The sequence below is a fragment of the Vanessa cardui genome, chromosome 7 (assembly GCF_905220365.1).
Source record: "Vanessa cardui chromosome 7, ilVanCard2.1, whole genome shotgun sequence".
Taxonomy (NCBI): domain Eukaryota; kingdom Metazoa; phylum Arthropoda; class Insecta; order Lepidoptera; family Nymphalidae; genus Vanessa; species Vanessa cardui.
In genome coordinates this window covers 13,942,829-14,014,917 of record NC_061129.1, presented here as the reverse complement: position 1 = coordinate 14,014,917, position 72,089 = coordinate 13,942,829, and the positions used below count along the sequence as shown (strand labels likewise).

General features: G+C 32.7%; 2 protein-coding genes across 2 annotated transcripts; both read right to left on the bottom strand.

Annotated features, from left to right (window-relative positions):
• Positions 1 to 48,671: 48,671 nt before the first annotated feature.
• Positions 48,672 to 52,651, bottom strand: LOC124530977 (thiol protease aleurain-like). The gene is made up of 7 exons (XM_047105350.1): positions 52,648 to 52,651; positions 52,429 to 52,602; positions 51,936 to 52,151; positions 50,992 to 51,118; positions 50,490 to 50,632; positions 49,096 to 49,206; positions 48,672 to 48,808 (listed from the first exon to the last, which is right to left on the bottom strand). The coding sequence occupies exons 1-7, from the start codon at positions 52,649 to 52,651 to the stop codon at positions 48,672 to 48,674; spliced, it is 912 nt and encodes a 303-aa protein (XP_046961306.1).
• A 4,251-nt stretch (positions 52,652 to 56,902) lies between these two features.
• LOC124530976 (procathepsin L-like) lies at positions 56,903 to 59,622 on the bottom strand. Its single transcript, XM_047105349.1, has 7 exons — positions 59,619 to 59,622; positions 59,312 to 59,500; positions 58,824 to 59,048; positions 58,595 to 58,718; positions 58,031 to 58,206; positions 57,666 to 57,773; positions 56,903 to 57,039 (listed from the first exon to the last, which is right to left on the bottom strand). Exons 1-7 carry the CDS (start codon positions 59,620 to 59,622, stop codon positions 56,903 to 56,905), a joined length of 963 nt encoding a protein of 320 aa, XP_046961305.1.
• Between the last annotated feature and the right edge of the window lie 12,467 nt (positions 59,623 to 72,089).

The following is a 72,089-nucleotide window of genomic DNA, read 5'->3' as shown; positions in this document are numbered from 1 at the left end:
ACATACTAGTTCCCATGGTTGATGATGTATGTATAGGTTTCTGACAGCGCCAATGTCTGCAGTGGTGACCACTTACCACTAGACCTACTTGCCCTATATATATTAAAAATATCACAGACTAGCGACCCGTCCCAACTTCGCATCTGATAATTATCTTTATATTATGACCAAATTACATAAAATTACATAAAATCATTATAAATAGCCTATGCGTTATTCTGATGTATAAACTATATTACTGTAAAATTTTTTAGTAATCCGTTCCGTAGTTGCGAAAGAGTAACAAACATACATACATACATCCACGCAAACTTTCGCATTTATAATATTAGTAGGACAGGATATTATTAGGATATTGAATTTGCTCATGGCATAATAATTAGTTTACATTGGGAAACGTAATAGGAATGCCATAACAACCTATCCAACTGTTGATATTTTATATGTATTAACGAAATGTCGCCCAAAAAATTAAAAAGTATAATAAATTGAATTAAAATCATACCGAAAAATGATTAACGGCTCTTATTTAAATAGCTAATGCAATCATATATTCAAAGGAAACGAAAAACAAAAAATCTTTAACCCAGATGCATCCGATATTAATCAAAATAAATTCTTGCACAAATTAAATTAAACCAAAGAAACGATCTTATAAGATCTTGGCCACTGGTTACGTTTGCAAACTTAATATTTAACTTATAAAACTATTCTAAACCTTATCGTAAGGCTTTAAAGATCATATTTGGATAATGCGACAGTATATAATTTGGTAGTTTGAAGGTGTCAACGATGGTTGGTATTTGTTTTGTTTTTAAATTTACTAAGAGATTTATGTCCTGCTGCGACATCAGGCTTAAGATACCGGACCGTCTAAAATATTGACGTGAATAATTATGTGCTATACATATTGTTATGAGCCGACATGGCCCAGTGGTTGGAACACTTGAATCTTAATTGAAGGATACAGCTTCAGATCGGTTAATCAACAATTCATTTTCAAGTGCTTTATTTATGATCACAATAGAAACTTCTAAAATTATCAGTGTTTCTTCATTATATTTTCCATGTCTTATATAAAAAAACCTTCCGCTCGAATCAATCTATGCATTAAAAAAAACGCATCAAGATTGGTTGCGTAATTTTCAAGATCTAAGCATACATATGACATATGACAGACAGTGGTAAGCGACCTTGTTTTATACTAAGTAATTGCTAATGATTTGATTACCGCTTAAAATAGGGAGTTGCTACAAATACCTAATATGTTAATACATTACTAAACCTATCATCACACGATGATACATACAAATTTTAAACCATAATTTAGGTAGATCGTCTGTAATAAAACGTTAAATACATATGTTTGAATATAAAATAGTCATAAAAAGTATATACGAGTTTATATTCAAAATATTGATAACAGAATATAAATGCAAAACACCAGTAAGTGATTAATCACGAAATCTCAGAATCTATAGCACCTTACTAACTTGAAATTTAGCAGGTTCTTATTAGGGTGTAAACATTAGTTAAGAATGGATTTTATGAAACTCCAACCCTAAGGGGGTAACACGGGGTTTGGAAGTTTCTCTTTTATAAATTTCGCCCAAGTAAATCCGCAGTCAAAAGTCATGTCAAAATCGTTCCAGTCTAGAGAATAGCCGGAACAAACAAACAATTATATATAATTTTTCTTTTTTATTATGTTATGTGTACCGGTGGTAATGTTTATTTGACAATCAATACAATCAATAAGTAAGTGTGATGCTTCTATATTGAATAAAGGAATTTGAGATTGAGTTTGAGTTTGTACCGTGTACATACATATTTATTAAAAATTGGTTATATTAATATTACAGGCACTCAAATTTTATGACATGTGCAGATAATTGTTGCCTGTTCCTAATCATTTATTCTTTATTGCACACTATTACTTAAATTAATTTTGACATTTTAATTAACAAAAGTTGCATAAGGTGCAACAAGCGGCCTTATCACTGAGGCAGTAATTTACCCATGTGTATCAACTTCATGTTCCTGATACATAGCCAATTGTAAAAGTCGCTGTGTACTATCAGATTAGCGTTTCAGCGAGGAGTTAAAATATAGGATCTACAATTCAATAACAGTATGATATCGATATATACGAAATAATATTATTCATTACAAGAACTAGCTCCTTAGAGACCAGCAACAGCCTTTGGTGTCACCGGCGAACAACAAAAGGGTCGTAAAGTGTCGTAAAGCATAAGTCCAGTTCGATCGCCGGATGCGAGGGCGATATGATAAAACCTCTCCGAGTGTTAATACCGTGACAAATGTTGAATTTATGCGATAGTGGTGGCAGCGCGCGCCCCGCTGTGCTCGGCCGCGCCGAGGACACTCTACATACGTTTTCTTAATAATATATAATTTTCCTGCTGTAGTTTCTATCGACCTGTGTACTCGGATAAATATTTCGTCCACCTAAAATCTTTCCTGGAAGATCTATCGGTTGAAATTTCAAGTTTGCTACTGATATGTACGAGTATTCGTACGCCAATTCATGGCTACGTCACTCCGAGATCCCGGATTCGATTGCCGGCCGAGTCGATTTAGAAAATGTTCATTAGTTTTCTATGTTGTCTAGTATGTTTGTGGTACCGTCGTTACTTCTACATTAGTTACTGCTTACATTAGTATCTATATTAAGTATCTCTACTATTACTCCTTACTACTTACATTAGTATCGGAGTAATGTTTGTGATGTTGTTTATGCATAGACGGATCAAATGTTGTGAAGCATTGCGGTTGCTGCAAAACCTCCAAGACTACTCTTATCACGGTAATAAAAGGAGCCTTTAGCCCGATAGTGACACAGTTCGATATGAAACCTCATTGCCACGTCCTACTCATAAAAGTCTATTTACGAATATTTATTCACGTGTCATTTTTACGTCTTACATGTTCTTCCTTATTTTATCATTGTTACTTTTATTCTCGTTGTTAATTATGGGGTTGAATTATTACTTGTATATATGTACCTTTTAATTCCACACTATATTGCTGATAGGTGAGTTATGACTATACACAAACGTTTACGATTATTGACAGATTTACTGTCTTAATTTTATTTATTGTCTGAAATCTATGCACTAAATCTGTTTTAGACTACAGTGAGTCGTTTTTCTTTTGTTTATTATATTAAATCCTGTCGCCAAGTGTGTATTCCACTTTATAATATCACTTGAAGTATATCTTGTAACCTGCCGACTCTATAATGATGCGGTTCGGGTCATTTTTAAGTTAGACAAGGACTTATTCGCGGGTTATTTCAAAGGTATTTTTAGTTTGTCTTTTTACGTCAACCGGTAGTCGTTTAGGTAAAAAATGTAAATATGAAATATTTTTTTTTTGTGAACAACTTTTTTTTTTAAATAGATACATGGCATATGGTACCATCTGATGGTAATTGGTCACCATCCTTAAATATGCGGTTATGCAACCAACCTTAGTAACTAAGATGTTATGTCCCTCTTGGTAGTAGTTACACTGGCTCACTCATGTTTCGAACTGCAAAAGTACTACTAGAAATTGTTTAGACTTTAAGTTACATGGATATTAATATTCTATATTTTTTTAAATATAGCTGTATCATTTTAGAGCAGAAGATTTTCCATATTAAATGAAATAAAACAATAAATAAAGTAAAAAGTACGTAGTAGTAAGTAATTATAACTACTGAATATACTAAATAGATTATTTGATATAAATCATATGGCGTGAATAGAGTCGAGATGGCCCAGTGGTTAGAACGCGTGCATCTTCACCAATGATTGCGGGTTCAAACCCAGGTAAGCACTGCTGCTGATTCATGTGCTTAATTTGTCTTTCTAAATTATCTCGTGCTCAGCGGTGAAGAAAAACATCGTGAGGAAACCTGCATGTGACAAATTTCATAGAAATTCTGCCACATGTGTATTCCACCAACCCGCATTGGAACAGCGTGGTGGAATATGTTCCAAACCTCAAAGGGAGAGGAGGCCTTTAGACTAGCAGTGGGAATTTACAGGCAGTTGTTGTTGTTGTTATATGGCGTGAATTGAGTACATCGTTATTAGGTCAATTTTAGTGAAACTTTCTGACCAATAATCAAAAATCGAATTTGTTTATTAATTGTTTCAATCACACTATACTATCAAAGTATCGCTTAGTATTATAGAGAAACGTTATAAGTACGAGAACTTATGTTCAACACTTGTTATTTTCAACCGCAAGGGTTATTAGTGACGTCAAGAAACCTATCGTTCGTCTTTTTAATTTGAACAATAAATACCGTTCCTTATCAACTAACAACTGAATTTACGAATACAATCATCAATTAAAAAGAATGAATGGAATGAATGACATAACTTACTTTAATGACAATAAAGAGCATTAATGATCGAACGGCTAAATGAATCGAAAATGAAATACACGAATCGAACAAAACTTCGCTAATGTCTTATCGGAAAACATTGTAATCGATATATTAGTATCAACAATCGAATTGTATGATTTATTATAATCGAAACTATTAAAGCCATGTGCACAAAGCCAATCAAATTTCCACGCCAGTAAACAAAGCGTAAAGCATGGTGTACACGAAACATTATATCGAGTTAACAATAGCTTGAAAAGGAGCGTTAAAATATAGAAAAAAAACTATTGGTTCGAGTAAAGAGCAATTGTTAACGATTGTGTGCAAACTTACGATCCGACGCGCTAAATGGGGCGGAATTAAACGACCCGCGCATGTGAACGTTGCTTAATGATTTAGAAACAATTTCTTGTCAGCTAATTTCAACTCTGTCTCATACACTTAAAGTTCAAATTGAATTGATCACTAGTTACCGTTAGAGCATTATGGAAATTAAGTTTGCCTATTAAATTAAATTATGAGAATGATAATAATCCATAGTTTACCTCGTTTGCGATTATTTTTCATATTTTTTTATGTAAACAATACAGCGGCTTTATAGATCTTTCGGTGCCTTTGCGCAAATCAACTCATGCGCACCTATAGGCAATATTAAGATTTATTGAAATTTATAATAGTAAGGATATGATATGGGATTTCCGTTTTGTGAGAATTATTTAAAACGTCGGCAATATTTTAATTATGTTATTTCCTGTTACATTTATTTATAAAAAAAAATCGTCTTTTCACGACTATTATTTTGTACGAAATTATTAATTTTCAACATATTAATAGAACATAGAGAATAAGATAAAATACAAATTTTTATGTATATATAAAAAAGTATATATACATATTGCAAGGAGGTTTAACAAAATTAAGACTATTGCAGTCGAAATGATACAACGCAGATCTTTGATTTAAATAATACTATAAAATACCCGATTACATCGAATAAGAAATATCTGTGACGTCTAATGACGTCACTTCACGAGCGACAAAATCTACACGCAAAAAAAAACACTTAAAATTTTAATTACACAAAGAAAAAAATTATCAACAGAATAAAGCGGTCTATTAAGAAATCACAAAGCTTTTTATCAAGATACGATCTCAGTTTAGACTCTTATTAATCAAATGGAATGCGCGGCACATCATAGATAAAAAAAAAACATATGTATCTAACAAATAAAAACAAAATGGCGTTAAGTAGACAGAACAACCTACTTCGAGCGACCTTTGTACCAACGGTTTGATTAATATACAACATGAAAATTAAAGTGCACACTAAAAACAACTCTAGAACACACAAGATAAATTATAATCTTCATGGAAATACATATTGCTATAAGGGTTAAAATGCCTTAAACTTAATCCTTTAAATCAAAACACCTGTTAAGATATCCTACACAAGCCTATACATATTTCGGTGACGCATTCTTCTATAATAATTAACGGCTGTTTAATTTTAAGCAATGAATTAATTACTGGACCAATCACAGCCGTTCTTAGTTAATTATACATAAATTAAAATAAGATTTAATGGTAGCGAACGGAAGTCGATATAGGTAATAGTATATTGGCTTATTTTTTGTTACTAAAACGATAACTCTTATACAAGACTAGCAACCTGCCCCGGCTTTGCACGAGTGCAATACTGATACTAAGTAAATATACTACAGAATTTGTTTATTTACGACATCACATTACAAACTTCTAAAATTATGAGTGTTTCTTTACTAAATTGTCAATGTATTATAGACAAAAACCTTACTATTGAATCACTCTATCTATTAAAAAAAAACACTTATTTTATATTATGTAGTGATGATGTTAATTTTTTTTGCAGAATTTGTTTTAATTCCTTTTAATAATTCAGAACCAATAGCATATGGCTTACTAATTACTCAATTTCCTAATTTGAATACAAATACACAAATGTCATTGAACACTACTAACAGAATAAGTTACTGCAAGGGCTTAATAATAAAATGTTTAACTCCTTTCAAGTTTGGTGATCCCTTATACAGGCGTCGGCGTGTCTGGCTCTTACGATCACAAAAACTGGTTATAATGCTACAGTATTCAATTCTATGCGTTATGAGCGGTTTCTTATTGATGTTTTTTTTTCATAACAGAGGTATTTGAGCCGGTTGTCAGTGTATAAATGTTTGGAGGAAATGAATAACCATTATAACGCAGTAGAATCTAAAATAACTTCAATCAACATCCAGTTAGATTTTGGTATAATATTTTAAACGGTTTTAAAGTGTTTTATATGTATTCTGTATGAGTATTTATTTTTGGTATCTGAATAGTTAAACGCTGTCTTCTTTTTTGGAATGGCAAATGTATGATGCTAGAAAGAGATAAATCAGTATTTAACTAAACATCGGATAATCATATAGTCGGACAAAATCTGCGTGCTCATCTGATGGAAAGTAATTTCAACTAACCGTGGACATCTGCAATACCGGATAGCTTGCAGGTGCATTGTCAGCCTTTAGAAAATAAGAAACACTCAAATTCACAGTCGCTGGTCTTTTGCTACCGCTTACCAATATTTAGTGAGAGTTCTTTTCCGAAATTGGTTAACAGATTGGCACACAAAACAGTAATTGCACAAAAAAATCGCTGCAGCGCTTCAAATATTCAAAACTAGTTGTTAACTGTTTTGCTAAAATATTGAGAAAAAAACACATTACCAGTGTGTATCACAAAAAGTTTCGATTTGATTGATTGATTTTCTCATTACAATGCTTAAATGTATTTATTTATATGGGCATCAAGCGAGTATGAAAAATTTAATGATAAGATGAATATACATTATTTTAAAGATGTGACGAAACAATTTCGAAACACTGACGATCCAAACCAAACAAACGATAGAGTAATTACATACGGTGAATCCGAACAAACGATTCGAAGCCGACAATTTATCTGACACACTCCAACCGTCAAATTTTAATAACGAATCTTTTATCGATTTAACAGATAAACTTTTTACAGATACAATAACCCCTATTACGAAAGCAATAGAAGTTATATTAACAAAACAACACTCTTGATATAAGTTTGTTGCCACCGTATATGTCGAGATCTTAAAAAAGTAAGACCATTAAAATGTAATGAGTGGCCGATCAAGTGGTACTCTATACAACCACGTGCCAATCACCAAATACGGCCACAAAGAAACTAACTACCGTTCGATGTAGCACAATGGATAGAAATAATTGTACAATTAATGTCGTAGTATATTCGTAATGACACTTGAAACAGTTGAGTTGGAATAATTGGAAGTCAAGTTTTTTATTATCAAAATCTTATTCTTATAAATAATTATGAACGTTACTAAATGCTACTTCGGTTGAGTCAAGATGTAATACATTTGTACGTATTGTTTTAACTGATGTGATTGATAAAAATCTTTATACTTAGTACATTTTGATTTCACGATGATTCTTATTACTTAAATTAAAAACGTCTGCCAAATTCCTTTAACTATTGATTACGTATTTTACTTTTACACTACAATTCAATAATTAATGTTGCAAACGATACCACGGAACTTTTGAAAAGAGTTTTGTCACCACTCAACTAAAAAAATGTATTGTTTCATTCGCCATCACTTCAAGACTAGGAACTCCCATTGTGTTAAAAACTGTTAAAATTGTAGATTATAAATCACCGACCACAGTATTGTTAAGAATGGAAATTAAATTTCGATTCAAAGCTCATTGTTATCTGACCACAATCGGTAAGACAAGGGATGTTAATTCAATAAAAGCAAAGGGTTATATTTATAATAGTACAATACAATACGTGCATTCGTTCTCTCTTTTGAGCTCTATTTTCAAGTTATATAAGGACATTGCTATTTATTTTGCCGTGGATTTAATTTGATGGTAAATAAATCCGACATATCGCATGAGTTAATTTTTCCATTCTGATGCCTTTTCTCAATGGTCTTATATAGGACATTACCAAGGGTGTCAGATTGAAAGATCTTCTCACGATAATAAGTGACCTTTGTCTAACATCGAAATGTAAATGCACGGCAGAAATAATAGCTTATAATAATTCCATCGACACCAACTCAACGAAATAACATATCGGTTACATAGAATAGAAATCATAGACTTGATAAATTTTCGTTATTTGAAATATCACGAATCACTGACAATTCCGGTTAAATAGATACTCATTGAAGATTTGGTGCGTTCGCTAAAAAGTTTGCTTTGAAACCAGACCATTGGGAGCTCCATTGACGACGTGTAAACAATACGTACACTGCCAAAGAAATGTGGCCAAACCAGAAATAGTACGTTCAACAATCGACACGGTCATAATTGCTGATGTTTGTATAACAGGAGCCATTCAACATACAGAAGCCGAAAGAGAGATTTAAAAATACAAATCTTAGAAATTTCATCTTCACTTGTCTCCACAAACAAAGCTTTGCCTTTCAAGTGGGCAAACCGACGAGTATGACAAAAGCCAGGTTACTCAGAAACCAAATATTATCACGCGCAGCTTGACTCGAACTCGAAGACGACGCTAACAATGGTCCAAAGAATGAATGGACTCATACGGACACTGGTATTAATGTTTGCTTAGTTTTATACGAAGCGTCTAATGAAGGTAATAAAACTATAATATAAACTAATAATGATACTGTGGGCTCAGTGGGATTTGTGAAAGAGTTAATGATCGTAAAATTATCACTTACGAACTTATTTCGTTTTACAATTCCAAAACAGAATTGAATATAATCGAGTCTGTGAAACCTAAAAAATCAGAATGCAAATATTATCTTCTAATAACTAAAAATTTAATATTAACATAAGAATTAACAACATTAAATGCTTAAATATATATATACAAATATGTTTAATTAAATCTTCTAATTATATTTAAGTTTTTGTTTAATAAGTAACGATGGCCATTATTTAATTTTGGGGTATTGCAAAACTCATTACACAATTTGTAAAATTATTTATTATTATATCTGATATCTCACTACGAGTATAGGTATCATGTGTTATAACCCCCATGAGAGCTGTTTCAAGTGAATATTTTCAAGAGAGGACACGCCCGAAGCGTTCGTTCGTTAGCACGGACGGAGACTATTCCTGTTTTGCGAATTCTTTTTAGCATTGTACCGAATACAATTCATCGCCAACAATGGTGTTATTGTCATAAAAATAGCCAATAGGTTTGAAAATGACGGGTTATGAGCGGCTGCGTAAGAAGCAATCTCTCGCCATTATTAGCGATTCTTTGTCCGGCATATCCTCGGGGACTTCGAGACAACGTCCACAATGCTACCGTGAAATGTATTTATAAACGTTATGATAATATGAATGGATAATATAAGACTCTGTGATGCTGTATGACAGTGACGACAATAGCGTAACGTGACCTTGGATTACACAATCCCGATGTTAGGTACTTGATTTCTAAAGGTATGAAAAATCTTGTAATTGATAACTCGCATTGTTGTCCTGTTAGTTATTTCCACAAGCTAATTCTCATTTACCGGTTTGAGAAAATCGTTTCGTTAATATTAGAAATATTTCATTAAAACACTGTGACGCTTTATTGTATACGCCAAATTAATTCCTTTAACGAACAGTGCACTTTTATAGCATACTTAAAGGTATTGTAAAGTTGATGCGCGACAATATAATTGATCGGAATGGTATCTTAAATAGCGCGGCCGGGCGGCCATTGTGCTCTGTTGAAGGCGAAAGATAAAAGAAAGAAAAAGGTAAAAAGATAGACTATTCTGTTTGAACAAAGCGTGTCACCGACAGCCATATTCGTCGTCCACCCAATGGGATCGAATTCGAACTATGGAAAATTGTTTGAATATTTCGTTTTTGATATTACTTTTTCCATTGTCTTATTGTAATACAGCTTGATTAAATAGTCGAGGTAAATATACGTGTAAAAATAAAATATTATGATTTTCCCACAGTGGTGTTAAAAAACGAAATGGAATGCCATCAAATATAATTCCGGACCGACTTAAACCGATCTCGTGTTAGTTTAACAGAAATAAGAACTTGAGCAATCGACTCTTGATTTAAAATAATACAAAACCTGAATCTCACAGTAGCTTCGAGCATAAAATAACAAAAAGTCTTTATAATACGATATTGGATTCAAAAATTGCGTGCGAGTTCCTTTGTGACAGTTTTTTTTTTCCAAATCATCAATGAGATTTGATACATTGACGGAACTCCTTTGTGAATGGGTTTTATTTTTTAAATTTTGACACCTGAATCTTGTCCCTTTCGAGGAGAAGCCTGATCAATTTGGTCCTTTGTGTTCTGGAGATATCCCGGATGTGAGGGGTTTATATTCATTGTGAACGTAGAAAATGTATGCTTCTAAGCCTTTGCGTCATTATAATAACTAATATTGAAAGTTTGTTTTTTTACAAAATAGTTTAATAAGTATTTATAAATATACATATTTTTTACCTAAAATTCATTACTATAACCTCATTCCTGTAGGATATCATAATATTAATTCTTATTAAAGAATCAACGCAATAAGAAAAAATAAAATCAAAATAATTTAAGGAAATTTCATATATTTTTAAAACGTTATAGGTATTTGTATTACGTTCATATTTAATACGTTATATTACACACATAGTTACCTATCCTAATAAATTAACATTCTTATATGGGAAACTTTTATATATCGCCCGCAGCGGTCAGTCACAATTATTAACTATGATAAAAAGAAAATTTGAAAACTTAATAACATATGAACATATATTTAGGAAGCTGTGGCTTTACGGCTTCGAGAGTGTGACACAGGAGACTTGAACCTTAGAATTTACTGCGAATTTACTTGGTGGTAGAGCTTTGTGCAATCCCGTCTGCGGTACCAATCGGTCATCAGTATTGTTGTGTTTCAGGCAGGTGAGTAATTCACGCAAGGACATCTTAGTTCCCAAGGTTGGTGGTTCATTGACGATATAAAGAAATGGTTACATTTTGGTTTCACTACAAAGTGGTACAACGCTGTTGTCTACGAGGGCTGGTAACTGCTCAGCATCAGGTGGCCCAATATACCTCCTCCTCCAACATACCTATAAGATAAGTGAAATAAAATAAACTATATTAGGTATATAAGAAATTTGGAACATGTTACAGACTTTTTTCTTACTTGAAATTTAAGCTTAGGATCTCAGGGTATGCAGCCTTTCCAGCTAACATACAACCATGAGGCATTCATTCACAACTACACATTAAAAGTATAATATAATATTGCTATAACAAAATTCTCCCAAAGGGTGTGAAAGATTAAATGTAAGCAAATTTACTTTAACAATTTTCTCACAATCATTGATTATATTATATTCATTAGAAGTTAGGAATAGGTGTGGTCCACCCTGTAGATATCTCCGCCCATTATTCTCATACTCGCCTCATTCATTTCTCGAAAATTCGAAAACTTTTCGCAGCGAGACGTCAACTCCTCGATACTTAGGGGTGAAATGCGCCCTGTGGTGTAAGATACAGGTAACATTGTTGTACGTTATTAAACGAATTAGAATTTAATTTATTGTTATAATATATACAGGATTAGCGTATTTTGATTTAACGCTTAGTTGAGTATATTTTATGTGAAATTTATTCATCGTATCAAATAATTATGACAGTTTTTATATCACTAGTACATATTAGGTTTGATGGAGTGGTCGACGCTGGAAGGTTAGTTTATAATTATGTTTCGAAAATTATGACAAAAATAAAAGTCTATCTTCGACGCTCTTCTTTAACACTTTACAAAAGTAAATATAGTAAAGATAAGTAATTTTGTTCAATATTTTCTAGATTAAAAACTGATTAATTAATTATGTATATAGTTTATCAAAATAACAAAATATAATATAAATATTAGTCGAGATATTTCAGTTCCGATAAAGAACATATGGATTCCAGTCAGTCATTAATATGTTATAGATATAATTAATTACATAAGTATTATTTATATATAAATTTAGATAAATTATATATTTATTCGTCCCAATAATTGTAAAAAAATTTTTTTGCTAAAAAGTAAAACTGCCCCTAAAATAATCATTCAAGAAATACTTATGTGTCTGTGTAATATGTCTCCAGTAATAGAATTTTTATAACAATATTTTTCCCAAACAACCCCTTAACACGTCTCAATAAAGCGCTGGTGCAGGGCGGGACACATGCTGTTCCGCCCGCCCACTTCGAAACAACAGCATTACATTGCTACATACTTGTTCACACGAAAAATTGACTCAAAATCATTATTACTAATCTTAAAACCAATTTTAGTTGTATGAGCGATTGGTTTTAAATAGGTTTTATTAAATCTGTTAGAGAACTAATTTTAAACCCCAAACGTACCTCTCGGTCGTTTAAAAAATGTTGCACTATACTACGCTGTACTAATTCAGTAATTATGACACTCAATCAAATGTATTTAATTCACCTTAGTACAGAAATGTAATAAAAATATGTTTTGAATTGTGCTTTATCGATATTTACTCATTAACAAATTTACTAAAATGTGCTTATAATTTATGACTTTAAAAACGAACTCTCAAGCAAAAAATAAAACAAAAAAATTACAATTGATGATTTCATTTATAATAATATATACAAACAGATTTACACGACTTATATATATAAGGAATTTAAAATTTGTTATCATGTAGAATTAAATAATCGATTTATTCATGAATTAATATATATAAAACGATTCTTTGTTGTAATAATATTATTAAACGAATGTGAATTATTTGGCTTCTAATCGAAATATCTTGAGAAAGTTAAGTTGCGCATGCGCAGGGCGCTTCACGCTGCGCCGCCCGCCCACCGTACTAAAAGCATGTTCGTTCTCACGGAACGTTACTAAATTATATGGTAGCCATTTAGGTAAACATGCAATTGTATTTAAAATTAATAATATTCTCTCTTTAAGAATAATTCGGTTGGGTGTCGACTTTTATGCTATTCATTAAATTTTATATTTTTTAAAGCTAGTTTTAATTTACCTACATTTACATCGTTATTTATAAATATTTAGCCATATTATAAACTTTCAGTTCAGTAAATAGATGTAATATACTTTCTTCTGTTTCATTTGCAGATTAAAAAAAATAATCCGACAATAAAGCCCTTTTAAATGTAATAAAAAATTACACAAAGAGTATTCATAAAATTAATATAATTCAAAATACACTTTTAAAAATGTAGCAACGTCATCTTAACGCACGGAACACCGTAATCCTCTCACTGAACGTCACTGAACACATTATAAAGATTCTCATAAATTACCAAATGTATAGAATACATGCACTTAAGTTATACACCGCGTAATAAAAGGGACATTTCAGTAATAAAATTACCATAGAGTATAATTAGGGCTATTATAGTATAGTTTGCACGGTGGGCCAGAGATGGTCAAATAGTGGAAGTGCGTCACCCCATATATCACAATGCGTTTTGTTTACATTGTGTATGAATGTATAATTAATAAAGATATATCGCTTGAAGCATGAGAAAATACAGACGGACGGGAATACATTAGAATTTTTATATTTTCCTAATTTTTATACACCCTTTGTAAGTGACCGCGTCGTTGTGGACTTTACGTATTTTAAAAATAATATCATTGTTATACCCACGCCTGAACTTATGTAACTAAGAAGAAAAAATACTAAATGTATTGTAACATAATAATGTCCAAGAAAATCTTTACTAATGTTATAAATGGGAAAGAACTTGTCTGTTACTCTATCACAGCTAAGCCACCAAACTGAATTTGATAAAATTTGATTTAAAACAAGCTTGAAACAAAAGACTACTTGTTATATCTATACCTTTCAAGCAACCCCACGCCCCAAACACGTCGGCAATGCTAGCAGCATTGCAACAAACAAAGCAAGCAACAAAAACTAGTTTCATGTTGTATCAAATATAGTTTACAGAAGTAGTTTTTACAAGCACTTTCGCTTTGTAGTCTCATAGTAGATATATATAATATTTTCAAATATTAATATTACGTATGAATTTCCGGTTTTTATAAGATTTTTCTTTTCGAGACGAAAGGTTTAATTACTATTCATCCAATTAACTAAAAATATGTATATACCACATTAAAATAAGTTAAAATTTATTCTGTGCCTGTTAATTGTAAACTACTATTTATTATAATAATTATAAAATATTATTTATCAATAATTAAGCATATTAATTTAAATATTAGCGGTAACCAATATTTTTTGGTCTCGTTAAATATGACATACCTAAAAGTTTATGTAAATTGCAAAAACATTCCCTTTTAAAAATATGTCCAAACAATAATTCACAATTCCCTAAGTAATCGGTAATCAAATAAACAATAATAAAACATCACAAAGCTCAAAGCGAATCGCACTTCACAATTGCATTTAGCCTGATACCATGCCTTCACGCCTCTGCAGGTACAAACAGCGCGACGAAATCCTAACTTATGTTCCTGTGATCGTTGTCCACTAGCAAGCTAGATATATAAAACGTTACAAGTTATATATAGTCCAGAATTATTTTTTATTTTCTTTATGGCACAGTTTATAGCATATGGGCCATCTGATTGTAAGTCACCGCCCATAGATAACGACGCTGTAAGAAATAATATATTATGTCCCTTGTGTCTGTAATTACACTGGCTCAGTCACCTTGAACACACAATACTGAGTACCGTTGCTTGGCGGCAGAATATCTAATGATTGGTTAATATTGGCAACCGGGTAACCGGGCGGACTGTAACTTAATATTGTGCTTCACTTATTTATGGTCTTAAATTAAATATATCAATTTTTACAAGACCTGATGACCCAGTAACTGAAGAGCAAGCACCACTTTTATTGATGTATCGTTTCGTGCTTGGCAAAAATCTGCTACGTGCATTCATCTAGTCGCTTTGAAGCTGCGTGGTGGAATAAGTCCTCCTTATAAAATATATTATAAAGATATATCTATATTAATATTATAAATGTGAATGTAACTGTGTATGTCTGTCGCTCTTTAACTGCCAAACCAATTAACTGAATTTGATGAAATTTGGTATAAAGCAAACTTGTTTTCCAAGAAAGGACACAGGCTACTTATTTGCCTGACACATGACAACCGACAACCTAAAACGCCAGCAAAGCCGCTCGTATGAACATTTATTATTTATATGTGTGTAATTTGAACACGAAAGTTCCGACACTGACATTTTGTAGCATAGCATTACATATCGCTATAACATGAACAGTGGATAACAATCCCTATGTTTCACTCGACCGATTACAACAATACATAATCAATAACAATTTCAAGACGCAAGCGAGTTATTGATTTGTGTAGACATATTTAAAGGGAAATAAATAATTAGCTGGCACTTAGTTTGGGAGTAAAATCGTATCGTGTTTTATATAATATAATTCATATATATCGCTGGTTATTTCTGAATGTTCAAATTACTTTATCATAATTATATTCTAAGACTTATATGATCCAGCGGTTAGAATACCTGAGTATGCTTACGATGACCAAAGATTATAGATGCAAACCCATACACGCTGTGGATTTTCATCTCGTGAAGTAAAACAGCAAGGGAGATCATGCCATTGAAATCCTACTAATATTATAAATGAGAAAGTTTGTGACAATGAATGCATGTATGTTTGTTACTCTTTCACGAGAAAACTACCAAACGAATTTGGGTGAAAGTTTACGATAATACACGTTATACGTCAGGATAATACATAGGCTACAATTTATAGTGATTTTATATAATTTGGTAATTATAAAATAATACATGTCAAGTACCCGTGCGAAGCCAGGGCGGGTTGTCAGTCTATCATATATTTATCCATCACCCTGTATTGTATCTGAATGGTGAAATAAGCTCTAACAAATCATCTTCGTGAAGAAACTCAGCAGAGTAACATTAAAAAGGTTACTTTAATATTTATTATAAAACAGGAACGAATGAAGTATGTATGCATCATTTTTTTGTATACTTTGTGATAATAGCTGAATAAATAAAAATATATGTATTTGCTGAAAGTCTTAACTTCTTATATAGCATATAGCATCTTAAAGCTATATACTTTTTGTCTGTAGGTTCACTCTCAGTCATACTTCAAACCGGAACACAAGTACTTTTATATAGTCGTATAATATCCCATGAGTTATTACTATGAAATAAGTCTATAGAACGGTTTTCAAATTCAGTTACCAGTTATCAAACATACTTACAAGTAGAGTTAAATAAAAGCATGTACAAGTTAATTGGAAATTGAGAACATACCTTCATGTCAAAATTTCAACTCGCGAACAAATTTGAGTTAATCTAGTTGTTATTAAATACTTTTATGGGCTAACGGTGATTGAAAAAAGTTTAATGGGATGCGCAGTTGTTAAAGGTAAATGAAAATATTTCGTACATGACGAGTGAAATACGACAGATCTGGGTTTTTATTTCAAAACTCAATAGTGTAAGCTTGTATGCACCGGAATGTCTATACTTATAAACACTAAGAGATTGATTCTTATCAGGGTCTAATTGATGTTTAATATAAAGAAACAACCGGTGAACAACTGCTGCTGCAACAATGCGGGTTGGTATACACGTAGTATAATCTCATTGGAAAGGCACATGCAATTTCCTCACGAAGCCTATCTTCAGCGCTGAGCACGAAATGAATTATAAACACTAATTAAGCACATAGAAATTTAGTAGTGCTTGTCTGCATTAAGATACGCACGTTCTAACCGTTGAACCATCTCGGCACTGCGTTCATCTAATAAAGCATCACACTTATAGACTGACAAAAAAAACTATCACTGGAAAAGAAACGCCTCAGTTCATGAAACTAATGTTTCTCTCACTATGATATGGACTCGTTATCATTTTAAATAAGCAGAATATATGATATATTAAGAATTATGGTGTATTATAATAATATAACCAAATCAAAATCGTCATTTATTTAGACATCAATCCAAAAAATTACTTAAATACGTAAGTACAATTATTGTATGAATAATGACTGAATTTGATACACATGTAAATATTATAATTATAATAATAAATGCTGTACAAAACTTTCTGGTATTTTATGATCAAGAAATTCGAGTTACAGGTATATTCTAACTAAATATCACAGAAAGGCAACTGACTTTTACAGTCTCGTACAAAACAGATAATTTTAATTCAATTTATTCATTATTAAATCATTAGTTCCATTTGTTAATAAATTTCGAATAAATAATAAACCACGCATTAACATTATTGCAGAATTAACAAGTTATTGGTAATTTTATATCAATAATGTTTAGGTGTTGCCATTAATTGAAGCTGTCTCATGAATCAAATAACATTTAAGTGCATGTAATAAGTCTTGATAGTTGCTAGTGTTCTATAACTTTGAGAGATTGATTTTATTTATATATTTAATAAAATTTTATATAAAGAATCATATCTTATGGAAACAGAATTTATTGGTAAATTATTAGTAAAGTGTGAAGAAAGAAATCAATTTTTATTAAATTATTATTAAAAAACTTATCACATTTATATTTTTTATATTTTATTTAGTATTGATTTTAATAATATAAGACACAAAACAGCAAATAAATTATTAAAAAAAAAGATATGTAAAATCACATCACTAATAAGAATTTTCATATTTAAAAAAAAACTAAAATTGCGCTTAGGCGGCGTTCAATACGTTGAGTATATACTTTAATAAGTATAGTTCAATAGATTATTCCATCCGTCTTATATATGTGCACCCGTCGAGGCTTTACTTTTAATTAAATACCAAGCGTAGCTAAGAAAATTTAAATCATCGTGTTGAAAGTTGTCATACAATACTAATTTGAATTACACCATAAAACGACAATAGTTTATTTATGATATGGCAACATAAATATTTGCCATCAATAATATTACCAGTGCTGCCATTAATTATAAGTGTCATATATATCATGCGACAATCGTCGAGATCATGAAGTCAGGCGCTCTCACAGCGTTAATGTACACACGCCTTTAGAAATTGAAATTCAATTCCATATCATGAACTATAAGCCGATAGAAGTAAAGCCCTGATATACTGGAGCTATCCTATTAAAATTAAGACAGAAGCTGTTAAAACAATCTTATTTTGAATTAACACTTCAAATTATATAGCAAAGTTGCTTTTTAAAACCACCAATCATGTTAATTAAAGAATATATTACTTTAAATATCAAACGAGTTTCATACAGAAATAGTTTTTTAAAAAACAATTTATAATTGTAATAATCACACTTATATAGTATAGAATAAAAATAATGAAAAAAAAAACAAGCGTTCGTACAAGGATTAGAAGACAGAGCTTGTCAGAATTATTCTTAATTTATATTAATTTTTTTAAGTTTTTTCTTCGGAATCAATATGGCCGTTCCCGTATCACGCATGCGCACCAGGTACCTCAGTAAATCAGGATTAGCTGTTCGACCAACGAGACTCATTTGTGTGTTATTTATAAACTAAATCCGCGATACGGTAGGAAACGAATAATATAATTTGATCACAGAATAGTACGCTTTATTGGTATGTGAATAGAGAATGGAATTAAGTGTTTATAATATGGTATTGTGTCCAGTGTACACCGAGGTCATATCCAGATAAAATGAGCATTGCGTGGATTTTTTATCATTTTTACGACTGTCCCTTCAAAATGTAACCCTTTTATGCTTTTCTTATATTTTGAATAATTGAACTTATGAATGTAGTTTTACTATCTTTGGATATCAGTAATAGCTTTTTTTGATACGGACTGTTTTTTGTTTGGATTTAAAAAACAGACATAAAGTTTATATATTCTGGAATTTATTTCATATAGAGTTTTTTAGGTATCTAGATGGGCAAAATCGTCGTTCAAGGGCTTAAAAAGGAACACTAGTTACGTTTAAGGCAGGAGTTACGATAGGTAATAAACTAACCAAATCTTAATTTCTCTTTCGTAAAAAGTATTAGTTATTTTGAGTTAAGCCTATTTTACGAAGTTTATGCACGCATTTTTTAATAAAGTCCATGTATAATGTTTTTTTATCAATATAGTTACTTTTTACTATCACCTATTAACCAATTATAATTCTCATATAAACTGTTTTTTTTTTCAAAAATATATCGATTTCAATAAGATATATGTATTTCAAGATAACGGAACTGGCCGTTTTTTCGTTTCAAAAGTAATCATCAGATCATTATGAAATTTAAATGGGACCTATATATAATATTATATATAATATTATAATGGGAAAACTATTTTACTTGGTGGTAGGGCTTTGTGCAAGCCCGTCTGGGCCACCCACTCATCGGTTATTCTACCGCCAAACAACAGTACTCAGTATTGTTGTGTTCTGGTGTGAAGGGTGAGTGAGCCAGTGTAACTACAGGCACAAGGGATATTACATCTTAGTTCGTAAGGTTGGTGGCACATTGACGGTGTAAGGAATACTTAATATTTCTTACAGCGTCATTGTCTATGGGTGATAGTAACCACTTACCATCAGGTGGCCCACAGGCTCGTCGGCCAACCTATTCTATAAAAAAAATCTATATATATATATGTATATCGACTATTATACCGTGTTTCTTTCGAAAAGTTGTTTGGTTTCATGGTTTGAACCACTTATATAAATGGTGGGTGACCAAATAACCCTGTAATATTGCATAGGTACTTATTATGAATAACCTACCGTCGCACCTACCGTGACCACTTACCATCAGGTGGCCCATATGCTCGGACGCCAACCTATAACATAAAAAAGAAAAGAAAACCGTCTGTATATGAAAAATATATATGTATGTATGACAAATTCATTCTTTTTTGGAATCGGTTAAAATAACAACTGCATCCCTTGAGGAAAAATTAATGAACAAAGAAAAACATATGGTGCTACAAATAATAACAATAAACTATTATTTATTGTTTGTAAATTGTGCTACTAGCTATCAATGTTTTATGAGTCACAAGCGGAAGCGATTTTATGTATTATTCATTAACTAATTACCCGCCCTGGCTTCGCACGGGTGTAAAGCTGATACTAAATATGCAACAGAATGTCTCACAACGTTCACAGCATTTGACAATGCATAGTTTTCAATGTGAGCACAATGTGTTTATTTAAGACATCATATTGGAAACTTCTAAATTTATCAGTGTTACTTTACTAAATCTATTTTAAAAAAACCAGCATAAGAATACATAGAGACTGACATCGGAAAGGGACTTTGTTTTATATTATGTAGTGATAAATCAAACAACGTTCAATTTACCGAAATTATTTAACTTTAAATTTCAATCCCATTAAGAGTTTACTACCGGAGGACATAGCTTTTCTTCCTTTTGCATCCAATCGATCCCAGGCACCTCTGCCAGATCCACTCTATGCTGCGTATATCCCTTCCCTTAACAACATTATGTTTTGTGAGTGTGCGTGTGTGTGTGTGTGCGTGTGTGGACCACAAATAAAAAATATATAATCTAATTAATGAATCAAGATTAAATGATACAGCGAATATCTTATAACTTGGACAGCTGATTCTGTAAAGCCCTGAAGCTGTGCACATGGCTTTTCAATACGAATAATGTGTTTTCTGTAGACAATGTATTTTCAATAAATTGTTTAAAGTAATGATGACGTATTATAAAGGGTTTTAATATAATTGTATTATTACATAAGAGAGTGAAGTGTATATTTTAAAAGAGACATTATTCTTTTACAACCTTTTCTTTACTTCTCTCTATTAGTCCTATTTTACATTAATTTAAAAAATTCTCATTCATTCATTAAACGTGATACGAATCCACATAAAGAAGCTAGCAAGTCAGGCAACTGCGTCATTGAAAATGTAATACAGAAAATATACTTTGCAAAACACCTGAATTAACATATCATAGTAGTTTTTTATGAAATAGATAGACGGGAAGTCAAATGACCAACCCTATATTACCATCTTCTAGTATCTTAGAGATTGACACTGCCATAATTATTAACTATTCTTTCGTTTTGTTAAGTAGTACTGTTTAGCATGAACTTCTATTCTTATATCTATGGACTTACACAAAGCCTTAGTACCATTTAATTTCAATAAAAGTCTACCACATATATTCATCAAACCACATTAGAGCAGCGTGGTGGAATGAGCTCCAAACCTTCTTTTAAAAGAGAAAGCCTTAGCTCAGCAGCGTACTCTATACTTTTATAATCTATACGACTATGTAAAGCTGTAGATTTTATTTATTTTTACCATAACTACTAATGTCAAGAGCTTAGAATCTTTTTCATAGAAAGCCATTTACTAATTACATAACATTACGACCCATGGGGGTGGAGCAGTATCTGTTAACAAGGGTGAAACACAGAACATCTACAAGCAGTTACAAATACTGATAAAGCTATGAGAAATAATGAATATTCGATTTTCAAAACGCTTTAATTCACTAAACAACTGTCTTGTTCTATGCCAGTTCGATTATATGCTTGCCAATAGCTCTATGCATGCCATTTCTGTGAGTTGCCATTGTCCGTCTAATAGACGCAACGTCCGAGCCCGCTGTGAACGATTCGCGCATGTCTGCCCCCGTTTGCATCGCATTTTCGCTCGAATTATGCCATTGTGGTGTGACAAGTAGTTTCAGAAAATATACCACCCTGTAGCTAGCACTAATTTGGACAGGGAGGCATTGAGGGCCTGTTTTGTTATTAAATAATTTATTCATTTATTACAACCACTTTTACTAATTAAAATGTAATTTAATATTTTTAAATATTATCGATTACTGTGATTTTAAAATATAAATCGTTACATAGATTTTGTATTCTTCATTATCTGTACATATTTATTTTTTTTATTTTAATTTAACAATTTATTAAAAGGTAAATTTAAGACCTTAGAATTAGTCACTCCTGAGTTAATTAGAGAATAAATGGTGATATATATTCACTTGTTTGTATTTGTGTTTTATATTATGTAATTTAAAACACACACACAATACACAATATAAACAAACGTGACTGACGGATACGTAACTTAATAAATATACATAATTGATACGATTAAATTAAAGTGCTGGATTTTCAAAAAGCAATTCATAATTCTTTAATTAAAAATAAATAATATATCTAAAAACATGTTCGTAAGCAAAATAAAAAGTCTATAGTAATGTGTTGAATTTAATTGGCGTATGTCACAAATCCAGCCCTGTGCTTCAAGGTGCAACCCGTTGCAAAAAGCCAGAAATTGTCCAAAAATTTCTAAACGTGATCACGTCATTGTCCACGCACACCCGCCACAATGCCAACAAAGCGCCCATCCTTAGCTCCTCTTTTATTCTTACTATTGTGCCTTACTTACTAACAATATATTTTTATCTCAACTAAAATGCATCAAAGTCCACACAAATGTGATGGAAAATTCAACCGTATGTTCATAACATAGAGCTTCATTTTCTTTGGGATTCATTTGTGGTTATGACGTTTTATGTTACCTGGTGCAAATGACATTTCACATGTTTGCCATAGTGTCATTGTTAGGTACACCCATTGTTGCAATTGTTCAGTTCATTGTTGGACGGATCAATGCGAAACATTTTAATATTATGAAATTATAAACGTCTCCCGTGTGTTTCGGTGTTAGAATATAGATGAGGCGGAGACGACATGTGTTATATTTATTTTAAAACGAATAACAAAACCATTGTAAGTTATTTTGTAGATATTATATAATTGTCATTGGAATAGGACGTGCTAAAATATTTTACAAGACATGAATCTATCGCAGGCTCAAAGAGATATTCACCGATCAAAAGACATATTGATATACCTACTATCGTAAATTAAACGTATAATTGATAACAAATAAAATGTGTTATTTTATAAAATGACTCAGAAAATATAGATATATGTTTAACTTGACTTCGTTGGTGACTGTAATTAAAATAATTCCACGTCGTCTCTATAGGTCCCCTGTTCCACCCACTAGCACGATTTATTGGAATGTAGGTCTGTCTCCACGTATTCTTTGTGTTTATATCGTGAAGACAAAACGCGGCAAGACATCCGGTCCCGAACAATTCGTGCGATATTGCTATCGAGAGACAGTGTAATTGTATCACTCCTTGTTTGATTTGAAAAAGGAATACCAAGGGAATAAAACTTTTTTTTAATTTTTTAAATACATATATAGGCTTAATTTCTTTATGACATAAGTGTGAACTCTTTTCTGCGCTTCGAAAGAATAAGTACAAATGTCACTAGTATTATTTATATAGAATATAAACTAGATGCTCCACGTGGTTTCACTTCCGGTAAACGTTCCCGCTTCGACCTCGTGTGACATACTATTGTTATATATCCCAAACTGCAACAGTCTATACCTTCCTAAAGAATTTTAATTTAGTTACATACTGTTAGTTTGAGATATAACACGATCAAACAAACAAACTCTTCATATTTATTATACTAGATTAATTGATATGCTTACTTGTGATATTAGTAGGTAATACTCCAAATTTGTACAAAAATCAACTGAGATAGGAATTGAATTATAATTACATATTTGCAATTAAACACGATCATAAAACGTTGGAGTTGTATGCGATATTGATCACAATTATTATTAAGAACAAGTGTCAGATTTGTTTATTTCTTTGTGATAGTTACGTGATAAAAAATTAAATGAATCAAGATATATTTGGATTAACTAGTTTGAGGAGATGAAAGTAGCTCCATTGCTTCTAAAAGTTTCATAACTGCTTACAATATGAGATAATACATACCTATTGTTAAGTTAATGATAGATTACATATTGATAGCACTACTCTTCGTCTGAAAGTAGGTTCCTATTCTTCTCATCCGTATAATCGTAATATTCGTGTTTACGAATCAGAAAGTTGCGCAAATGTTGATCAAACATCTGCCTTTGCCTAGTGTTGAATTATTTTATAAAATCATAGACAAGTATATTCAAAAAAGATTAAATAGAACATGATGAACATGAGATGAGCCCTACCATTTATTCAATCTAGAAATTATGATTTCAATAAAATTGACTTTTAAGTAACACATGCCCAAAAATTTACATTTTAAAGACAGTATTTTTCTTTCTCGTAATATGGAAAAAAGGAAGAAATAAATGACATCGGTGTACAAATGCAAGCAATATAAACATATAACATAAATTATTTGGGAATGTGTGCTCTCTATACACCTTTAGAATGATTACATCCTCGTGGACATCCGGTCAATTCGTAGATTTTGCACAATTGAGACGTGCCAGGAAGTTGAAAAAGCGTTCGACGAACTGCCGGACAAAATGTGATGTATAAATTCAACACTTTTATGTATTGAGTGGATTTATTGTATCTAATACTTGGTAATTTTGTAACCAAAGGTGACATTAGGATTTTATTATCATCAATAGGCAGAATGGACTTTGTGTATCTGTGTGAAATTATTGGTTACAAATGCATTGTGATTGGTTTAGATCCTTGTACAGTTAAGTGGAAATATAATTCACCATTTGTATTGTAATTAGAGAGGAATAAAAATAGCAAATGTTGAGGAAGAAGTCTTTATTCAACTCGAAATGGGTATAATACAACCAGTAGACTTATACTTAAGCTTTAATGAAACATTTATTTTGGAAAAATGTCTGTCTGTATGTCATCATATTTTATCGCCAAACAGAAATATTTAGTATTGTTATGTTTCAGTTTGAAAGGTGAGTATCCATTGCAACAACGGACATAGGGGATACAACACTTTACTCCTAAAGTTGGTGTCGCACAGGCGATGGACGGAATGTTTAATATTGGTATAATGGGCGTAATTAAATAAAAAAATAAAAACAAAATAATAATAAATAAATAATAAGAAAATATGAGTTGTACTATTTTTCGCGCTGGAAAAAGCACATCAGTAATAAAAAAAATATTAATGTAGTTAAAATTGGTTACAACTATATATCTTCAGATAGCTCGTGTTCTATTTGTTTCTCCTTTATTTGTATGTATTTGTATGTATATACGTGTAAACATTTTTCAAAGATTAACATCCCAAAATGTTTCGCGGTCGCGTCTATGTATTTAATTTTCTACAATTCATTTGTACCAAGAATAATGTTATTGTTAACTTGATCAATGGAAAAGCACACACTGATATAGTTTTGCAATACTTTTGAATGGACTGCACATTTAGTTCTACTACCTATACTGATCAATAAAACACAATATGCATAAGAAATGGTATTCCTGATCCTTAAGACTGGCTTAGTTTCATTCACAAATATTTACAACAGAGGAATTAGTAACTTTTGGTACTACTGACAATTCTTATGGCCCTAACAATAGAGTTCAAAATGGTGCATCAATTATGTTTGTTTGAAATGCCGCTCCTAAGAAGAATCATTGATGGCAATTTATTGTAAGCTCAGCTTCGGTAGTTGCTAATCCGAACATTGTTGATAGTTCATTCATAACTACTTGTGTACGTTTCTATGAATGGTCTTTTAATTTTCTTCGAATTAATTTCATAAATTAATATGATCTCAGGCAAAAAAAAAAAACTAACTATGGACAAAACGTTTTGTACTTTTTATTAATTGAAGTGCGCTAACAAATGTCGCCGGCGGTTTTTCCGAACCGATACGACATGGGAACCTTCAAGAAAAGAGCCTACTCCTTTCTCAAAGGCCGGCAACGCACCTGCAAGCCCCCTGGTGTTGCAGATGTCCATGGGCGGTGGTAGTCACTTTCCATCAGGTGAGCCTCCTGCTCGTTTGCCACCTATTCCATAAAAAAAAAAAAAAAAAAAAAAAAAAAAAAAAAAAAAAAAAAAAAAAAAAAAAAAATGAGTTAGATGATGATTGTCCTTTTTCTTTATTAAATTTTGTTTTATTATTTATATCTCTATTCATAATTATCACTGCATGTTAATACAATACAAGTGTGCATAGCATTAATAATAAAATTTAATACAGCAAGAAATTACTATAGAGGTTGAAAAAACAAATTTGCCACTGTATGCAATGATCAGGAATCAAAAGTAGATACTAAAGAATTACTCTGTTCCCAATTTAGGAAGTTTGAGTATGATTTGGTAGGGCTTTGTGCAAGCCCGTCTGGGTAGGTACCACCCACTCGTCAGTTATTCTACCGCCAAATAACAGTACTCAGTATTGTTGTGTTCCGGTTTGAAGGGTGAGTGAGCCAGTGTAACTATAGGCACAAGGGACATAACATCTTAGTTCCCAAAGTTGGTGGCACATTGACGATGTAAGGAATAGTTTACTTACCATCAGGTGGCCCATATGCTCGTCCGCCAATCTATAACATAAAAAAATATATTATGTATCTTCCAAATAAATTCAGAGAAGATATATTATATATATATATATATATATATATATATATATATATATATATATATATATATATATATTCAGAAAACTATAAGTAAATGTATATATAACTGCATCAATGATATTGCACGGTCCGCCACACCAGACAGAAAGGCACCATGGGCCATTGTAAAGCATTTCATTAACATCCCGCTTTTCTATTCCATCCCATACACCGTGTCCGCTGAAGTATAAATAGTTGATTGTTGTCAGAAAACGTCTTAAGTGGGATTAGGATTCGTGGGCCCTGAATGGGATCTTGAGGCTACCGACTTTGGTCACTTGAAAACAGTGAATAAGCTTAAGATAAAATTTTATTATTTTTGCAAAATTTATTGAAGTTTTTTTAGATTGACTTTTCAAATAATGGTGTGTGTAATAGTTATTATCAAAAGTAAAAATTGTACGCTAACTATGAGAGCTTTTCACCTAGTCACTTCTTCAAAATACAAGTCAAAATATACTTTATTCAAGTAAGCTTTTGATTCGTTATTTAACAACTAAATTAAGTACAGCGGTTCGGAATGTTAAATCTACTAAGAATTATCGGCAAGAAGCTCAGTAGTTTTCATCATTTAATAATACGAGTACACAGTCGTTAGTTAAATACAATTATATATTATGTAATGTTGTAATGTCTTAAATTTTCGCGATTACACATTGAAATAAAACTAGTTATAACGGATTTGAATCGCGTATATTAATTATTTTTGGTATCCCGACGTTTCGAGCACTTTACAGCGTTCGTGGTCACGGGTAGACTGTAATCGGGATGCCAAAAATTATTAATATACGCGATTCAAATTCGTTATAACTAGTTTTATTTCTATATATTATGTATCTTACATACCCTGCCTGGAATTACCTTGTATTAAGTAATATGCCTTCTTTACAAATATTTTTTTTACAATTGATTTGAATTCATGAATCGCATAGAAAGTTATAATAAACGACTATAGCTGATATGCTAACCTTAATAAACTAATCACTTATCAAAAAGCCCTTTATTAATGTAATACACTTATTTAAAAATAAGTAAAGCTAATATTCGTTGTACTGCTGCCAGTGTCTATCAGCAAAGGAAGAATACATTTTATTGTATACATTCAATTTTAATATGTAGTTAATTCCGGGACCGCAATCTTGCGGTCATCATCTTAAAATACATAGCGACACCAACACCTACAATTTTCTATGTTCTTATTCGTATAGGTATTAACTAAGTGATAGAATAACACCCACGAATTATTATATTCCGCCGTTAAACAGTAATACTTTGAATCTTTGTGTTCCGGTTTGAAGGATAAGTGAGCCAATAGGCATATAACATATAACTAGGCATTTTTTCCTGCAGCGTCATTGTATTTACAATGGTGATCACATTTCATCTACTTAGCCCTCCATCTTTCGATGCCAGAATAACAAATTACCCAAAATATGTTAGCTGCTTTTCTGTATTGTAAATTATTTATTTGCACCACTACATTGCTCAGTTACTAGGTCTATCCTATTTAGTCTACCATTATCACACTGGCTTGGAACATATAATCGCGTAACAAATTTATCTCTACGTGAAATTACATAATACCTAAACGATTCTACTACTGCACCAATAGAATTAACGACAAAAAGAACTCATAATATAATCTATTCCGCCGCATCCACGGCTGATCGACATCAAATCAGCAACTATTCCAGTTTTGATGTCAAGCGTGAAATCCTCTGCTCCAGTCGATAAAATTAATTGATTAAATCCCTCACAATACACGTCGGGACTCGAACCCGGATTAGCTGAAGCCCGCTGCGTCCAATTATACCGTGAGAGCAACACGTATGCTCGTATTCAAAAAATTGTCTCCATTCTTCGGATGTGCAAAATATTTTGGTGATAACATTTTAAGAACGAAATGACAATTGTTTATGTCAAATCAAATCAAATCAAAATATTCTTTATTCAAGTAGACCTTAACAAGCACATTTGAATCGTCATTTAAAAACTTTTTTTATATCAAGTGAAGCTACCACCGGTTCGGAAAGTAGATTTTGCGAAGAAGAACCGGCAAGAAAACTCAGTAGTTATTCTTATTCAACATTGAAAAAAACAGTTATGTTAGTTATTTATTTACTTTTTATCGTCTATATAATCTTGTATTGAATAATATTCCTTCTTTACTAATTTATGAAACGGCAAAGTTAAAAATGTCTGTGGAAGTTAAAAGTGTTTCTTGACAATTAAACTGAGGCTATAATAATGCTGAGGTTATAATAAGGCTTAGGCTATAATAATGCTGAGACTACAATAATGCTGAGGCTATAATATAATATAATATAATAAATGTCACGCATCTGCTCTTTAAATCTGAGTTTTATAATGAAATTTGTTTTTAGTGCAGTTTTATGATATCTTCTCCTATGATGTATTTTAATTGTATTCCGTCAGTAATTTATGCGTAATGTTTGTAAAACTTCAAACACAAATAGACAATTAAGAAACATTTTGTATAATCAACATGATATTTTAGTTAATTTGTCAGTACTTAAGTTACCTTACTGAGAACTCTTAATTGAATATGAATGCTTAATAAGAATAATAATTCATGCTTTTATTTTTCTCTCTTAAAAGCTTAGAATGAAGAAACTGAATTATTTTGAAAGCAAAGTGTTATATATAAATATAAATGTTGATAAATAAAATAAAATAAAATAAAAAATAAAAATAGCCTTTATTTCTACTACTTACAACTTATACTTTTATAGTTTATATTGCTAGATTTAAATTCTATTTCTAAGTAAACAAGTGTATTATAAGGAAAGAAAATATATTTTAAATTTAACAAGTAGTAGTCGCCTCTCTGGCGTAGGCCTCTCCTAAACCTTTCCACTCTTCACGTTCCCGTGCCTCACGCATCCATAAGGGCCCCCGTCTTTGGTTAAAGATGTCATTCCACCTTTTGCTTGGTCGTCCTCTTCTTCTTTTTGTGTCTCTTGGTACCCATTCTGTTAGGCGTTTTGCCCATCTGGTATTGTTCATTCTACAGACGTGTCCTGCCCAATGCCATTTGAGTAGTCTCGCTCTTTTCCTCACATCTGTTATTTTGGTTATTTTCCTAATACTGATATTGCTGACCTTATCAGATAGTTTTAAACCGAGTATGCTTCTTTCCAACTTACGTTGGCAGATGGCTAATCTATCTTCATCTTGTTTCCTTAATGACCAAGTCTGACATCCGTATGTTAAGCAGGGTAATATCGTTATTTCAAAAAGTCTCTTCTTAATATTTACATGAATTTCGTTGTTTTTCATTATTTCTTTCGATCCCCAGTATTTCTTCCACGCTAGAGTTATCCTTCTTTTAATTTCTTTTTCTGTATTATTTTCAAAAGTTACGAGTTGTCCCAGGTATATATACTCTTTTACGTATTCGATCTTTTCATTTTTTACCGTAATATCTTGAGGAATTACGTTGGTTAGGATCTTGGTTTTCGTCGTATTCATTGACAGTCCTACTTTTTGACTCTCCGCTGCCAGTTCATTCATCATACTCTCCAATTCAGTGGCGCATTCTGCGAAAATCACTATGTCGTCCGCGAAACGTAAGTGATTCAGTAGTTCTCCATCTATTCGTATTCCTCTTGTTTCCCAGTCCAGGCGTCTGAAAATGGATTCGAGCACTGCTGTGAATAACTTCGGGGAGAGCGGGTCCCCCTTTCTAACTCCCCTATGTATTTGAAATTCTGCACCTTCGCGTTCTAGACGTACTTTGGCGAAGCATTTTGTATATATATTTTTAATTAGGTTTACATATTTTTGGTTGATGCCTTGTTGTGTGAGTGCTGTCCATATGGCTTCGAAGTGTAGAGAATCAAATGCTTTTGTGTAGTCTATAAAGCAGATATATATATAGTCTTTCTATACTCTTTTACTTTCTCTATTACTTGTGTCACAGTGTGGATGTGGTCTACAGTCGAGTATCCTTTCCGGAAACCTGCTTGTTCGCGCGGTTGGTATTCATCTAGGGTCCCTGTTATTCTATTCAATATGATCTTTGAAAAATTTTGTATAAGTTCGACATGAGACTGATGGGTCTACAGTTGTTTAGATTACTTCTATCTCCTTTTTTGAACAGCAGAATGATTGTGGATTTTGACCATTGGTCCGGTGTGGTTTCGGTTCTCAGAATGTTATTGAACAAAGCTTGTAGAGGTTTCAAGAGTATGGTCGACAGAGATTTAAGGGTTTCGTTAGTAATGTTGTCGCTTCCTGGGGACTTGTCATTTTTTTGGGATTTTATTGCGAACTCGATCTCTGAAGTTAGAATTGTAGGTATCTCCTGGTTTACATTTTCTCCGTTGAACTTGCTTGATGTTTTGTAGAGAGGTGAGTATGTTTTATCTGCACCAGCATAGAGTTCTTTGTAGAATTGTGTGGCTTCATTTAAATGTTGATACTTTAAATAAATTAATTGTATGATTGATCGTTATAAAAACGAAATATTTGTATTGGAATAATTTAATAGTACTTCTTTTCTCATTTTTATTGAATCACTACAGTGAGTCTAATTGATAGAAAACGTTGATCCGATTTTGTGCTTAGGTTTAGTTAATTGTGAGCAAGCTGGTAAAGCAAAACGTCTTTAAGAAATATTTATATGTCGTGTGTAAGCAGAAGTTCAGAGTGTACTAACATACTGCAATAATACATTATACGAATTTTATAGCGACTACATGTGCCTGCGATCTTGTATGCGTTTTAATTTAACAAAAAAATATATTGTAGCCTAAATTACTCCCTATTATATCAGTTATCTACCAGTAAAAATCCCACCAAAATCGTTCGAGCCGTTCCAGAGATTAGTCGGAACAAACAGACAGACAGACAAAAATAGTAAAAAAAGTTTTGTTTTGGTATAAGTAGTAAGTACCGTGTATATGCATATGCATTGAATAAAAAAGGGCTATTTTAATACTAGAAACGGACACTTCAATTGTAGTATATGTCTAGATTTAGTTTATATTTGCGTTAATTATTTTAAGAATTTTATTATTCCAAATAAAATAATGTCGCTGTTTTAAGTTCACCGGAGGTATTTAATATATCAGGAACATATATTTGGATTTGAACTCGTGACCTTCGATTATGATCAACGTCTTCTTCACATTGAGTTAACTTTTAAATTTTTATAAAATATTTTAACTTCATACCTGTTCCATAACCAACCAGAAGAACTGCGTGGTTAATTGGCCCCGCCTGACAATCTTTCAAAAGTCTACCTTTGTAACCTTGTAAATTCTCAGAGTTGACCGCTATAATTAAAATTATAAAATAAAGGTGACTTAATTTTTTTTTTGGTCCTCGTTAAATAGGCCAGTGATTTTACTTGAAATAAAACATAATACTTCTAATTATTTGAAGATTAAAGAACATGTTCACGAAATGTAAAATTTACTGACAAAACATATAACAGTAAGGAATTGGAATTATTCGATATAGATGGATTGGCAAATAGAACAGCCGATCGTAAGTTGCCACCACTGTAGGATTGTCTATCCTAATATCGCCAATCACCAATGAACTATGAGATGGTATGTCCCTTGTTTCTGAACTAATTCACTCATTTACCGGAATACAATATTGGTGGTAAAATATACTTGATACTTTGGAATCAGCCACCGTATAAGTCACGAGATCAAGGAGGTGGGCAAATCTTACTTACATATCATCAATGATCCAATACTGAATAATTGGTATGCTAACTCGTCTTCTGTAACTCGTATTTCCCTACATTTCTTCACCTTAACTTGAACATTTCTAGAATCGTATCTACAAACGTTATCTCTCCCTTCGTAAGGATAACTGTCTTCTGTCATCGAGCCGGTTTGTCGTAAGTCACTTGAACAATTTATATCTATTTTACAAGAGGAAATTATTAAAGTTTTTTTTTTTTAAATTAATTTCGTAACAAGAATCATCGTTGTTCGTAGATTCGTAACAATTTGAAAATAACTAACACAAAACTTAGCAAACAATTTTTGTAATTAATACCAACTTATATGAAATTATATCTACTTCTTTTGCCAGAGTCAAAGTCAAAAATCTTATTTAATATAAGGAAGGATTACACCTACTTAGAGATATTATACTACATTGATTCCTTAAATCACTGTTATTAAAGCCGAGCTGAGAAGGCCCAGTGGATAGAACGTGCATCTTATCCGATGATTGCAGGCTCCAGGCAAGCATCAGTGATTTTTAATAAGCTTAATTTGTGTTTATAATTCGTCTCGTGCTTGGCGGTTAAGGAAAAATGTCATGAGGAAACCTGCATGTGTCTAATTTCATAGAAATCCTGCCACATGTTTATGCCACCAACCCGCATTGGAACAGCGTGAATATGTTCCAAAACTTCTCATCAAAGGGAGAGGAGGTCTGCCCAGCAGTGGGAAATTTACAGGCTGCTGTTGTTGTTATTGAAAACCCTATTATACTAACGGAACTTACTCAGACGAACTATCATCAGTAGAATTTAAATTTGCAAAAACTCACTCGCACGCGACACCCATATGCCCGCCGATACAACCGCCACACCATTTATCGCAATCCACTAATTGTTGTTCAGACAAACGGACAGATTGTTGGTGTTTAATAGCGTAGGCACTTTCCAAATTACCTGTAAACAATGATTTACGACATCTATACACATAATGCATTGAAGTGTTTGTTTGTAATATTAAAATATCTGCTTTTTACTAAATGCCGTTAAACCGATGATTGCCAGTTCAAACCCAGTCAAGTACCACTGAATATTCATGAGCTTAATTTGTGTTTATAATTCGTCTCGTGCTCGATGGTGAAGGAAAACATCGTGAGGAGACTTGTATGTGTCAAGTTTCATAGAAATTCTGGCACATGTGTATTCCACCGACCCGCATTGCAACAGTGGGGTGGAATATGTTCCAAAACTTCTCCTCAAAAGGAGATCCGCTCCTTAGCCCAGCTGAGTCAGGCTGTTGTTGTTATGACTTACCGGTAACAGCAAACGCCCAGCAGCATTGGCAATGTCCTTGATCTTTTATTTCACTGACTACTCCTTTGTCACGCCAAACGATTCTGGTATATCTCGTGCTATGTAATTTTCTTCCATGTCACTACGATCAATTAAATCAGCGGTCTTATTGTTACTTTTGTAACCAGAATACCTTTGTAAGAATTCTTCAGATGTTAAATCACTAAATTGGGTTATACCTGTAAAGGAACATCGTTCTATAGTTACTCTAATTATATAACCTTATTGGTAAGGCCGTCTGAGGAGGTATCACCATCTATCAGATATTTTAACGCCTAACAATAATACTGATCGTTTCTTTACCAATTGGTCCATGTATTTTAAAACAAGAACCTTTCTCTCGAATCACTCTATCTATTAAAAAAACCGCATCAAAATCCGTTGTTTAGTTTTAAAGATTTAAGCATACATATAGGGACAGAGAAAGAGACTTGGTTTTATACTATGTAGTGATGTACATAACATTGTTAATCCGACTTAATAATATTCAATAAACAATTGATTTAAACATAAAATCAATGTATTTAAGCAACTCACCAAAAACAGAACTGTCACTTCGCTCGTTGGCTTTTTCCAAATTTTTCACGAATATTTCAAATCTTAACGCTTCTTCTGTTTCATCGTATTCCTTATTGTAAGTTCTCTTGAATGATTCAAAATGTTGCGACGCATCCTCGAGGTTGTATCTTAATATATTTTTAGCTAAAACTGAATTAACTACAAGTAATACAATCAGGCTAATATAACACATGTCACATCCTTGTGTGACTCTGTGTAAACGAACGAATGTAGAAAACAATTTAGTATCACTATTTATATCAGATTTAACATAATATGTTCAAATATGAGAAACTATATTATAGTTTCTCATATTTGAAATACTTCAAACATTCTATATATTTTTTATTGGTAATAACTTTTTATTTCAATACGTACGTGTTTATTTTATCTTTGGCGTTTATTAATGCCATAATTTCTTATAATCTGATAATCGTACATAAGTGGATTATTTGAATTTTTTCTGTTTTCAATGAGATTTGACCAATATCCATCATAACCATCCAAATAACCATCATAATTGTACCTAATGGTTTCCGTGTTGATAGAATTATAACTTTCATACCAAGTTAAGTGCTAAAACTTAAAAAAACAGTGTCAAAAGAACATGTACCTAATCCGGTCAAATTATATTAAACAACATGAAGATATATGTATAACAACAAGAATAGGTCTACTGGATAAACCAACCAACTTAAAAATACGTGCTAAGTACACTATAGGTGAGACGGAATCGTTTACAACATTTTGAATCATAACCGTCGTTTAGAAATAGTGGCTCATAGGAAAAATGGTATCAGGGGCCCAGCATTGAAATTCATTTCCTCCTCGTAATAAAAGAGTTTTGAAGGTTGTGGTTAATGTTGCAAAATCAAATAGAGCTGTGGCGCAAATGGGTGTACCACAGGATTCAATTTTGGGACCTCATTTGTTCTTAATATATATATATATAAATGATTTACCTTATTTCGTAAAAAAAAAACTTGCGATATTGTACTGTTCGCAGATGACACATCCCTTATTTTTAAACTTGACAGAAAGATAAACAACTATGAAATTGTAAGCAGTGCTCTGTCGCAGGTTCTTGGTTGGTTTCATATAAATAATTTAGTACTAAATGCCAAAAAGACTAAATTTGTTTTGTTTTCAACAAAAATAATTAGAAAACTCACGAACATAAGTACTGCTAGACTAGTTTATTTTAGTAATTTTCACAGTCTTATGTCATATGGAATGTTGTTATGGGGTATTGGGGTACAGCAGATATTGAAGTTGTTTTTATTCTACAGAAAAGAGCTATCCGATCTATTTACAATATTAGCTCTAGGGCATCATTAAGCGAGAAATATAAAGAAATAGGTGTAATGTAATGCTTCACGTTGTATTTATGATAATATAATGTTTATACAAAAGAATATAAAAAAATATTCCATCAATGCTGATAAACATACTATTAATACAAGAAATAAGAACAAACTTGTAACCCCCAGTTTCCGTTTACTTACGGTAAATAGAATGTTTTTGGGCAATAGTATACGCATATATAATAAGATACCGGAAAATATAATCAGTTTACGAATTTCAAAATTTAAAAAGATTATTAAGACTAAATTAATAAATAAATCATATTATTACTTAAAAGAGTACTTTTTAGAAAGAAACGCCTGGAGTTAGGCTGGGGTTTCACCATAGGACACTAATTGCTGTAAATAACAGCATTGTAAATCTGTTTATTTGAAAAGAGCGACTTTGACAGTTTCTTGCCGTTTCTTCTCGCTAGAAGCTGCTTTCCGAAACAGTGGTAGTATTTAATTATTGACGATTTAAAAACACTTCATTGTGAAGTTTACTTGAATAAAATTGATTAAATTTGATTTGAAAAAATATTGATATATTTTTGTAGATAACTTTGTCATCTATATTTTTGTAGGAGGTATTTTAATGATTAACTTTTCCGTTTTGCTGCAAAATTGTGAACAACTACTTTCTTTTTATTTAATTATTTACAAAAAAAAATATTTTGATCATTTGAAATGATTTTGATTATTTTGATCTACACTTTTTATTGGAAGTATTTTTATGAATAATTTTCACATTTTGCTGCAAGTTATGAAGAACTATTCTCTTTTTACCTTTGACCTTGAGTTTGAGAAAAAAATAACCGCGATCGTTTTATATTTAGCGACACAATAAGAATGGTACTTATAACCTACTCCTTTTATGTTATTATCCTATTTTTCCACACAAAAAGACAAAAGCCAAATACACAACATTTGATATGAAATTAGCGTGAGAGCTTCAGAAAGATATTCATTACGGAATTGCGAAAGAATCTTGTTTTAAACGTCGCAGATGCTGTTATCGGAACTTGGGTACGACCCATGCTATTTAATTGCTTAGAATATGAAAATCTAATCTTCTCTCCGTGCGTCTTACTAAAGAAAATTTTACATCCTACTTTAATCTATTGGAATAGGCTATAGTATAGGCTAGGCAATCTGCAAACAATCTGCAAAGAAATTTTAGTTTTGTTTTGAGAACCGGGTGTTGCTGATCAGGACACACGGATTAAATACTTTAGATTTATAAACAGACCCGTTTTAAAATCGGTTTTTTATTAATATATTAGGCGTAGCATATGAATTGATAAAACTCTCTATAGAAAATAGTGTAAAAGAAAGTCCTCGTCTATTTCTGTCCATATATCCGCTGTTACCTTTTGTTTTACACGAATTTTGACGATTTACACCAATAGAAAGATAATCAAGAAACGTTTGTAGATACATAGCTAAACTGCGACGTTTTTTTAACCAAATAAAACCTACATTAATATGACTAACGACAGGTAAACCTTAGGAGATACTATAAAACAATGTACCAGAAAATAGTAAGTCTGAAAAGTTTACAAAAAAATCTTCATTAGCACGTTTCTTTCTAATATTTTATGTTATTTACGATAAATATGTTTGTTGCCTTGAACAACCCAACGATAGAAATAATTAAATAGTTATAGTTATAAATATAGATAAATAAAATTGATTATTTTAATAAGAAAGGTGCCAAATATTGTGTGTATATTGTACCCAAGACACACACTCGTAGTAAGTATCGATCTCCAAAAAGTCATATTTGGGATTATTTAAGTCATCGGTGAAAGAAATTTAATGAAAAAGGAAAACATTTGCATCTTGTTTATTACACAAGGTTTATGAGTAATTATATACATTCATTAGGCAATCTTAACCTCCATGGTCGAGTAGTGTGTACCCTAGTTTTCATGGATACGAAAGTCCGAGGTCCCGATTCCCAGCCGACTCGAAGTAGGAAAGTTCATTAGTTTTCTATGCTGTCTTGGGTCTGGGTGTTTGCTGTTCCGTCGTTGCTTCTGATTGTCCATAATAGAAGTGCTGTAGCTACTTACATTAAGATCAGAGCAATGTATGACATGATATTGTCCAATATTTATATTTACTTATTATATTATTAATTTATGAGGTAGATAACCTCGTAAGTACTCAGATGGTTTTATATTAATCAATCAATATTTGAGGACAAAGGTTATGGTCGCAACAACTACGTGTCATGTATTTTTTTTCTAAACCAGATTACTCTTTATTGTACTACAGTAAAAACATAGTTAAGTCACCTTTAAAAAAGATTTACAAGCGCAACCTTAAGGTAGAGGAAAAATAAAATAATACAGTACCTGATATCTATAATACATACACATATAAATATATGTATCTATCATCATCATCCTCCTGCACTTTTCCCAATTTTATTTGGGGTCGGCGCAGCATGTCTTCTCCTTGCATACTTTTCTGTCAGACGTCATAACACAAGTAACATTCTTTCTAGCCATATCGTCTTTCACACAATCCATCCATCGTTTCCTTGGTCGTCCTCTACCTCCATATCCATCCACATGCATGCTTAAGGCCTTCCTCACAATGCGTTCCTCATTCCTCCGCATTACATGCCCATAGCATATATTGATTATTATTATTTAAAAAAAAAAAAACAGGGTGGATACAAGCTGTACATTAACGCATTAATAGAGGAGCTCAGTAGCACGCGTGCCGGATGCCATATTGATGGATAAATATATGACGACATGGTGCTGCTGAGTGCTTCGGCGTGTGGGATAGGGAAACTGTTAGACATATGCATGAACTATGCTCGCAATCATGGTCTTGTCTATAATGTACGTAAAAGTGTATGGTCTTCAAGGCTAAGGGGAAAGTACTGCCCTCAACTATACCGTCGATAAAACTAGACGGCGCCCCATTGAACAGGGTAAATCAATTTAAATATCTAGGGCATGTGCTATCCTTTGACCTGAAGGACAAGGTCTGTTAGAGCGAACATGATCGCACGCAGGTTCGCTCGTTGTACTACACCTGTTAAAATAACTCTTTTTAGAGCCTTCTGTACATCCTTCTACACGAGCAGCCTGTGGATTGATTATTCGCAAAAACAGTACAACGCCTTACGTGTGCAGTACAACAACGCTTTTAGGTTGCTGATGGGGTTGCCTCGATTCTGCAGCGCGTCTGGGATGTTCGCCGAGGCGAATGTGGACTGCTTTTACGCAACCACGCGTAAACGGTGTACATCACTGGTGCGTAGGGTTCGAGCCAGTTTTAACAGCATCCTTAAGGCGTTTTCTGACAGGTTTGATTGTCAGTACTTGAACCATTGCAGTATTGTATTGTGTTATAATTTTAAGTTAATATGTAGTTTTACTAACAATAAGTTAAGGAGTGCATTATACTAACAATTTTGTAAATATGATCAGACTGGTCGAAATAAAAGATTATTATTATAATTTTTTAATTTATTTTCACTCATATAATATTACATTTTTAAATATAAAATATAAACATATAAAATATATTTAAAAATATAAAATACAGAGGCCAACCAGTGGCGGGAACAGGGTCCAAGCCACCGGTGGTCAGGGCTCCAGAGAGAGGAACTTCCTCACAATACGAGCCGTGCCGAGGAGTACTGCCTTCTGCATCAGGCCCTTGACCCAGCTACCTAACGAGAGCCTCTTAAGGTGTTGGTCGAGGCTCTTGGCCATTAGGCCATTCGCTGAAACAACTATCGGCACAATAACTGCTGTATCCACATCCCACATGTCGACAACCTCGTGAGCTAAGTCAAGATATTTAATTTGTTTATCTTTCTCAGCCTTCACGAGATTCTCGTCATGAGGGATGGTGATGTCAACAATTATCGTGCGGCGCTCTGACCGATCTACCACCACTATATCAGGCTTGTTGGCGACAACAGTCCTGTCAGTGATTATAGATCGGTCCCAGTACAGTGTGATATGACCATTCTCGAGAACTGGGTCGGGCACATACCTGTAGTATGGTACCTCTGATACCACAAGACCGTATCGAAGTGCAAGTTGTTGATGGATAATCTTGGCCACTTGATTATGTCTGTACAAATACTCTCCGTTAGCAAGACGAGAACAACCGGAAATAATATGTCTAAGGGATTCGCCCGGAGTGTGACACGCCCGACATATGTCCACCGTGCCATCCCTCACAATATACTTCCGGTAATTGTTCGTCATGATAACTTCGTCCATAATCGCACAGACAAAACCTTCGGTTTCACCAAATAGGTAACCGAACCGCAGCCAAGATACGGACGCCATAAAGTCCACATCGGGTCCATGAAGGGCCCGATAGAAGCGTCCGTGTAACTCCTTGCTCTTCCATACCTCCTTGCGGTTCTCAGTACTTAGTACTACAGGCTTATTATTATTATTATTATTATAGCCGTCTTCCACATAACATAACATAGGTATATGTATCTAATTATATATAAATTATATCAAATTCTCATTCAAAGTTGAGCTAAGCGATGAAAACGTAAGACACAAACTATCTTACTTTTAAATTTTATTATAATGCTATAAGGTATTACCTATAAAAAAAAAAACAAAAAGCAAATAAGCTGCACTGATTTATTAGCAATTATAAAGGAACAAATTTATATCCAATAGAGAGCCAAAGTTTAAATCAAAAGTACTTAAGACACGAAGATTTTTATACTTCAATAGCAAGAGCTGCATTATCCATGACGCGGAGACAGTTTACTCCGCGCTGCATCCTGAAGAATCCCTGCTCGCCAAAATTAGGACCCCAAGAGTTCTTCCCCACCCAAAATTTATTTCCATCTTCATCTGCAGATTTAATTGATATTATTGTTTAAATAGTCTATCCCGTCTAATACTAAGACCTTATCTCTGTATACATATACAATTACATAAATTACGACATGACTATGCTAAGGTTCGTAATCAAGTTCAGTGCACTACGAAGAAACCCAAACGACATAAACATCATAATCGCTTGCCTGACCTTGAGCACCTATCTGGAAATCCTTACATGTCCCTTAATTTTTGACCAATATATTCATGCTGTTATAAGAGATAACGTTAAGTCATGTAAATAAATTTAAAATCCATACCCTTTCCATAACCAACAAGAAGAACCGCATGGTTTATCTCATTAGATTCTGAGCACATATTATTCGTTATAAGTCCACCGTTATATTGATGTAATACTTCTCCGGTGATCACTGTAATAAAAAATACAATTATAAAAATAAAATAAACCATTAAAGATTGGTCCAATTGTATAGTGAGTATGTGAACATAGCTGAAGCATATGAACAAATTTCCAAGAATATAACTGAAGCATATGAACAAATTTCCAAGAATCATAATAATTACCCTAACAATTAACATTTGAAAGAAGAAGACATCGAATACACAAGACAAATGGCACTAGGTATAACTCAGCAGGCTGGGATGATATTCGTGATTACTCAGTCAGTTGCATCAACCCTTGAAAACTGACAGCTAGCGCCGCTGCTGTTACTGGTAAGATCCAGATCTCATCAATAAGGGTATGTGTAACCGTTGATTCACTTGTGAATGTGCCGATGCTGTGTTATCTAAGCAGGCGGGATATCGCGCGTGGGTCACTGGCTGCGTTAGTAGGGCTTCAGATTTGCCAGGACCTTATCTCGCTCCTTAGGCGGTTCCAATAGCCATCATTACAGTACTTTGTAAAGTATATAAACGGATCTTAAATATCATCTTTCTTTTGCATATCAATGATACTCTCACACTTGGGAACATACATTGCCATGCAGATGATATCACAGTGTAAGAGGGTTACCACGGACGCAAAGTACAGCACAGTAGCCGGGCGAGCAGAAACTAAGGAGAGACGGAGGTGTCCTCCCTCGTCTTATAACTTGTGTGCAACAAACAAGGCAAAAGAGGCATCTTGCGGGCTGGCATGAAGAGGACAAATACTGCAGGTCATTCTCACTGATTATACTGGCCTTCTTCGCATTTGGACCTCACTATTAGTGAGTTAGCACCCAAATATTATACGAGAAAAAAGTTTTGGCAAAGTTATCGAGGAACACACACATTATGATAATGGAAAAATTAAAAGATTTTTGGAGTCAACTATTAATAATAAATATTACAAGTAAAACCTCAAACAAACAGCGTCGATTTCAATCCTAAACAATGTTGAAAGTAATAATATTTTTAATAGTTACGATAACGTTAACAATCTTCAAATATACGTACATATAGACAGTGGTCCAAGGGTTACCAATTTATTTGCCAACTCATCTTCTGAGACTGATAACTCCAAACAATTTTTAACCCGAACTACGACGTTTTTGGAATTGTATTTACATTGGCCGTCGCTGTGTACATAGGGATAGCTATCTTCACTCATTGCACCATTTTCCTTTAAGTATCTTAAAAAAAAAAAAATAAGAATGTTATTTTCTGCTCATGTACAATATTGCTTTAACCTCTAAGAAAATTATTGTGTCTGCGGCAGTCACTTTCAAGAATATCTATCCAACCCAGGAGAGAGTATAGTATGGTGTAGTAGTAACCATAGATGAGATAATATCGTTAAGATGATAATATCGTCGTTATACACCACGATCAGTATAAAAGTAAATGTTTTAGACATATGTCATGATAGTCAGCCTCTATTCAAACAAAAAATAAGAATTTCATTTGTGCTCAATTTTAATTTTAATTTCAATCGCATATTTTAATATATGTTTTTATTTTCTATTAAATAATTTTAGTTTAAATAATGTTTAATTTATATTTTCAGTAATACGCATGTTGAGACTACTTGTATATGGTGTAACTTTTACTTTGGTAATTTTATACTGTAATTTATATTTCATGTGATATTGTATCTACTGTTGGTTATCCTAATAAAAATAAAATAAAATGAGCTCCGTTTTTTCTTCATCATCAGATGCAAAAGCAAACACTCTTAGGTCCCTCGACCCTCGTCCTCAAAACAAGGCGCAGCACAAATGATTTGCATGAGGCTCTTTGTAGATACTATCGATCGACGAAGCAATAAAGAAAGTTAAGCAGCATAAACTTAAATTATTAAGAGTCATACTCACTCGCAAGCATATTTCGGAAAGCCCCCATTACACCCTACACAGTTGTCGGTAGCGCAATCCACTAATTGTTGTTCAGACAGAAGGACAGACTGATTAGTTTTTATTGCATAGGCACTTTCCACATTACCTGCAAACGAGTTACAAAATCAAAATGAATAATCAAATTATACTTTCTTCAAGTAGGCTTACAAGCACTTTTGAATCGTCATTTAAGAACTTTTTTATATTTCAACAAATTGTAGCTTTACATTGTCAACTCACCCATAGTACTAAACGCCCAGCAGGAACCACAATGATGCTGATTTCCCACAGCACTGACCACTCCTTTGGATCGCCAGTCAAATGACTCCGGGATATCTTCTAACTTCAAATTTGTTTTTGGTCCTTTACTTATGGTCTTTACATTGTTATCAGTATCGTTGATGCTTCTGTAGCCTGTGTACTTTTGTAGAAATTCTTCAATTGTTAAGTCACTGAACTGCGTAACGCCTTGAATGGGATATCAATTAACACGATAATAATATTTATATGAATCTTATTATATTCGTAAGCGATTTAGGTCACTGTTGTACCGTAATGTACGAATAAAATAATAATAAATTATACGTATTGGTACAATTAAACCATTGAAATAAATATTTCGTTGGGTTTTTGGAACCCAACCTCGAAGCTGAATGGTACACCTTTAGGAAACGTTAACTATCATTGTTTTGTTTTGGTGTTGTTTGTTTGTAGATTAAGTTATTCAGTAGTTATAATTTATTATTATGTTTTCTATTTTTATTTTTTTTATTTGTTTTTTTATAATTGTGACGTGTCCTAATAAACATTTCTTTCTTTCTAGATTAGAGAACTCAGCAGCTACTTTTTTCAAAAATATACAATTATAACAGCTTAGATTTGTATTAATAAGTATTTTATACAAACCTAAACTATTTGTTAAGTTATTCTAGTTAAATAAAGTATATGTTTCAGTTACTTACCGAAGACAGCATTGTCGCTTCGTGCATTAAGATCATTGATTTTTTCTAAATTCTTCTTAAAAATTTCAAATCTTTCTGCTTTTTCTGTTTCGTCATATTGCTTTCCGTAAGTTTTTATAAATGTTTCGAAATAGTCATATGCGTCTTCCAGATCGTATCTTAATGCACTTTTACCTAAAACTGCATTAACTACTAATAACACGAGTAAGCAAATCGAACCCATGTTGACTTCTAGTATCTTGAGTTTCGACTGAATTAATGGGGAAATTGGTCTATTTATATTAGACTTCACCAATAAGTACTCATTTTTTGAATTCTTCGAACATTTTTATTTGTCTTTTATTATTAATATAACTTTTTTTATTTGATTTTTTTTAAATAGCGAAATTTCTTGAATTATTTTGATAACTAAAAATGCCTTGAATTTTTTTTATCTTTTTGTAGTCATTTTTTCTGCGAACGGATAACTTTGTAAACGTCTATTATCACGTATATAATCACTATTTCTCTTTTTATTTTTGGGCTTCGAGACTCCCTTCGATACGTTTTTAATATAACGGTTATCCTTAAAGTTGCATCACAATACATTTGCAATCTATGTACTATTATAAATTCGAAATTAACTCTGTATGTATGTCTGGCTGTCGCTCTTTCACGACCAAAGCGCTGATACGAATTTCATTAAATTTGATATGTGGCAAACTTGAAATCCAAGAAAGGAAAAAAGAAAGTCATGTGTTAGGCAAAAAAAGCTACTTTTTTTGCCTAACACATGACAACTAATACCTTAAAACGCGAGCGAATTCGATTGCGACTACTAGTATTATCATAATCACCACCTTCATCATACCAGCTAAAAGACTTCTACTGCTGGACAGAATCCACCCAATAGAATTTGCCCTATGGATGGTATGCACTATTTGCTTCCAACGGCTTCCTGCAATTTATGCGATGTCGTCGGTACTTCTAGTAAAGCCGGATGTTCCTGACTAGGAAACTAGGATTTAATACTGGAGATTGATATACAGACTAGTTTTAAAATCAATATTTTATTAAAATCTTAGGCGCTGCATATGAATTAATAGAACTTTTTATAAATAGTGTAAAAGAAAGTCGTCTTCTATTTGTGTTTATATATCGGCTGTTACCCTTCGGTTTAGAAGATGAAGCCGATATACATGAATTTTGTCGACTTACACTAATAGAAAGATAATCAAGAAAGTTTTGTAGATACATGCTTAGTAAATTGTTTATACAAAGCTACAGTAATATGACTAAAGACAGGAAACCTTAGGAGATACCATAAAACAATGTACCAGAAAATAGTAAGTCTAAAAAGCTTACAGAAAAATCCGCATTGGCATGTTTCTTTCTAAATTTTTTTGTTATTTGCAATAAATATGTTTGTTACCTTGGACAACCTAACGATATTAATATAGATAAATAAAATTAAATTATAGAAAAACAAATATTGTGTGTACATATATTGTACGCAAGACACACACTTGTATGATCAAGTATCGATCTCCAAAAAGTCATTTTTAGGATTATTTACTTCATCGGTGAAAGAAATATAATGAAAATAAAAAAGAAAATCACTATGGAATAACAAATTTATTTAGTTTGCATCTTATTTGTAACACAAGGTTTATGAGTAACTAGCTATACCCGCCCGCTTCCCTGGGCATGAGTTGCAGCAATATATGTTCTTTAATTTTTAATTAGTAATTAATTTTTGATCTTTAACAATGTACAAATAATAAAAAAGAAATAAAAAAAATGTGCGACTTCTACTTAAATTTTTAAAAAATATTTCATTTAATATTCGTCATCTATATCTTCTTCGATGATGTTCTCGATAGGCTGCAGATTGTTCATGACATCCATAAAATTATTTGTCAACATCACATCTTATTTTTGTCGAATCCGGGATATGATTCATGACAATTTTTAGGTTGGTGTCAACCACGATGTAAAATTGATTGCACTTTATTGTTATAATTTATATAGTCTGTAGAAGTTTCCATAACACCAACACGACCACTTTTATTTGGTTCATTTACAACATAGTCTATACTTGCGAACATACGTCAAAGTATTCTTAGACTTCCAGTGTTCCAAGATCGAAGGAATGAAGGATATATAAGGATATTGTCTCGTAAATTAATGTACTCTACGGTTCGAAGTTTTGATTCGTTGCACCGATCGTTCGTTCTGAGCTCGAGAATGTCAACTTACATGTCAACAATTAATTGTCGAAAAAGTTGACGAAACTCAGAATAATATTGGATTGATTATGTTTAATCATTATACGATACGCATAAAAATCCATAAAATTAACTCTCTTCGATGTCGCAGAGCCTATCGTGAGATTAGTTTGATACAGTCCGAGATGATATCTATCTTCTGATCGTAGAAACAGATTTGGATTATCGTAATAATCGTCATACGGTCGGTGTGTTTCAGCGACACTTTGCTTCGTTGTGTGACGCTTAGTGCTAACAATACCTGGTTTGGTTATTTCTGTAACAACATTTACAGATGCGACTTCAAGAGCCTTGGGAGCATTGAAGCGCCTTTCATGCTCATTTAATGGCAATATGTTTGCTTTAATAATAAGTTTGAATTCATCTGTTGTTTCACCTTCAAGAGCAGTATTAAAATCTTGAACAATTATTTTATAAAGCTTAATTCTTAATTTAGCGATGATTTCTCGATATGTTGCGATACTGGACATGCATCGTCGATCAGTTTCTTTTTCTACGTTGTCTATGAAATAAAATGGCAGAAGCTGGGATTTTCTACAGATACAGGAAGAAGTGAACCAATCTGATTATATACTTGTCTTTGCAATTTGAATGTAGACGCGAAATTATTATATTGTACAGTATTGGTTGCTGCAAATGATGTCATATGAAAATATGAACTGCATTTTTTAATATGAAATGAGGAACCAAATATTTAGACTCCTCAGTAGTTCCAGTTACGTAGGCAAGAAGAGGTTTTGGTGGTTCAAGCAGTTGTGGTAGATAAACTTCGCCAATGGAGCAGAACATATCAACAGGTTTAAACTTCATAACATGACAATTCTAGCATACTATATTCATTGAACCAATGATCACATCGGGTTGCATCTTGTTATCATAACCTGGCATTTTAAATAATGTGTAGCTCCAGTTTTCTATTTACATAAATAAGTCACTGGTTATTTGTCTTACGTTTATATTTTAAGATTCGTTGTTATTAAATCTATGAGTATACTTACCAATTACGATTATTGTTGACGTTATTATTATATCAAAATAGCTAATCAGTTCTTCTCGTGTATATATAATTGTCTTGTCTTAAAATAATACTAATAAGTGTTGTTATTATTTTATCTTTTTTGACACATGACGGACATTAAGTTAGTTGTTTTGCTTTTTTGAATAGATTTTAATTTTTTGTTTTAATTTTTTATAATTATCGATTGATCCGTATAGAAGTGCATAGTGATACATATAATGGTGGCCATTTTTAATTATACAAATGAAATTTTCACTTTCTCTATGAAAAAATACTTGTACGTACTCATTTTTATGACAATGGTTGATCGATGTAGAAGTCTTTACATCTAGCGCCGCCTGGTGGCAAGTTACGACATTGGGGTAACATATAATTATTTTCTTTGATAAAATACATATTCATGCCAATTTTTATTATGATCGATCAAATATTTGTGTGAATTCTGAGTCTATAGATGACATACAAACAAAGACATCCTCTTTTATTTATATACATAGCCTATCATTTGCCCAAGCACATGTTCTTCATGTATATCAATTCTAATAAAGATCTGTTGTTGATGCCGTTCTCGAGTTATAGCGGGACATACGGACAGACATACAGCACACAAAAATTTCAAAAATGGTAAAACTGATATCAGTCAGTCATAAAAGGGAGACTTAAAAGGGAAATTCGAAAAAAAAAATATAATGCGTTCACATATAGGTACATATATATGATATATGATATCAGGTACTGTATTATTTTATTTTTCCTCTACCTTAAAGTTGCCTGGACGATATCGCTGTTTTAGGGATAAGGTCGCCTCTTGTAAATCTTTATTAACCATGACTAAACTATGTGTTTACTGGTGTACAATAAATAGTATTTTGATTTAGGAAAAAATGCCGTAATACATGAAACTTATTTGTTGTTATAAGGTTATTATACGACCTGAGTACTTACGAGGTTATCTACCTCATAGATTAAACATAAGTAAATATAAATATTGGACAACATCATGCCATACGTTACTCTGATCCCAATGTAAGTAGCTACAGCACTTCTTTTTTGGGTTTCATGGGTAATCTGAAGTTAAGACAGAACCACAAACACCCAAACCCGTGAAGTACTTTTTTGTTACTGCTTAATGCAATATTTAATATTTGATGGTGCGGTCATCGCCATCGCTTGAGAATGAAAAATGATGAAAACTTAAGACACTATCTATCTTATTTAGAATATTAGAATATGCTATAAGGTGTTACATAAAAACGAAAAACAATTAAGGTGCACTGGTTTATTAGCAATTATAAAGGAATAAATTTAAATCCAGTAGAGAGCCAAGAAGTTAAATCGAAAGTACGTAAGACACGAAGGTTTTTATACTTCAATAGCAAGAGCTGTTTTATCCATTAAGCTGAGACAGTTTACTCCCCGCTGCATCTTGAAGAATCCCTGCTCGCCAAAACCAGGACCCCAAGAGTTCTTCCCCACCCAATATTTATTTCCATCTTCATCTGCAGATTTAATTGATATTATTGTTTAAATAGTCTATCCCGTCTAATACTAAGATCTTATCTCTATATACATATACAATTACATAAATTACGACATGACTATGCTAAGGTTCGTAATCAAGTTCAGTGCACTACGAAGAAAACCAAATGACATAAACATCATAATCGCTTGCCTGACCTTGAGCACCTATCTGGAAATCCTTACATGTCCCTTCATTTTTGACCAATATATTCATGCTGTTACAAGAGATAACGTTAAATCATTTAAATAAATTTAAAATCCATACCCGTTCCATAACCAACAAGAAGTACTGCATGATCTATTTTATTAGATTCTGAGCACATATTATTCGCTATAAGTCCACCGTAATAGTGATGCAAGGCTGCTCCGGCGATCGCTGTAATAAAAAATACGATTATTAAAATAAAATAAATCATTAAAGATTGGTTCATTTGTATATACAATTGTAATAGTATGTTCAACATTTGAACAAATTTACAAGATACGTAATGATTACCCTAACAATTAAAATTTGACAAAGGCATCAAGACAAATCTCCTAATTTCCCACTCTTTCGTCATTATAATTTGATTAGCATTTCATAATATGCAAACATATCCAATAATGTATACAAAAAAACGTGTTGTTTGGCACTATAATTCAGCAGACAGGGATGGTATTCGTGATTACTAAGTCAGTCCCATGAGTCCCTTGAAATCCGACAGCTAGCGCCGCTGCTGTTACTGATAAGATCCAGATCTCATCAATAAGGGTATATGCTCAACCGTTGATTTACTTGTAAATGTGCCGATGCGCTGTTATCTAACCAGGTGACATATCGCGCGTGGATCAATGGCTGCGTTAGTAAGGCTTCGGATATATACTTACCCAAAGCAAACTACAATGAAGAATCCAAGCAATGTAAGAAGGAATATATAAGATATTCGCTTCGTTATATGCAGATTTGTCATGGCCTTATCTTGCTCCTTACGAGCTCCTTTAGTTTGTGTCATTCACCTGCAGGGTATCTAATGTGCCAACGGTTCCCAAAAAAAGGGGTCTGGTCTGACCCGTCAGCTATCCATGAATTCCATGCAGTGAATACCGGGGTTCCTCTAGGTTCTCTGGATTCCCTTACGCTCTTTCTTGTATTGTATATCAATGATACCCTTAGGAACATACCTTGCTATGCAGATGATAGTACAGTGTAAGAGGGTTACCATGGAGGAGGCGGAGGTATCTCCTTCCACCTCTTATAACCTGTGCGCCTTCAAACAAGCCGAAAATAGACATCTTACGGGCCGGCATGGAGAGTACAAGAAGTGCAGGTCATTCTCACTGATTATACTGGCCTTCTTCGCATTTGGGGAGTCCAAATCACTATCACTTACCACCAGGTGAAATGGAGTATAATAATAGAAATTTCATATACATATCTGTCCGAACCGTATAAAAGAAAAAAGTTTATGTGAAGTTATCAAGGAACACACTATGATAATGGGAAAATTAAAAACCCCGTTTTTTGTAGTATTAAATATTACGAGTAAAACCTCAAACAAATAACGTCAATTTCAATCCCAAACAATATTGAAATTAATAATATTTTTATTAGTTACTATAACGTTAATAATATCCAAATATACGTACATATAGACAGTGGTCCAAGGGTTACCAATTTACTTGCCAACTCATCTTCTGAGACTGATAACTCCAAGCAATTTTTAACCTGAACTACGACGTTTTTGGAATTGTATTTACATTTGCCTTCGCCGTCTATATAGGGATAGCTGTCTTCACTCATTGCACCTTTTGACTTTAAGTATCTTAAAAAAATACATATTTTTAATAATGTTTCTTTTTTGCTGTTGTACAATATTGCTTTAACCTGTGTCTAAGAAAATTATTGTGTCTGCGGCAATCAATTTCAAGAATATCTAACCAACCCAGGAGAGAGTATAGTATTGTATAGTTATAGCGTAAAATTACGTGTGTACCATAAATGAGCTCCGTTTTTCCTTCATCATTAGATGCAAAAGCAACCTCTCTTAGATCCCTCTACCCTCATCCTTCAAAAACTGAGCAGCACAAATGATGTGCATGAGGCCCTTTGTAGATGCTAGATCGATGAAGCAATAAAGAAAGTTAAGCAGCATAAACTTAAATTATTAAGAGTCATACTCACTCGCAAGCATATTTCGCAATGCCCCCATTACATCCGACACAGTTATCGGTAGCGCAATCCACTAATTGTTGTTCAGACAGTAGGACAGACTGATTAGTTTTGATAGCATAGGCACTTTCCACATTACCTGAAAACGAGTTACAAAATCAAAATGTACTTTATTCAAGTGGGCTTTTACAAGCAATTTTGAATCGTCATTTAACAACGTTTTTTTGTATTAAGTGAAGCTACCGCCGGTACGGAAAGTAGATTCATCCGAGAAGAACCGGTAACATTAGCACGTTAACAATCTATCTGGATAAAATAACATGTCCTGACTGACTCAGTCAGTATACAGTAAACTATTATAGTTTGGACAATGAAATTGGTATGGAATTACCGAAATTCTACCATTACGGCAGTGAAGTAGGGTTAAATTAGGATCATGAAACTTTTGGAAATATGTTTAAAAATGAGTAGATACATATTTAAGCCTTTCTTAACATTTTAACACCAACGGGTGTAATAGGGGTTGTTGAATAACATTTCTTATATAGGTTAGTGTAAAAGTCGATTAATTTTGAAGTAAAATACTTTCTTTTATTCTTTATTTTTGGATTACTGAATCGATTATATATCGATATAATAATTGATATTTCTAAATAATCTACCATTTAAATTCAACCCAGCTTAAATTGGGGTTGAAATTTCGTATGTATAAGTTAGGCTTATAGTCCATATTTTTTTAGGACTGAAGAATGGCGCGCGAATGATGTAACTGAGAAATTTAAGAGGCCAAAATGATGCAACGGCACCAGACCAGCAGAAATGCGAAGGCGTCCCTTCGTAATGTCATTTACAAACACAAAGTTCAGTTACTGTTCGTCATTCAATGACAATTGTTACAACTATATGTATTGCAGTTTTTGTGTCAACAAATTGTAGCTTTACATATAACAACTCACTCATGGTACTAAACGCCCAGCAGGAACCACAATTACCCTGATCTCTCACAACACTGACCACTCCTTTGGATCGCCAGTCAAATGACTCCGGTGTATCTTCCAAGTTCAAATTTGTTTCTGATTTATTTACATTGTTATCAGTATCGTCGATGCTTCTGTAGCCTGTATGCTTTTGTAGAAATTCTTCAGTTGTTAAGTCACTGAACTGCGTAACGCCTTGAATGAAATACCAATTGACACGATATTAATATTTATATGAATCTTATTATATTCATAACCGATCTAGGTCACTGTTTTACCGTAATGTAAGAGCATAATAATTGTATATAGTTGTATTAATACAATTAAAGCATGTAAACATATATTTCAGAATGTAGATGCTACCGAGAAAAAGTTGCCAGTAACTCAGTAGCTACTTTTTTTCAAAAAATAATGCAAAACTATGTTCTCTAAGTTATTCTAGTTAAATAAAGTATATGTTTCAGTTACTTACCGAAGACAGCATTGTCGCTTCGTGCATTAAGGTCATTGATTTTTTCTAAATTCTCCTTAAAAATTTCAAACCTTTCTGCTTTTTCTGTTTCGTCATATTGCTTTCCGTAAGTTTTTATAAATGTTTCGAAATAGTCATATGCGTCTTCAAGATCGTATCTTAATGCACTTTTACCTAAAACGGCATTAACTACAAATAACACGAGTAAGCAAATCGAACCCATGTTGACTTCTAGTATCTTAAGTTTCGAATGAATTAATGGAGAAATTTGTCTATTTATATAAGACTTCACGAATAAGGGCGCATTTTTTGAATTCTTCGAACATTTTTATTTGTGTTTAATAGGTAATGTAACTTTTTTTATTTAAATATTTTTTAATAGCGAAATTCCTTTAATTTATTTTGATAACTAAAAATACCGTGATTTTTTTTTTATCATTTTGCTTTCATTTTTTTAGTGGACGGAGAATGATAACTATGGAAAGCGTTTATTATTTTACATGTATAAAATAACAAGTCTTGACTGACTGACTCATCATCGCCGAGAATAAAGTATTAAAGTTAGAGACTTGAAATTAGGTAAGTAGGATCAATTTACACACACACACACCTATCAACCTATCAAGGAAGGAATTTTGGAAATTCCACTCCTAAGGGGTCGAAATAGGGGTTTAACGTTTGTATGGAAGTCCGTCATTTTAAAGTTAGAATGATGAAACTTTATTTTTGGGATACTTAATGAAAATAAGTATGTTTTTGGATAATTTATCCCTAAAGGGGTGAAATAACGATCGAAAGTTAGTATGGGAATCCGCTATGTTTGAAGTTAGATCCATGAAATTTTATTGTTGGAATACTAATTAGAAATAAGTAGATACTAATTTAAAGGTTTCTGCATATTCTACCCCTGAGGGACTGAAATAAGAACAAAGAAAGTTAGTATGGTAGTCAATAATTTTTTTGTGAAGAAAGATATAACTTTACTTTTGGGATACTGATTAAAAATTGTTGGTATATAAGAATGCAACCTACTTTGTTTATTTATTTCCACCAAAAAATCAACAAAAATGAGTATATGCATACATACGTATCTACTCATTTTTAATTTAGTCTTTGGCTTGGCGTAGAGATTTTGGATCACTTTGCATCTTCTACCGATTTTTTTTAACAGGGAATGTTCCCAGGAATTGTTCAGATTAATCCCGGCTGCTGGATTCCACCTTCGGACATCTCGACAAAATTCGAAATTTGATCCGCGCCACCTTGATGTCCGAAAATCTACAACAGCGCCATTTGTAAGAGATTTTCTACCTCTTACAACCACTTTGTGGAACTAGCTTTCGCCGACGGTTTTTCCGAACCAATGCGACATGGACACCTTCAGGAAAAGCGCGAACTTCTTCCTTAAAGCGTGGCAAAGCACCTGCACGCCCCCTGGTGCTGCAGAAAATAGAAGCCTTTTTTGTAAAATTACTTTTTTGTTCCATTTGCTGTCGAAAAGCTTGGCCCTTGGGGTAGTGCAAAAACCTCCAACAAAAGTATAACACCTCGCCTCTTTGCCTCCACTGTTGATAGGAGGGCTGGTTCGTTTTTTGCCCAGAGGATCGGAATTGCGATTCAACGGGGGCATTCTTGCCCCCATTCCACGCGGTTCAGATTTGTACAGTAACTAGTTTTAGTTCATATTTGTATATATTTAAGCATTTAATTTTATTGATTCGGTTAATAAAGAGTGTCACGATGACCAATCAATACTGGCTATCGCTATAACAGTAATAATTATCATATAGTATATGATAAAATATATAACTACTTGGAAAAGAATAACTAGTAGTAGTAACTACATTCCGAACTAGTGTAGCTTTGCATTAAATTATCTTGTAAATATTACAATTCAAAAATACTTATAAGAGTCTTTCCAAAAGTAATCCAATAAATTTTATTTTGATTCGATACGTGATCATTTGTAGACCTCTGCTTCTCCTATGTATATCACCATCATTGCAGATGCTTTATGAACTCGCCGAAATGCTAGATTTACCTGAATTTTCGTGTCAGATCAAGATCGATATACGAGTACATCATAATTTTTATACTATTTAGGTAACTTGAAACGGCTAGTGTTGTGATTAATGAGTTTATGATCGTACACCTTGGGAATGAAACGATCGCCTAATGGCTATTTAATTTCATATTAAATTGTTTATATAAAATATAAGACAAACAAAAAAAATAACAAATAAACCCGCTGAATTTCTTTCGCCGGTTCTTCTCAGGTCAGGGTATTTTCTATTCCGAACCGGTGGTAGTGTTTCAATTGACTATCAATAAGAAAGTGTAATGCTTCTATATTGAAGATCAATAAAAAAAATAAACTTGTTTTTATGGGTTACTATTGTATTTACTATTTTCGGTAGAGTATGCATTTTAGTTTTACTTAATACAATTGTTAAACGAAGTTTCAAAAGTGCTTGCAAAAGCGAAATTGAATAAAGTACATACATATATATGTATTGACTTTGATTTTTGATTTACATAATAATTTCGAAGAAAATCCTCTTAGAGTATTTTATTAATACATTTAAAATACTTAAGACCTATTATATAACTATTATCTATAATTTAATTCCACCCTTGCCAAATCTTGGGCTGCGATATTTCACATTTGCAGCATTCTCATAGCCCTGAATTAATTACTTCAACTAAAAGTCAAGCTGTGATAATCTACTACCTACCTACTTTTTTTATTTGTTTGTTATCATGTCATTTAGTAGCATTACGCAGGATTCTATTGCTAAAAAGGATTACTCAATATTCTTGTGTTCTGATCTAAAATGTGAGTGAACCAGTGTAACTACAGACGTTACGGTAGTATGCGTAAGCGATCCCGTGGCGTCCGCCGAAAGAGGGTACCGCTGGTTTTTTACCCGGTGTGCTTGAGCGTACTCGGCGTTCAGGGCTCCGGTGAGTCCAACCACACATCCCCCTATTTTCCATCACGTGGGGGAAGCGCGTAATGCGTTTTTCCAGCGAGTAAAAAAAAGTGTAACTACAGAGACGAAGAATATAACATACTATTTTCCAAGATTATATTGTTCGATTATTTTTACAAAATAATAATATGTAAAATAATATTTGTATCCAATGCTTTATAAACAATCGCTTTCTGTGCCATTTGCCCATTTCGTGCTCTAGCGTAATAAATTCCTCCCACCTATTAATTCTTGATGTACGATTGCAAACTTGAAAAAAGTAGGTTGTACTCCATCAAACACAGTATATCCATATCTCCGGAAGACATTGAGAATTTATCAGTAATAGACATATGCAAAGTATCCTCTGAATTTTTTCATTAGTTTTATTTTCCTGAGCAATCCATCAAAAGATTTTTCAAATGAAACGAGCATTGATATTAAATATAATAATGCGGTGGGAGCCTTCGGTTTATTGCATATTTGCATATATTTTTCATAGTGTTTTCAGGAAATGTTATGTACAGTCAGAGTAAGAAAACCAAATTAATTCCTTTATCAATTCTTTAACTCTTAGTACCTTTTGAATCTAAACATCAAATCATTGAGACGCAATATGTCATTCTCGATCGGTGAAGCAGATTGTCGCTCATACTGAGGACACGAAAATAGATCTTAAGGCGACGAACCTTTTCTTACCCCGACTGTTTGTATATCCATCAAATTGTTAAGTTTAAATAATATTATTTATCAGTAATCTATTCCAATCACAAGGAGTCAAAAGACAAAGAAACAACATGTAACATCGAACTGATACGATATCATGACGATTGATTTCTTATGGATTTTCGAAAAAATGGCGTTTCAAACATCGACAAAACTGGCATCAAATCTTTAAAGTGGAAATAAGTAGCTTAGTGTAATTGTGTTGTATTATCACTATTAGTAGTTCACAGTACAGCTGAGTTAGAACCAAATCATGTGGCATAAGCGATTCTAACGTTTGCGTATCTTTATTTCTTTAATTGGTATACATTATACATTAAACGCTTAAAGAAATACGTTAACTACAATATTTCGTTCATAGGGGACTACCTTGGAACAGACATGTTTATTTCAAAAGAATTCCTGAAGTTGCCTATGAGCGTTAAACTCAAACAAATATATATTTATCAAATATATGCTATAAGATATTTAAAGATAAAAACATTTAAATTGCAACGATTTATTAACAGTTATAGATTAATAAACGCAAACGTACAAGAAAGGAGGTAGTTCGATACGGACACCTCTAACATTATCAGCATCTACCCGCACACTTCAGTCTCGTGAACAAGACATTCGTAGACAATGTCGAAATATCGAGCTCCACCGAACAAAAATAAAAAACATGGTAAATATCCCGAAATTAATAACTTTAATAATAAAAATAAACATGTTAATTTAAAATCCTAATAAACATCGAGTTTCAAACAAACGAATGTAAAACACAAAGAAGATTACTATACTATAGCAGTAACAGCTGGTGAATCCACAATGTTGAGACAGTTCACACCGCGCTGCATCTTGAAGTATCCTTGATCACCCCAATTATTACCCCAAGAATTCTTCGCCAACCAATATTTCATCCCATTTGCATCTGCAGGTTAAATGTATATTATCACCTATACAACACTAACACATTGCACACAGTCATGTTAATGTCCCTAACCTGTTTTTTAATAAATAAATATTGGACAACATCACATACATTACTCTGATCCCAATGTAAGTAGCTAAAGCACTTGTGTTATGGAAAAAGCAGAAGTAACGACGGTACCACAAACACCCAGACCCAAGACAACATAAAAAACAAATGAACTTTTTCTACATTGACTCGGCCGGGAAATGAACCCGGGACCTTGGACCCATGAAAACCGGTGTGTGAAGTCGTCATATGGTAACTGGTATAATTATTTGTTCAGTACGTAAACAAATGACATAATTAGATGCTAGAAAACATCAGAATGATTTGTTGTTTTGTGGAAACCCGATTTTTGTGGAGATGGTCTTTGTATTGTTGTGTCGGATTCATACTAATTAAAACCAACTGAATAACCCAACGGAATCATCCTGTGAGTATACTTCTATTTAGCTGTGATTTATCTGAGTTTAGGTATTTCTTATACCAGAACTCAGATAAATCGAAGGCATGGGCTAAGCGAACGTTAATCCCACACTAGTAGAACTTACAATTTTACATATAATAAATACATTTAGATATACCTGTTCCATAACCAACTAGAAGAACCGCATGATTAGTTGGTGATCCTGAACATCCCTTGGCAGTTATAGGTTCACCGTTATACGCTTGTAACGCAGCTGAGGCAATTGCTGGCATAAAAAATAAATTAAAGAGTCTTTTTAAAATGTTAGTTTATTAGTTTGCTGTCCTCTACGGCGTCATCGTCATTACCAAATTGGTAAAGCCGTTTTCGAGATTAGCGGTAACAAACGATCAGATAAACAGACAAAAAGACAAAACTTCTAAAAATCTTTTTCGTTAATAAACATTTTTTCCTTAAATGTCTTCTATGTTCAGATTTCGATCAGTTATTTTATCATAAATACGTATAGATAGATAATCGTACCTATAGACAGTGGTCCAATTGTTACCAATTTTTCTGCCAACTCATCTTCGGAGACTTTTAGAGACACACAATCTGTAACCTTAACTTTGACGTTATCAGCATTGTATTTACATGGGCCAGTTCTTGCTACATAGGGATAGCTGTCTTCGCTCATAGCACCATGGGACTGTAAGTATCTTAAAAAAGTATCAATATTTAATAATGGTTTTCTCTGCTATTGTTAAATACTACTTGAATCCTGTAACTTAGGCATTATCCAAATTAAAATACAATTTATTCAAATAGCATACTTCCAGGCAGGATATAATAATTTAAATAATTGTATTAACTAACATGACTTTGTATTTTTTAAATGTTGAAAAACTACTGAGTTTCTTGCCTGTTCTTCTCGGTAGAATCTACTTTCCGATCCGGTGGTAGCCTCATTTAATTGTCAAATGACGATTCAAAAATGCGTGTAAAATAAAGCCCACTTGAATAAATTTTATTTTGATTTTGAATGCCGCTACGATCAGCAAAGGAACAACAATGTATTCAAAACTAATAAGAGTTTGTTTTACTTACCTGCATGCGTTAATTGGGAATCCGTCAATACAACTATTACAATCGGTTACGCAGTCCACTAATTGTTGTTCAGAAAGAATAACAGTCTGCTGAGTTTTGATCGCATAAGCACTTTCTATATTACCTGCGAGATATATTATATGATAAAAAAACAGATATTCAAGTATTCTCACTAAGACCATTACTAATACTAATTTAGTAAAAAAATTGTAGCATTATAATTACTCACCCATAATACTAAACGCCCAACAGGCACCACAATCACCTTGCAGTCTCGCTGGGGTGACCACTCCTTTGGATCGCCAGTCAAATGAATCTGGTATTTCTTTTAACTTCATGTTTAGTATTGGGTATTGTCTTATGATATTTGTATCATCGGTATAGTTGCCGATCTTTAATCCTGTATACTTTTGTTGAAATTCTTCAGCCGTTAAATCAGTGAATTTAGTAATACCTTGAATGGGATACGATTATTCATTAACATTAAAATAACGATGCTGCTTTTCACAAAAAGTCTTTTCATAAAATCACCTTTTATATATCTACGGAAATAGTTCCTTACGCGTTGCAAAGTATTAAAACATTATATACCAGGTTATAATTTGTATAGACAGATGAACCATATAAGGATATTTGGCGTTGCAGCTTGATCACATATCAAACAGTAAATCTTAAATTTAATTCTAAATGAACGCTCTATACGCTTTAGTTACTTACCGTAGATAGCGCTATCATTTCGTGAATTAAGATAATTGATGTGTTCTAAATTATTCATGAAAATTTCAAATCTTTCTGCTTTTTCTGTTTCGTCATATTCCTTTTCGTAAGTCTGTATAAACGTTTCGAAATGGTCATATGCGTCTTCAAGATTGTATCTTATTGCACTTTTGCCTAAAACTGCATTAACTACAAATAAAACAAGTAAGCTAATCGAACCCATGTCTCCTGTATCTTGTCTCCTCTAATTTTGATTGAATCGATGGAGGAAATTTGTCTATTTATACTAGATTTGTTGAACGGTTACCCATATTTTGCATTCTTGGAACATTCTTAGTTCTGCTTTATAGAATACATTATTTTTTTATTAGAATATTTTAACTTTTTATTTAATAGCGAAATTCCTTGAATTATTTCGATAACTAAACATATCGTGAAATTTATTGCACGCCCCTGACCTGAACCAGTATATTACTGCGAGCACCTCTGCCTGGAATTCTGAGTGTTGCAGCCTTCCATAACACTCTGGTGGTCTCTTATCGCTCTCATGACTGTTGCTCTTAGCGGTCTCCACAAAAGAATACTGTCGCGGGCGATGAGGGTACTGACCTGCACATAGGTGGAACTGACAGTGCCATGTGCACCACCGACTTATAAACTCATGCGTGATGTTTTCGGCTCCAAATTGGGACGCGGCTGAGTTGTACAAAAAACTCTACCGTCCAAGACAAAGCCCAGATACCTCATATGGGCCTACAATTTATTCATCATCGTGGAAGGGGAAATAACCCCCTTGAGTGAAACCTCGACTTGGACCGTGGAATTAGAGGGCCTACATTTTTGTTCGGAATACCTTTAAGTCACCATCAAAATCCAGTCAAATGTGAGTAATGCGACCAGACGGGCCGCCTCCTAGCAAAACAGCAATAGCTAGCCAGGAAGGAAGGCGATTTGCAGGAGCCAGTCAAACCTGAACCTGATCATTGTAGAACACCGAAGCCTACCTGATGCCGGACGAGCGCCCTCTCCCAGATGTATGCTTCCAACTTGTATCGAAGTCTCGTGTCGTCATTCATTCCTTTTCAGCAGACGCCTACAAAGCGATGGTAAAGTAGTTGTCAAAATACGAGCTTGTATATATTTACAAACAACATTTTCAACTCTTTCGGTATATATTTTAAAGTATTTTTTGTGTATCTTTGCCAATAAATGATATTATCTTTAAAATAAATAAAAGCTAAAACGATTGAGAGAAGATTCAATCCAAACAAACAGAGGCTAATAAATAAGATAGAGGATTTAAATATAACTACAGTAAAATTCAACACTTTATTCTATATAACCAATCCTAAGGCTAAGACAAAAACATCATAGTAGGCTTGATGAATGTAGGAACAAGTAATAATTGCCTTGTTTAGCTGGAATATTTGGTTTCTGGGTAAAGAGGTAAAATATCATTCTTCAAGGGATCCTGAAGTATCCATCCAGTCTCACCAAAATTAGTAAGTACCCCAATAGTTCTTCACCAGCCACTAATTAACCACAGTTATAATACATATCGCTTATGTAACGAATAATAAATTACTTATGTACAATGTAAATGTAATTATGACCATAAAGGCCTGTTGAATCGCAATTCAGTTCCTCTGGGCAAAAATGACCCAGCCTTCCTTTCACCAGTGGATGCAATAAAGCAAGGCTTTATTAAAAAGATACTATACAATACTTTAAAGATATAATTAATAATAATAATAAAGTAATAATTTAACCGATAAAGCATAGTGGATAGAACAGGCTTTGATCTGATAACTTCTACTCTGAAGAAGGGCCAAATTGACCTTAAATATGGTTACGGCACAACACCAAACATGGTTTACATTACCTTACATACATTACGTATATTTACGTTATACACATTATGCGTTCACTTGCAAAAAAATTGAATAACTCAGCTCTCAGATCCATTATAAGCGACGATACAACCCGCTAATTGTTGGTCATACATAAGCACATGAATACACACAAAAAGTGCACTGAAAAATGTTTCATATTATATATCTATACAAAATCAAATTAATTTTAGGACACCTGTGATATATTTAAAAAAAGAATATGTTCTAACGATTTTAATTTCATAATTATTATATATTCGATTCGACTGCCGAGAAAATAACATCTAAACAATAATTAATTTGTCATAATTTAAATATTATATTCCATTAAATTTTAGAATATTTTCGATACCTCAAAATCCAATGAAGAAGAAATGAAGTAAATTAATCGTTATATTTACATATTCCATGCGATAAGCTATTTCTTTTATCCCTGCAATATTATATAATATAAAACAGTCCTGCATTAATAGATATATTTTTAATTATCACTAGCTGTGTCCGAAAACTTGTACACATTTGACTTTAAAAAAAAAATATTATTGTAGCCTAAGCTACTCCTTAATATGTCAGTTATCTGCCAGTGACAGACGGAGAGACAAAAATTGTAAAAATATTAATTATAATTGTAGTTATTATTTTGATATACATATGTATGTACCGTGTATGCATACATATGCTTTGAGTAAAAAAAGGCTATTTTAATATTAAAAACAGATACTCCAATTTTCTCAACTCTCTCAAAATTCCAAACTAAATTAAATTTGCTATAATTTCACTTTCAAATTTCGGTAACAACTTCGCCGAAAACAACGCTATTTATTTACCAATTTATTTATAATAGTACAGATTATTTAGATCTCAAATAACGATGACACGAAATTCAAGGTCAATAGTTTATTTAATCTATATCCTCATTAATTGGGAATTAAGTATAGATAACTTAATTTACAGGACAGTACCGTTAGTTTGTATAAATGTATTTCATGTAACCTTATTTGAAATTCGATAAGAGATTCGCATGAAATTCGCCTACAGTATTTATGACTTAATAAATTAAAAAAATCATTGATTAATGCAAAAATATTTTTCAAAAACTTGAAACTGGTCGAAACTACGAGTAAGACACTAATCGTTGTTTTATAAAGTGCGACAGTGTATACTTATATGTATTTAAACCATCTAATAATATTTCAAGCAAAGAATAATTGATTTTTTTGCCAACAGTACTTAAAATAAATTTCATGAAATTTATTTATCGTTACCGATCGTTCGTTTCGATTTTATTTTCCTCAATTTTTTTTACAGATATGTCAAACCTTCCAGCTGTTTCTGTTACGTCATATTCCTTTTTATGAGTCTGTATATACATATATTTCAGATGTATCTCAGCAATGTTCAGATTGTAATTTAATATATTTAGTATTAACTGCTAATTCTAGAATAAATGCAATTAAACTCATGTCCTTGAAGACGAAAGAGTGTAGGAAAGTTATTATCATATTTTTTATAAATGTAGAAAATTTTTGGAATATGCTATTTATGTTTTATTGGTACTATCTTTTTATGTTGCTTATTTAAGTTCCACATATTTAACATTTACTGACATTTCTTGAAATGTTTTCATAACTATTAAAATATTGCCAATCTATGTCCCGCAACTTTGCGATATTGATTATATTTATGGTATCTTGACGAACATATGGCGTCTAAAATATGATAAAAAAGTGAGTTAATTTGTAGAAATGTTATGTTTTAATTCCCTAAAATTACTAATTATTTATGTATAGAAAACAAAATGTGTAAGATTTTATTTTTCTTAACGTGGTTGTTTTATTATTACGTTTGTTATACATCTAAGTTACATCTTGATGTCGTGAACAAGACATTCGTAAATAAAACACATGGCGAGTATTCCGTATTGAATAACTGTAATAACATGTTTCAATAATCACAAAAACGCCTAGTAATCGCAATAATATTTTTTATACACAAAGCATTATTTAATTTACTTTGTTTAATAGTTGGCGAAGGTCACCAGCCTTATAACGGACTTTACAATCACCGCTGAGACTATTGGAGTTGTCTTGGACTAACAAATTTGAAGGACTCTGCGTACATTTCATCCTTCCTTCAATCCAATTAGAAATACAGTTTAAGAAGATTTCCGGAGACGTTCTTATGATAAGAACCAATAAGAACTAGGAACTGCGACCAATAATTGAGATTGTTATTTGTAGAAACTGCAAAATCATTATTGCATTAACATGCAAAATCGTGAACGATTCTCTATTTTTATTTCTTTTCAAAACAAAATAGTGACTTAAATTATACCAAGAATACAGCAGACTTAATAAATACAATATTTACAAAGTTTAATTTTCCTCATTCTATAAATGAATATAAAACGATTCATTACAATTGAAATGGCTTTATTCGCGAGATACGGCCAAAGAAGTCTGTTGAATTCCGTTTGATATTTCCATTAAATTTCAATTTCCAAACTCATCTCGCCACAATAAGACCACCAACAATAGGACGACTGTCTACTGCTATATTTAATAACGGAATAGCTGTTTCTGTGAGCAATGTAATTGTCGGATAGGTGCTTGCAGTTCCAATGGTAAAGGATTCATTAGAAACTTTAATGGACCACACGCAAAATAGACAAAACTACTTCCTCTACAAAAGACGAAGACGAAACTTAATCAATGATACGGTAAAAATGTACAAAAACATTTTTAAAATGTATGGTATTAAATCAGATCTTACGTATTTTGCGGGATATTTTGATTATAAAATAAATGAAACGTGAAATTGAAACTAATGATTACAAGAAATAGTGAGTACTCAAACAAAATCCATTTGCAAATATTGGAAGGTTTATCATTGAAATTAATACTTTGAATGACATTACAATTACGTCAAGATTTTAACAAATTTTACACCAGTTTCACAAATTCAAATCGTTGCTGTAATTCCGAGAACGCCATTGTCATTAGTGTTCATTGACTTTTTTTTGAAGCCCGCCTACCCATTGTGTGGACGAAGGTGTAGAATATAAATTTCCTCGTGGATTTTTTTTATTCTTTCAACAATGAAGTGTCATTGTTCATGTTTGTATTTTAATATCGCCGAACATACGTCGGGATAGATAAATAATGCGTGGCGTTTTTCGGCCATTTGTTAGGATGAATGGTTGGTTCCATAACGTCTAGGATATTAATGTTGAGGATGCGTTCCATTCATGTTTCTTTATCCGTCGTTTAAGAATGTGTACGCATTCGTCATATCACGGTGACGCTTTATACTTTTTTGGTTTTCGGTGATATTGTCCTTTTAGATAAAATTAAAACGTAATTGATAGCTCAATTTATCCACTGTTATTTGAAATTACAAATTAACTTTTTGGATTTTTGAAGTAAACATATTGATTAAATTTAGTATTAAATAGCGCCATTTTTATCATCAACTAAAGTGATATATTTTTTATGATATCCTCGTAATTTACTTCCATAAATATATTTTCTAATTTCAAACGTTGCTATCAAAATGTACCGGCATCTAAATTATTCAAGTCTTCAATATGACAGTGTTTATCGCTTATGTCTATCTGCCTAACCCCCTTTGATCAAGGCGTTCGACCATGACGAACCAAAGCAAACGGCCCGCGGTCAGGATTTCAAACACGTTTTGTCATTCCAAATGTTATTCCGTCTTTTTCTGTTCCTATAATAAAGGAAAAAGATGCAGAAAATACTGACATCCCTCTCGTTTTACACTTTTAACTTAGAAAGGGATAGATATAGGAATAAAACTGGTTTACATTAGAATATTCAATGTTATAGAACTATTGTTATGTGGGAGAATATTTTTGTAGAGGAATTGTTAATAGGGTTTGAGGAACTAAATCATAAATTTATCGGTTAAATTTTTAAGGATAAGAATAATTTTATACTGGGTACTTGCTGTTATAATTCAAGTTCAAGCTTCCTTTTTATAATGTATCAGCTAACTATAGCTGTTATATTATTGCCTTTGACTTTGACATTGTAATAACATCAGCTTTGTAGCTATTTTAAAGTAATCTTTAGTTCATTATGAATACGAAAATTAATAAAAACTATTTACCTGAAACGTTAGAAAATACCCGAAAATTAAAAGTTTGTATTTTAAATAATTTCGAATAGATTTGAAATCGACATAATTCTAAATAAGTTAAAAATGACCGATATATCTCCGTACTTCAAACGTCCCTTTGAAGATTTAACAACCTGACTGGACACCAAAGACACCGGCACCGGAACACAGTCAAGGGCCCTCACACATAGAGGGAGCCAGTTTGTTCCAAAAATACTTTATGCTTTTGCACAGAGATCAAAAGACGCATGTGAAAAGGCCCTCAACTCCACTTGTGCAGTTTAGCTTTGAAACCATTGAATAAGCGTCATTGAACTGCTTGTAGATTCTAATTCTAGTTTTATTTTTGAATGTTTGCGTTTTCATAAACGATTTAAATACATTTGCATTTCAAACTTCGAACATTTTTTTTCAAATCCTTGTGATACCAAGGTCAGTATTTTTAAAAGTGAAATTATATCTCTGTAAAGAGGTCGGTCATAATATATCTACCATGCATTTATTTTGCCAATGCAAAATATATACACCAATGTGTAGCGGCTAACTTATAATACTGCAAATAACCTTGTCCTGGGTTTTAATCTAAATAAATTGGGCCTGGTCGGGAAAAAAATTAGCACATAGGTGAGGAATAACCATCATATTATCATATGTTTGTGGATCTCCAGCATAGTTGGCGATTCTCAATTAAACAACGCTGATTTGACCAAAATCGGTAAAGAGAAGCTTCATCGTTTCCATGATTTTGTATTTGTTGAGCAAAGACAAGAATGAATCAACATGCATTATGTACATCATTTTGATGATTTTTGATGAGCTTTTTCTATTTTTCTCGATGCTTCTGACCTTGAATAGACAAAAAGACTGGGTACTTCATTTCGTTATTAAAAAATCTGTTCATTCTTTAAGTAGAACATTGGTTGGCATAGTTTTGTTCAATGATCTTCAATTATTTTATTATTCTTCTATATTTTTCCAGCATCACAATTTTAAATATGATTTTGCAATAATCATTAATTAACGACATAAATGGCAATTGTTTAAAGAGTATTGCAAAACTCGCCAATATTCGAAATGTATAGAATATCAAGATTATTTGAGATATATCTAGATGACCGACAGTGGAACAACATAACGGTATCACGGTTTCTGTTAATGTACTCTTAATGTATTTTAGTTTAAAAGGTGACGCAGTTTAATTAAGAAAACAAGGGTCATAACATCTAAGATCCTATGGTTGTGACAGTGTTATGAATCGTTTACATTTTTAAAGGGAATCTCTAGGGCTGGATACACCCACACATACTGATTCCAGCAATAAAAATCAACTTGTAACATCTATCAATCACTAAAATCTAATTAGACACGTTTGACAAAATAATTACAAAATCACAACGGCAGTTACCAGTATGTTAAATGTAAACAAAGCCATATGCGAGGTCAAAGATGTCACTCAGCCCTTCTGTCTGTTTAATTTGATTATCATACGTTCTATAGTTCATTGACTTCCGTAGATGTTTGTAACTTTATCAAAGTAAATCTTATAGTAATTATATTGTCAGAATTGATTCAGAATTAAATATTTAGTAAGTCTTTACTTTACTGCAGTCTTCGACACCGTTTGACGATTGCAATGAAAATTTGCATGCATTCTTTTTTGTATTGGATAAGTTTTTATATTATGAGTTTTCAGATTGTACCAATATATAGTGTTGCGACATATACTATACCGTTTAACCGATCGCCTTGACAATTGGCAGGCAAAACGTGTGCTGGGATAACTAACATCCTTTTTCTTAGTAAATAAAAAATATTATCTGTATGTTTATCTTATATGCTTATCTTCTTATGTTCTTTAATTATTCATCTCAATACGATGGAATTTAAATACAGTATTCCGTATACGCTAGCGAAGTCCTCGGCTGAAAAATAAAAGTTAATATTTTCGTTCTACATTATTTTCTTAAATATAAATTCTTCGTAAAATCTTATTCTATCCGTGTGAACCCAGGACGGGCTATTCGTTTATGAAAGTTAAGGGAAAAAAGAGTATTACAATTTATTACTGTCCTATTTCTTTACTAAGTGCAACGGTATTAACCACTAAAGCGGTCAGACAACGTTTAGACAGAGAACCAATTAGGGTTAGTCCAAGAAATGCGGAAAAGGACACACATTTAAAAAAAGGTTTTAATTGATGTCGATTCAAAATTGTTTTAACCTCTTAATGAAGAGAAATACATCTAAGTTTTATTTTATCTTTTTTTTTGCTAGAACAACATTCGTTTTTCGTTTTTATATTTGGGATCTTATCATTCACTAATAGTCAAATTAATAATCCAAAAAATCTATTCAAATATTTTAAATACCACAACTGGTGCCTTGCTGTCTGGCTGTGTCAGACACCACGGCACCTACCTGTCCCGTGATCCTTCTTCCGTCTCCCTCTAATCCGCGCCTACCGCCCACGCGCGACAGAGCCCGCACTATCTCATTTCTTTAGCTTTTGAATGAAACGGTAAAAAAACATGGCGCGCGTACATTTTTGTTTGTTCTGGCCGCCCGCACTGACCCACGTCATTATGAAGTGTTATCTTCGATGAGGGTTATATTTTTATTACATTTTTATCTTTTTATACGTGTGAGGAATGATATTCCTTGAATATATTGGTATTAAACTGATGTAGTATATGCAAAATTTTAGATGATTACCTTTACGTTATTTACTTAAACATAAATACAAGAAACATTCTTAATATTCTGTTCAAGACATAATAAGCTCTAATTGTACTTTTTTAATAAGACTATTCTTTCTAATAAGAACATGTACCTATGATGGTTAAATCAAGTGATAGACCAATAAATGAATAGACGCTATTTATATTTTTTAATTATGTTTTCTATATTTGCTAATTGAGAGTTTTCTCAGGCTTTTTTCCATATACTACGCTCACCTGCGCCCGCGCATCGCGAAGCGATCGGGCTCCTTTATTGAGGGTTTTATTAACGGAGTGGGTCGGAGGCATTTTTGTCTCCCTACCTTGCTCCCGAACGTACGTGGGAACACGGTATGGTGACTTTTCAATTTTTGTATTGTAGCCATATGTGATGTTTTTTGTAACCGGCGAGCTTGTGATGAGTCAAATTTATTGTCGTCATACCAACAAGAAGAAAGAAGAAAAGTTCTTCAATTTAACTTTTATAAATGTAAAATATTGTAATAACGTCAAACCCGTTTTATACAAACGTTACACATATATACGTTGCACTAAAAATCGATGTTAATATTTTTTTTTCGTTAAAATAAATTGTTAGATAATTTTGTAAAGGGTTCGTTAGACGGTTTAGCGTTTATCACTGGATAGTGTGTGTGTGTGTGTTTAATCGTTACACTAAATTTTGTATTAAGAACAGTGACATTGACATATTAAGTTAAGTTAGAATACAAACGAAACTTAAACATCTTACAATTGTCTAAAGATTTAACACAATGAAACTTTTGTTAGGAGGGTTCGAAGAATGAGCTAGCAAAACAGACCTGTCCTATAATTTATCTAGCTGTTTGCTAACCGGACGTGAACGGGTGAACCGGACTGAACAAGTCTGAAATGACCGACGACTTAGGGTTGTCAAAATTATTAATAATGTGTCTGAGTAATTTTTTTTTGTTTAGCGTTTATCACTGGATAGTGTGTGTGTGTGTGTTTAATCGTTACACTAAATTTTGTATTAAGAACAGTGACATTGACATATTAAGTTAAGTTAGAATACAAACGAAACTTAAACATCTTACAATTGTCTAAAGATTTAACACAATGAAACTTTTGTTAGGAGGGTTCGAAGAATGAGCTAGCAAAACAGACCTGTCCTATAATTTATCTAGCTGTTTGCTAACCGGACGTGAACGGGTGAACCGGACTGAACAAGTCTGAAATGACCGACGACTTAGGGTTGTCAAAATTATTAATAATGTGTCTGAGTAATTTTTTTACAAGTTTGTTTTTAATGACATATTACTTCGAAACTTTTGATGATATTATCATTAATTAAATAATTATGTTTTTTTAAACAGCTTAAATGAAAAACATTCCAGATGCATAATATATATCTAAGTGTCCGAACTCAAATAGGTAAAACTTTTATAACTTAGATAAAACTCAATTAAACCTGCTTAATTATTTATAGTGCATTGTAATACTACATAGTTTTATCGTAACGCTATGTGACAACCCTGGTCAAGACCACTTCAGCCCCCTCGTCACCTGCTAAATCACCGTTAATCTCCACTGACCGCAGTTCCCATAAAAAGAGATTTAAAACGCAGCCCATAAATAAACTTCTTTTATTTATTATTATCACATTGTATGAAGCAATTTAATTAGCTACGGTTTGTATGGTCTCTTATTATTTGAGAACCGGTGCCTTTTTAAAGTACTCTCACCTACTTAGCTGCAATCAAACTTCACTTGTCAAAATAATATTAACAAGATGTTTAATAAGTACAGGATCAGCATCGGGAGGCGTGATCTCATCTGTTGATACTAGATTTGCCCGAACATGTTCCTCGTGCTTTGTGCAAACTTTTGTAGGTATATCTCATTGGACTTCATTACTTATTATATTGACAAACATTAATACTGTAGTATTGTCGTGTTCCGGTTATCCGGCTAGGTATCCCGTGTAATGCACGAGGGTCATTACTTAAATTCCGAGGGTTATACTGCATTCGGCTTAAAGAAATTTAAATATTTCTTAATGTAAAAATGTCTGATAGGTAATCGTGACGTGATTAGGTACTTTACATTTACATTTTAAATAGGTTTTTTTTTACAGATTAATTTTCTTGATTGTAGGGTTTTGCGAAATCTCGTCTGGATAGATACCACTCACTTATCAAATATTAAGTATAACGCCATACAGCAATATTCAATATTGTTGTATTCAGGTTTGAAGTTTGAGTGACCCAGTGTAACTACAGACTTAAGGGACATATCATCTTAGTGGTCTATGGGCGGCGGCGGGCGAACGAGCATATGGGCCACCTGATGGTAAGTGATCACCATCTAGATAGACAATAAAGCTGTAAGAAATATTAACCTAACATCGTCAATGTGCCACCAACCTTGGGAACTAAGATGCTATGTCCCTTGTGCCTGTAGTTACACTGGCTCACTCACCCTTCAAACTGGAACACAACGATACTGAGTACTGTTATTTGGCGGAAGAATAACTGAACTGGGTGGTACCTACCCAGACGGGCTTGCACAAAGCCCTACCACCAAGTGTAATTTACCATTCATTGTCAATATTATTAATCTCACGTTTCCACGGAAATCTATAAAATAAAAAGATAATTTGATGTCATTTGTATACTTTTTTAACTTTCATCCGTTAATGTTCGTCGTGTATATTTTTATAACATTTTATAACACAATTAGAATGTTCGTGTATTGTATATTTATGAAAAAATAAGCATTTTAATAAGTAATACGTGACAATTCCAACACCCGTTAAGAAGCACCGAATTGACGATGTCGCGTCAATTAATATTTTATTGATAACATTTTTATAATCTGTGATAAAAATTTGATTTCCTAAGTCAGAAGACATTTTGAATTTTTATTATATTGGCTTCGATTTTCCTTGAAGCTAAAAAAGTGACATCCGTTAATGTCCTGGATAAAGGCTTCCTTTTGAGGAAAAGATTTGGTTCTTACTCCAGGGCTAACTATGTTACAATAGATGTGGAAACCATCAAAATTGGTCCAATGTCTTTGGATGAGTTAAGTTACACTCCACATACGACCCCCTCTTTACGTGGCGGAAACGCGTAGTGCGTTCTTCCAGCAAAAAAAGGAGTTCAATTACACGTACAGAAGATATATATATTTATACTGACGTAATGATAAAGAGATCTCCCAAACAATCGGCCCATTGCCTTAAAATTTAAAATAGTTGCGCGACGCTTTAAAAGAAAGATTCTGATAAATTTAAACTACATGGGAATCCTTGAGATGCGTAACTTTATATGACTTTTAATGAATAGGAAGCTCTAACGGACAACTAGTGTTTCTTTATTAATAAAATTGACCTTCAATTGTACGAAGACCTGGATTCTAAAAGGGTGCAATGGATACGAAGAATGTGTACTTAGTATTAACTGACAAAAATAATCAACAATTTAAGGACGAATATACGAAAATATTTAAGTCATACTTCAATTTATAGCTACAATGTCCGACAATGTACATTGTGTTAATTATATACTGTATTAGGTATGAGTTATTTACTCAAGGAATAACAACACGAATGAGGTACCATAGAAATGTCAACTAATCCAGAGCCTTATAACTCCAATAAAATAATACTTAACCGGCAGCAAATATCATTTTATTATTGCTTTAATAATATCAAACGCTCTGTATATCATATAATATATTTATTACCTTGTAAAACGTTAACAGCACAATGTTACCGTGTTGTTGTTGCATTTATTGTCATGTTTAAAAATCTTGCTTTGTGTCCATTTTCCCATCCCATGGAAAGTTACTGTGAAAAGTTACAAATATAATCTGTGAGAATTCACTTAAGAAATGTTTGAGTCCGATTTAAGTGGATCTATTTTAAAAAAGACATGACATAGCCATGTATGAACATACCCTAAAAATGCATAATTATTAATTTAAAAAATATTAATTACAAAACGCTACTTCTTTATTTAACACAGTCATTCTGTATAAAAAACC

Bases quoted from the DNA above. Each gene is read 5' to 3' on its own strand.
- LOC124530977 (XM_047105350.1), bottom strand. The intron at 51,119-51,935 runs GTGAGTTGTTAT...ACTCGTTTTCAG, and splicing joins CTGGGCGTTTAGTACCATGA to GTAATGTGGAAAGTGCCTAT. The intron at 48,809-49,095 runs GTATGGATTTTA...TTAAATCTGCAG, and splicing joins TCTTGTTGGTTATGGAACGG to ATGAAGATGGAAATAAATAT.
- LOC124530976 (XM_047105349.1), bottom strand. The intron at 59,049-59,311 runs GTAAGTAACTAA...ATCCCATTCAAG, and splicing joins AAATGATAGCGCTATCTACG to GTATTACTAAATTCACTGAT. The intron at 57,040-57,665 runs GTATATCTAAAT...TTTAACCTGCAG, and splicing joins TCTAGTTGGTTATGGAACAG to ATGCAAATGGGATGAAATAT.